This window comes from Macrotis lagotis, chromosome 2 (genome assembly GCF_037893015.1).
Source record: "Macrotis lagotis isolate mMagLag1 chromosome 2, bilby.v1.9.chrom.fasta, whole genome shotgun sequence".
Classification (NCBI taxonomy): domain Eukaryota; kingdom Metazoa; phylum Chordata; class Mammalia; order Peramelemorphia; family Peramelidae; genus Macrotis; species Macrotis lagotis.
In genome coordinates, this window is record NC_133659.1 from 102,833,916 (window position 1) to 102,894,863 (window position 60,948).

Below are 60,948 nucleotides of genomic sequence, written 5' to 3' on the forward strand. Positions count from 1 at the left end.
TAAATATATATTTTTATTTCACAAAATTATTTTGTGAATATACATCTGTTTTACAAATGTTTTGTGAATATGTATTTGTCTATTTTATAAATATATAATTTTGTATTTGACAAAATTTTGTGAATACATAATATTTTATAAATATTTTTGTGAATATACAATTCTCTATTTTATAAAATCATTTTGTGAATATATAATTATCTATTTTATAAATATTTTCCACTTGATAAAATATTTTATATTTTATTTACATTGATATATTTATCACTTTATGCAACATATCATGATAGTGATAATATGTTATTACACATTTTTAACATATTAAAATTTAGATAGATCCCAAATCCAGAGAGCCTGTAAGGAAACATACAAGCTTGCTCTGGATAGAAAGGTGATATATTCTACTTGCAGAATCTCCTCCCCTACACTAACATCCCAGATATCATAGGAGATTTTCCCAGTTTTCAGAATTACCACCCCAAGAAACTCTATCCTTAGAAATCCACTCAGTGACTTGGTTACCTTTGGTGATTTTTGGAGATGGCCAATTTGGTCATTTTGCTTCATTATACAAATTTCTTAAGAAGGTTTGATTCTTTTTTTTTTTTCAGTTGTAGATAGGAGGAGAAAGGAAAAAAAATGTTTTTTTAACTGAAAATAAATAAAGCATATTGAAGCAGAGCCTTTTTTCCATATTAAGCCAAAAAGATCTTGTGAAGACAATAACTGTTGACATTGCATAGTCCTTTAATAATATCTGATATTTATAAATCTCTTTGCAAACTATTTAATATTAGCTCTTTGGGTCTCTTTTGGGCTTTATAAGTGTTAAATAGCTTATCCAAGATTGCTAGTACATGTAAGAGGCAGAATTGGAATCTGAATCTTTCCTGACTCTAGATAAAGTATTTTGTATGTTATCCCTGAGACTATAGCTAGAACCTTGCCTTTCTCAGTGGTTTATCTTAACCTAGATCTGACAGCAATAGGGGATATAACAGGAAGTCAGTGAAGGCTAGGTGGAGGGTAAGGAGGGTGGAACAATAGGGGTCTGGGGGATGGGGTCTGAAATGGGTATGAATGAAATGGAAGATGTAGAATTGTGAGGGGTCAAATAATGAGGGAGGAGGCTTCATTGATCTGACATTTCCCCAGAGTAAGTTTGGACAATTTCCCACTTGTCTTCCAGGTTCAGAAGAAACTGGTCCATCTTCATCTTGCCCCGAGTCCTGATATCCCCTCCCACACACCTATACAACATAGGATTGTCACAGGGCATTTCCCCAGTTTCTAGAATCACTACCTTGAGAAGAAGCCCTACCCTGAGAAATCTATCCAGTGGCCTTGTTTCATGAGCCTTTGTCCAGAAGTCTGGCAAGGTTTGTTTACTGGAAGATCTTAGCCTGTTCAACCAGTTTCTGTCTAATATGGAACTTGGAAGCAAAAACCATGCCTTACTATCTCCAAGTATAGAAAGCAACAAAGAACATGGCTTGGAAGTCAAAATTCAATTTGAAAAACCCAATTCAATATAGGAAATGCTCATAATACTGAGCCCAGTGTTACTGATGTCATTTTTTTTGGTTTGGTTTATTTTTTATTTGACAAAACCTTTGTAAAGAACTCCCAGGGTTTCCTTTATCAATGTAGGTCATCACCTGCTCTGGGACTGAAACTTGGGGGCACATGGAGAGGTTAAAATAACTTCCCCTGCATTACACATGAATCAGAGTCAAGATTTGAACCCAGGTCTTTTCAACTTTGAGGCTAACTCTCAGAGATGAAAAGTTGGTAAGCAATTAAAGCCCCTGGCCTCAAGAAGCTTTTAAGGGTGTAGGGGAAATAAATCATGAGTACAAAAACAGCTAACTGGGCCCAGAGGTAGGAAGACTTATTTTCCTGAGTTCAAACCTCAGACCCTTATTACCTGTGTGACCTTGTTTGCCTCAATTTCCTCCTCTGTAAAATGACCTGGAGAAGGAAATGGCAAACTTTCTAGTATCTTTGCCAAGAAAACACCCTATAGGATCAGAAAGAATCAGACACAACTGAACAAGCAACAATAAGAATCTACTTTATTTGCATAATTCCATATTCCTTTCCAGAATGGTTGTACTAATACACAGCTCTACCACAATGCCTTCTTTTCTATAACTTTTCCAAGATTGAATATTTTCTCTTCCTTCCTTCCTTCATCTTATTCTGGGCTGGCAGGACTGCTCTGTGTCTGATTTCTATACTTATTGACTCCCCTGCCTCACTCCTCTGGCCGCCTGAATGTGGTGGTAAGAATTGGTTCCTAGATCTTATGGGCTACTCCCTACCAGCCCCACTCTGTCTTTTTCAGTTGGAGGAAGAGACAGAGGTCTGACCCCTAACTGCAGCCAAAAAGTCCAGTGTTCCCTTATATTGTTTATCTTCTGATGTGGCTTCACCACCACCACCACCACCCTCCTCCATGTATGTCCTGTGTCTGATTATAAACAAAGAAAATCTGGCAGACTATCAACCATTGTCTGGTGTGATTAATGATGGTGTGGGTAGAGAGTCAACTAAAGATGTTGATCCTTTAGAGGGATGGACTGGGAGATGCAACCAGCTCCAGCACAGGCTTAGTCACTTGGGGAGGAGGAAGGGATGCTGATCCCATATCTGAAGCCCCATAAACAGAGCATCACAGTTTTGTATACCAAATCTACACCTAACTCTCATAAGTCCTTGAGGTAAAAGTAGGCTGAGTTTGACTAGGACCAGTTTCTTATGGTTTGTTCATAGAACTGGAGTTGTCTCTCCCAGTGGCAGTGTGCTACACATGGGCAACCCACCCCTTAGTGTCCTTATAATTTTTAGTAGTTGTCAGGGCAGCTAAGGGGTGGCAGAGGGTACTGGCTGTGGAGTCAGGAGGGTGTGGGTTCAAATTCAGCCTCAGAGACTTGAAACTTATTATCTATGTGACCTTGGGCAAGCCCCATTGCCCCTTCTCTGAATTTTTTTTTAATAATTTTTCATTGCTAACTAAATAATATATAAATTCTTTATCCTGACATTGAAGACCCTTCACAGGCTGATTTCAACCTTCCTTTTTTGCCTTTTACTATATCCCTCCCATAAGCTACATCCCAGTCATCATACTTGTTTCTATTCACTGTATCCTGTTTCCTCCTTCCTTCCCTCCTGTCTGTGTATTGCTCATGGGATCCCTCATAGCCCAAACAAATCCCTTTCTCCTTCCCTTCATCTAGACCCATTGTTGTCATTAAACTCATAAATGTAGAGCTAAAGGTCCCCTAAAAGTCATCTAGTTTAACCCCTTCCTTCTACAAAAGAAATTGAAGTCAAGAGAGGTGAAATGATCTGCCCAAAGTCATTGAGATTAGAATCCAGTTCCTCTACCTCTTTCCACTTCATCAAGGTATCTCTTCAATTTTCTCTGGAGCAAATTCCCCAGATGTCTAGACTTTTTCCTTTCTTGTCACTGACCCTTCCCACCTGCCCAGACCTGGGACCCAAGTCCATTCTCTCTATTTAGCCCCTGTCTAGCTCTTCTTTTCAGCAGTTCTCAGTTCCTCTCTTCCTTTGGTAGAATGGATGCTTCCTTAGGGCAGAAGCTGTTTTGTTTTGGTCTTAGTTGTTGTTGCTATTGTTCATGTTGGATTCATCATGGACCACAGTGTCCCAATATTGTCCATGGAGTTTTCTTTGCAAAGGGGTGGTTTGCCATTTCCTTCTCCAGATCATTTTAGAGATGAAAAAAAAAAACAGGCAAGCAGGGTTAAGTGATTTTCCTACTAGAAAGTCCAAAGTCAGATTTGAACTCAGAAAGAAGAGTCTTCCTGACTCTAGGTCCAGCATTGTCCCACCCAGCTGCCCCCAGATCTGTCATACTATCACATTATAGGTGCTAAAGAAGTGCTTGTTGATTTACAAATAGATTGATGGACAGTGATTGGTGATGGTACACAGGCAATGATATTATCAAGAGATCTAGAAAGATCCAGAAAGTGTCGCCATATTCTTCCCAACTGCAGAAGATTCTGGACAAAACAATATAATGATGAGAGGGTATGAATGTGTTGCTATCTATTAATAAAAATTTAGTCTTTTTCCACTCCTATCTTAGTCTTTGATAGGGAGGTTGGCTCTAACTTCTTGAAGACTCTGAAAGATATTTACAAACTGAAAAAATTTTCAAGGAGAACCCTAGTAATGGAAACTATGCTCTTCAATAACAGAGTTATATTTGGAAAAATCTTTTCCTCAAAAAGTTGACCATTAGAAGATCATTATTTTTGGTCACAATATCTCACAACAAACATAAAGGTTCAGGGGAGTGACAACTTACATTTGCTGAAGGAAGCATCTGCATCAAGGAAATCAGGGATCTTTAGGACTATTGAAGGATAATTCTGATCATTTTATCTAGGGTTCTAGAATTGCTTTGGCTCCTCTGGGCTTCATGGGATCCTTTGGCAAAGCTTCTTTGGAAATGAAGCTATAGATGGTGGCATTGAGGAGAAGAATACTGATGATGAAAGCAACGTTATGTTGGGGCCTTCTCCATCTGTACTCCAAAGAATGAGAATGAGATAATAACAGCTAAGATTTATACATTATTTTAAGCTCTGCAACATATGTGTTCTTTATATCTATATATTGATCAATCGATAGTATCTCATTTGATCCTCACAACTCTGAAAGGCAAAACTAGGTGGTGTAGTAAATTGAATGTTGGATTTGGAGTCCAGAAGACTTGGTTTGAAGTTTGCTTCAGACATTAGCTGTGTGACTCTGGCAAGTCACTCCCTCTAATACTCAGGTTACTCTGCTAGAAAATGAGGATACCTAATTCACAGGGTTATTTGAACATGTGTAAAGCCCTTTGTAAACTTTAATTAAAAACTATTTATTTTGAATTATAAAGATTTTATTTATTTTGAGTTTTACAATTTTTCCTCTAATCTTACTTCCCTCCCCCACCCCCCCACAGAAGGCAATTTGTCAGTCTTTACATTGTAAAAACTATTTTATTTTTTAATATATATAAAATTTTAAATATTCATTTTTAAAAAAAAATTTGAGTGCCAAAACCTTGAAGGCTTATAGAAATGCTATTATTATTAATTATTACTACAGAATGGCAGTGTTTGAATGTCCCTGGAGAGAGATGATGGAACAAGAAAGCATGTGTCTGATAAAGCCCAATTGCATAAATCAGCCCTATCTCCTCTTCCCGGGGCTAAGAAGCCTTGAACATTAGACAGGCTCTGTAAATAGCATCTGAGTGCCCTCCACTAAGGTGTTTGATTTTATGACGTCTGACGCCCCAAATAAAGCTTGAGGGTTTAAATACAATCATTTCACCAGGAGGGCAGAGGAAGTGCGTAACCATCTCTCTCCCCTATCAAGGGGAGTCCAGACTCAGGTTCTGGGGGGAAAAACGGGTCTGTTGTCAAGGCTGCACAGAAGGGCTGGCACATGTGACTCCTGGGGACACTGGTGCCACTGATTCTCAAACAGCCTCAGAAATGAGGATCCCTCCATATGCATAACAATATGGTACTTTTCCTCCATGAAAATCAGCAGATGCCCAATTGTTCTGGGGACAGCAGATCTGGCTTAAAGGAGATCAGACAATGACCCCAGTGAAGTCAGACTGATATCCTTTATTCAGTTTTTCCTCCCCTGTGCATTGGCTTGCCCTGGGGTCCAGTTAAATAGAAGGGAAAGGTTATTGAACTCCTATTTTGTGCCTCATTTGATCCTCACAACAACCCTGGGGGATGAAAGCCAAGAAAGGTTAAGTGACTTGCCCAGGGATACACAGTTGGCGTCTAAAACTGGATTCGAATTCAGATCTTCCTGATTCTAACTCTCCATCTACTGTGTCTTCTAGGTGCTGAGAAGCTGAGGACATGGTGTCCAGAATGTCTGTGGTATGAGGTAAAGGAGCACCCGATTTTGGAATGAGGGCTAGCTAGGAAAGGGAGAAGGGGTGATAAGTGCAGGCAGAACCAACACAAAGATACTGAGTAGATGTGAAATTTTAGAGTTAGCAAATAGTTTGGGGGGAACAAGTTCACCTGACCACACAAAAAGCAGGGTGGCAAACACAAGGTTAAGTTTCACAGGTAGGCAAGAGACCCAGCCACACAAGTCTGCTTATAGGCTGTTGGAGAAAGGTGGAGGAAGATGGACGCAGATTGCTGCCTTTATAGGTGACCTAGGAGCCTTGTCCAAATACCGCCCTTGTATGGAGTTGTGTATCTGTGTGAGGCAGGCAAGTAGGAGAAAATGCCTGGCGGTTTTCCTCTCCCTTCAGACCCTTCTCTAAAAACTCCTACTTTCCTTTCTATAGCTCTTCCCAGGCACTCTCTAAAGCCAGACTTCTAGACCTGGCCCCCTTACAACTTGGAAGACTCTTCTTGTTGGAGGAGGAGGATGAGTACAGGTGGAAGGAGGTACAGTATCTACAGTGGGGCTACCATCTGCTGCCTCCCACATCCGGCTGCCCCTGAGCCCGAGTAATCTAATCTGTTTAGATATTGAAGATAAGAATTTGGACTCCCATTAAACATTAATAAGGCAAGAGCAGGGAGAATGGTGTTCTAGAGATATTCCCTGGAATGTCCCAAGGTGGGGATGAGGGAGGCAAAGAAAATGGAGATTAATATTGGAACCAGCTGGGCCATTAAAAAAATGAGTGGACACCGGCCCTGGAGTCAGGAGTATCTGAGTTCAAATCCGGCCTCAGACACATAATAATTACCTAGCTGTGTGGCCTTGGGCAAGCCACTTAACCCCCACTGCCTTTCAAAAACTAAAAGAAAAAAAAAAATGAGTGGAAAACTCTTACCAGTGTTTCAGATTTGGCTCTCCCTAAAATGACAGAAGCCATAGAGGACCCTTTGCCTTTAAAGCTGATCATACAGTCTAACCCTCCCATTTCATGGATGAAGGAATTGAGGCACAGAGAGGGAAAGTGACTTACCAAATTTCCCACAGATTGAGAGGATCTGAAACCAGTTTCCTTCCTGGGGGTTGGGGGTAAAGTGTTCTGCAATTATGTGACTAGATGGATAGACTGATGGATTCAGGAAGATCTGGGTTCAAAACCATCTTCAGACACTCACTAATTGTGTGACCCTTTGAAAATCAATTAATTGCTGGCTGCCTCAGTTTCCTCATTTGTAAATGGGGATAAAAATGTCACCAAATTTTATGAGGATAAAAAAAATAATGGTTTTAAATTATTTTGCAAACCTTAAAGGACTGTGTGTTACTGGAAATTATGCACACAGCACAGGTTAAAGTTGAAAGTGAAATATCTATTTAGCAGTTTCATAAAATCTTTCAGGGAGATTATAATGATGGTGATGGGCTGTTATTTTATGATTTATGTAATTGTTAATGAGACTGTATAAATTTTTTTGTGTTTAAGTACTTTTATGATGGAAGAAATAAATGGCTGTATTGTACCATATATCTTCTCTGTACATAGAGTACCTTTGCCAAAAGGAACCATGTTAATCACTTTTAAAGGAGACCTATACATGAACCATATCTAAACCTAAAAGATTTTCCCTGGAACACTGAAGGTAAGAACCCAATGAGCCAGAGGAGGGGAGAAAGCAAACCTGATACTATTCTTTTTTTATATAAATTTTATTTTGTTTTCAATTAATGTAAAAATAATTTATGAAATTATTTTTGAAATGATCCCATTTCCTTAAAGTCAGTCTTCCCCAGGACAACCCAGTCCAATGGAATCTAGAGCCAAAGTCTTCTTTCTTAAAATGCCTTTCAAGAAAGGGTTATGGTTAACACTAATTTACAAGAGGCCCAGGTGCAGGGGTTGGATATTGCAGCGTGTTGGGTTTCACTTAGACATAGAGACAAACCAAGCAGGGGCAAGGGGAGAAGGAGGGATTGCTAGGTAGTGCAGTGAATAGAACACTGGTCCTAGAGTCAGAAGGTCCTGTGTTCAAATGCAGTCCCAAACACTTAATACTACTGTGTGCCCCTGGACAAGTCCCGATGTTAATGGGAGGGAGCAGACTGGCAGATACAGGTGGCCTAGGGTAAACGAGCCATTTTTTTTTTTTTTATGAACCATCTTTTGCTAGGTAAACGTGTCAACTTCTTCCAGCTAGGTGGAGGTAGAGGGGTGAATGAGAAAACCTTAAAGTCTCTTCCAATTTAATTCATTTCTGAAGAGGGGACAGCCAGGGATAGGGGGGACCCAAATCTTTTTTCTCTCTCTCTCTCTCTGGTCCTTTGTCTGGGATTCCCCTCTTCTTGTCCAGTTTTAACTTGAAAGGCTGAAATGAAATAATACTTATTCTGTAGACCCGCTGAATCTCTCAGGATCCTTCGGTCCTTTTAGACAGCTGTAGACTTGTTTGTTGGGAGGATGGGAGACCCTGAGCACTGGAGATGAACTTCCCCATTTCAGAGTCTTCCTTTTTTCTTAGCAACAAGAAACAGACTGGGTCTGCTGAGAATTATACACTGTCAACTCAGAAAGAGACAGGAAACAGCTGGGTGGTGTCTGTGCTTCAGCTCATCAATAACTTTAAACAGAAAGGAAGAGGAAGGTAGCTTATTTGTGTGGTTTTAACAACAAACCCCATCATCCTGTTGCTTAAGAGGAGGGGGTTTTCCCCACATTTTCCAGCTACACCTCACCTCCCTCCCAAGACCTAGATCTGATAGGGTGATGAGTGGGGAAGAAGGAAGGGAAGAGAGGAACTTTTTCAAAATTGGTATCTCACTGGAGACAGGGACCTGGACTCTTTTCTGTGAGCAGCACAGGAGGAAACAGAAATTTGGGTTTTTTTCTTGTTCTTTCAGGCATGGTCAGTCACATTATTAGAGACTAGAGCTTAAAGGTCATCTGGTCAAGGGAATCCAGTGTAAAGAAACACTGAGTGTGTAATTATATGACATGTGTTCAAATCCTCCATCACTTTGTTTTCATTATTATGATCTTGATCCAGTGAAAGAATCTATCAATATCTCAACTTCCTCCTCCATGAAATGAAGGGGTTAACCTGTGGAGCCACTTCTGCCTTGAAATCTGTGATCATCTGATGCTGGAACCAATGGAGAGAAATGCCTTATCCGAGGTCAGAGTAGCAGGAATTGAATCTGGCTCCTCTGATTACAGAATCAGCCCTCTAGTCAACTTCCCACACAGTCTGTTATTTTAGCTGGCATCTAATTTAACCCCTGTACTTTATGAGAGGAGAAATCTTATACTTTATGAACAGTGAAATGAATTCTGAGGTCCCATAGCCAAGAGCCAGGTTCTCTAACCATAAATCCAGAGCTGTTCTGTGATTCCCATTAAAGCAGTAATTAAAAAAAAAAATTCCCCCAGTCTGAATTTTGCTCTCCTTCCTATAAATTTACATTTCACTTTTCACAACTATAAATGGATAAATCATATTTGCTTTTATGTGATAATTGCTCATGACTCATCTGCCCTATTGGACAATAAATTTCCTTAGAGGGAGACATTATGGTTCAGTGGACAGGATGCTGAATATGAATCCAGATGATCTGGGTTCAAATTCTGACTCTGCTGTCTTTTCTGTTCAACCTTAAATATGGTTAAATATGCTATTTAACTTCTCTGGGCTACAGTTTCCTTATCTATATAATGGGAGCATTGGTCTAGATGTTCTCTAAGGTGTCTTCCATCTCCAAAGCTACAATCCTTTGGAAACAGGTAGTAGTATATTTCTAGCGGAATGTCACAGGGTTCTGTTCTTGGCCATGATCTCTTATCAACAGTTTTGTCGATTCCTTATTTGTACAAAGATATTAAAAGTACATTTTTCAAATTTCTTGACTGAATGAGAACTGGAATCCCAAATGAAACAGACAAGGCAAAAAAAGGTAAATAGAAGCTAAGAAGATAAAATTTACTAGGCTAAAGGAAAAATTCTAAAAGTTGGTTTAAGAAGGAAGGGAATAAGCCTTTATTCAGAACCTACTGTATACTAAGCATAGTACCACTGTTGAGTGCCTTTCAAATATTATCTCATTTTTGAGCAATTGAAATTTAAGCTAATTTTATCTCAGATGAGAACACAAAAGCAAACAAACCAAAAACCAAATTGAACAAATGCTGAAAGGAATAACTATGGCTAGAAAGATTTAGAAAAAAGACAGGATCAGTGAGTCAACAGTGTGCCATGAGCTAATGTGATCTGAAGCTATAATCAATGAGACTTTTGTTTAGTCATTTTTCATGTCTGACTCCTCATGACCACTTTTGGGGTTTGCTTGACAAAAATACTGAAGAGGTTTACCAGTTCCTTCTCCAGCTCATTTTAGAAGAAACTGAGGCAAACATGGTGAAGGTGCCAAGGGTCACACAGCTTGTACATATCTCAAGTTGGATTTGAACTCAAGATAATTAGTAGTTCTGACTCCAGGCCTGGTGATTTATCCATGTGCCTCCTAGCCTCCATTATAGGCGATTTACTGTCCAAAATGGAAGACTGACCAGTTATGCTTTACCCTATTCTGTACACATCAAAATTATTGTGTTCAGTACTAGGTGCCAACTTTTAGGAAAGACATTGACAAGCCAGAACAGATTTGATGAAGGACAAACAGATGGGGAGTAAAGGAGTCAGCACTGGATGGGTTGGATTAGAACTGGTTGAAAGAAATGGGGATTCTAAGACTGGAGATAAGTCGTCAGGGGGTGGGGCATGAGAATGTTTTCAATAGGAGAGGGCTCCAGTTTGTTCTGCTTAGCTCCAGGAGGCAGGACCAGGAACAATGAGCAGGAGTCACTGAGAGGAATATTTTCGATCCATGTAAGGAAAAACATCCTAACAACCAGAGCTGTCTAAAAACAGACCCCGCGTATGTGTTGTTTGTCACCCAGGAGGGTTTCAAGCAAAGCCTGGTACAACAGTTGTAAGGGGGGGAGGGGGAATATCATAGAGCAGACTCATGTGTTAACTAGCAGCTGGTCTAAATGACTTGGGGGTCCCCTCCCTCTCAGCAAGTCTATAACAATTCATCTTCCTCTCTGCATGGACAAATTGCACCCTGATCCTATGACCCCAGTTATGGTTGCTGGAGGAAGGACTATAAAGGAAGAAGTGATGTGTGCCTCCCCCCTCCCTCCTGAGAATCATAGGTAGTAGGGTCCTTCGTGATCATCTGGTACCGCTCCGTCATTTTATAATTGAGGAAAAAGAGACTCCAAAAGGTTATGGGGTTGTCCCAAGGTCACCTTGATAAAATATGGAACAGAATGAAGAATTGAACCCAGATCTTTTGGGCATTTTCTACTACACCCATTATCTAGACAACTTAAGAACACTTTTACACATTAATATATACAAATGTGCCAGTCCTTCAGATTGAAAGCATGAGGCTGAAGGGACACTGAACGAAGAAATAGGATGACCTCACTCATAGAAAGCTTCCTGGTGCAGGGGACTTAAAGAGGCAAGGAAGGGTTCAGTGTGGAGAATGAGTCCCGAACATGGAGCCATGAAACTTTGCCTGAAATGCTGGCTCTGTTACTTAGCAGTTGTATGAATGACTAGGGTAGGTCATTTCAACTTTGAGTTTCAATTGATCTTCAGAAAGGAGGGAATACTCCTAGTACCATCTGTCTGCTAGAGCTATTATGGTTTCTAAACAGAAACAGCTACGTAGTGCAACAGAGAGAATCTGAACTTGAACTCATCAAGATCTGAGTTAAAATCTTGATTTAGACACTTATAGCTATATGTTCCTGGGTAAGTTACTTACCTTCTGTTTGTCTCAAATCTCCTATGTAAAAGTGAGGCCAATAATAGCGCCTACCTCTCAGACTCATTTTGTAAACCTTGAAGTTTTATTTAAATACTAAAAATATTTTAAATAAAATTAAAATTATAAATGTTATATATAAGCCTGTTAATGTAAAGGATTAGGAGAAGAGGTTTTGTAAACTATCACAAAGGAGCCTAGGAACTGGGCTAAAGCAAAAAATTCAAAGGGAGGCCCTCTTTTCTGCCTAGGCTGCTTTGATGAAGAATCTGGGTTACTGGGAGAAGGGGTGGCATAAAAGGACCTAGCAAGATGGAAAAAGAAGAGCAATGAATTTGGGTTTGGTTTCTAGTTCTGCTCTTCACCACCTGTGTAATTTGAGGTAACCCCCATCATCACCTCTCCAGGCTTCAGTTTCCTTTTCTGTAAAAAGGGAACTGCACTAGATAATCTCTTGGGGCCTTTTCTAGTGCTAAATTCTATGTTACAGATCAAAAAGAGATAGATGAGGGACAACATACACCCTCTGAAAATATCCATGGCAGGGCCCCCTTTGGAGCCATGTGTCATGGCCACTCCAGCTGGGATGCTAAAGTAGACATAAGTGATGTGGGTGTTTTGGGGACCACAACTGAGATAAGGGGTGGGGTGGAGATTGATGATTGTTCTCTTGAAGTTGACTGTAACTGGGACTGAGACACCTTCTGAGCAAGGGAGAGTGATAACCACTGGCTATTTGCCAGCTGTGGGAGACGTAAGAATCCCAGGCCTGCCAGGAGAATCTCTCTCTCTCTCTCTCTCTCTCTCTCTCTCTCTCTCTCTCTCTCTCTCTCACACACACACACACACACACACACACACACACACACACACACACAACACACACACCCTCTCTCCTATCTTGGGGTATAGGCTAGATAAGCCCAATATTTTTGCTGCTAAGGGGGAGGCAATGTTCTTAGGTAAGGATAAGATAAGATTGAGATAATGTGAGTTTTTGTTTTTAAACAAATCAATGTGGGAGCAGCTCTTCTGTGTTTCCAGCCCAGGACTGCAAAAGAGGAAACTGCCTGAAAATACTCCCCTCTGAGAAAGGTGTGGGGAGACAGGCAAGCAGAACTGTCTGAACAAGAGGCTAACAAAGGGGATCGTTTCCCTGCAGAGAATCTCCTTTCATTTCAATTCAACAAACCTACTATGGGCCGAAAACCAAACTCAAAATCCCAAGAGAAATAAGGAAAAAGTCAGATCAGTCTCACCTCTCCAAGGATTTAGGATTTAATAGGGGATGACAAACCAGGCATCAGTCTATACAGGGAGAGTAGATGGAAGGGAATTGTAAAGGGGAAGGCACAGCAACTGAGGAGACTTCGAAATGACTTCTAGGAAAGAGGTGGTATTTTACTGGAAAGAGAGGAAGGGGACACTTTGTGAGGAACTTTAAATACTAAACAATTGTACTTACATTTGGCATCTGTTTGGGGGTGTGTGTGATATGTATTGTACTTTAGGAGAATCACTTTGGAAACCATACAGAGCATAGAATAGAGTTGGGCAGGATTTGGTAGTGAGTCTAATTTGATAGTTATTGCATAGTCAGGAAGAGAGGGAATGAGGGCCTAAACTTGGGTGGTGGTTGTGTGAGTGGAGAGAATAATCATGAGATGTTGCAAAGAATTAAGTGAAAGATTGGGCAGCTGGCTGGATATGTAAGGTTAGTGAGAGTGGAGGATGACCATGAGCCCAAGAACCTCACCTATTTCCTGATCTTTGCAATTAGCATTACTTCTCCTCCTCCTCCTCCTCCTCCTCTTCTTCCTTCTTCTTCTTCTTCTTCTTCTTCTTCTACTACTACTACTACTACCACTGCTACTACTACTACTGCTATTACTACTACTACTACTGCTGCTATTACTACTACTACTGCTATTACTACTACTACTACTACTGCTATTACTACTACTACTACCGCTATTACTACTACTACTACTGCTATTACTGCTACTACTACTACTACTACTACTACTGCTGCTGCTGCTGCTGCTGCTACTGCCACCAGCACCAGCATCATCACCACCACTACTTCTATTACCACTACCTCCACTTCTACCCTGCCATTACTACTACTACCACCACAGGTACCATTGATAGAGCATTCTTTTTTTTGAAAAAAAGTTTTAAATCCTTAGAGAGGTTCACTCCTTTGATTTCCTTAGAGTCATAGATTCAGATCTGAATAGGAATTTAAAAGCAGATTAGCACAACCTCCTTGTTTTTACAGTTGAGAGTACATACGTTTAGAAAGCTAAGGGAGAAGGGGCAGCTAGGTGGCACAATGGATAGAGCACTGGCCCTGGAGTCAGGAGAACCTGAGTTCAAATCCAGCCTCAGACACTTAATAATTGCCTAGCTGTGTGACCTTGGGCAAGTCACTTAACTCCATTGCCTTAAAAAACAATTAAAAAAAGAAAGCTTAGGGACTTGCCCAACATTGCACAGGAAGAAAGTGACAGAATCAAGATTTGAACCCAGGTTTTCTTACTCTAAAGTTGCTTTTGGACCCATTAAGGCAGACCCAATTGGTGCAATAATAATGGCATAATAGTGATAGCAATGGAGACAGCTAGGTGACTCAGTGTATAGAATGCAGAATCTGGAGTTCAAATCAAAACACTCACTAGTTGTATGACATTTAACCTCTGCCTTAATCCATGGAAAAGAAAATGGCAAGTCACTCCAGACAACATGGTGGTGATTGTAGCAGTATGGTGGCGGTGGTGGTAGTAGCTAGCAAAGGCTTGGCAAGTGTTTAGCAAATGTCTCATGATTTGGGGGGAACACTTCACTCCCCTGTTTACCTGGATTTCCAACTTTACAGAAAATTTTTATCTCTGTCTTGAAAACTTCTAAGTCTTTAAAAGTCAGCCTATTTAAAATCCCCTAGGGGGCTGGCATGAAATACCTAAAACTGTAATTGCATATCCTGACTCCTGAGAAGGAGAGAGGAGGATAGGGGGGGAGAGAGAGAGAGTTTGTTGATAAAAGATCTTTCAGAGATTTTCAAAATACAAATTAAATTTGGATCAGGACTGAAGAAGAGGGTACCGGGGACTAGGGGAATCGAAAGCCTGGGTTCACATATTATTTGTGACAAGTCACTTCATGTCACTGTAAGTCACTTCATCACCTTCTGCCTAGACTATTGCAATAGCCTGCTGCCTCACTCTCAGTCTTGGTAAGATGGAGCAGTGTCTGCTACAAGCTGAAGAATCCAGAGACCCTGCCCTGCCATTTACAGGGATGAGGAAAAACATAAAGAAAAATAGCCGTTACTGCCAGGTTAGATTCATAGAATTTGGAACTGAGAGGGGAGTTGGGTCCACAGCTCCATCTTACTGTGTTCTTCAGGGAACCTGTGGGCACACTTGTATGGGTCCCCTGCTGGGCAGCTAAGTGGCACAATGGATAGAGCACCAGCCCTGGAGTCAGGAGGACCTGAGTTCAAATTTGACCTCAGACACTTAACATTTACTAGCTGTGTGACCCTGGGCAAGTCCCTTAACCCTGACTGCCTCACATCCAGGGCCATTTCCACTCATCCTGATCCATATCTAGCTACTGGACCCAGATGGCTTTAGAGGAAAAAGTGAGGCTGGTGACTTAGCATAGCCCTCCTTCACTCAAATCCTATTCACGTGCTGTCATGGCATCACCTTGATGTCATGGTCCTCTTTCAGAATGAAGGACAAACAACAATAACAATGTGGGTCTCCTGTCAAAGCTTGGCCATCTGTTTTCATCCCACAAAGGCCAGAGATGTACAACCACCTCCCCATAGCTAGAGACAGGATGATTTTTACCCCTCCCCATCTGACACCTTATGGGGACAAACTTTCAGAGGGAAAATCAAGGAGGAAGTAAGTCTTTATTGGGGGAAGAAGGTACCTATTAATTGAACAGGGTGTTGAGGAGGAACTAGGCTTGAGGAATGACTGAAGGCAGCTGGGACTTTCCCTCACAGGGTAGACTAGGTGGGAGGTAGGAGGATGGAGGGTAGTGGGGGAGGAGGAAGATATAGGTTATGATCTGGTCTTTCAGCCACCAGTGATGTCAGTCCATTGCAACAAGTCTCTCTTCTCCAGTACTCCCTTTTCTCTCTCCCACCCTCCTGCTCTCCTTCACCCTAAATTTTCATTAATTACAATAAAGTCATAAAGAACTGTGTTAAAATTAGAGTCAAGGAGACATGAGTTCCCGGTCCACTTCTGAGATATATTAGCTGTGTGACCAGGGAACAATCTCCAGGGTTGGAGATGGCCTCTTTGATCACTTCCAGATTTAAATCCGTGTTCGTAGAGATTCCTTGGATTCCTTACCAAGGCTAACCTCTCTACCTGCACAAGTAATCCCATTCCATCCAGTTTATTCCATCAGATTGCCCCTTCTACTTCTACCATGATCATTCTATCATTTGTCTTCAATCTCAAGTTGTCCTGATCCATATCTAACCATTGGACCCAAACAGCTCTGGAGGTAAAAGAGAGGCTGGTGACTTTGCTCACTGAGCCCCCCCCCACCACCACCACCACTTAAATCCAATTCACTTGCATATCTTGGCATCCCCACCCTGATGTTATGGTCTTCTTTGAGAATAAAGGACAAACATTTCCTGTCAACATGGTTGGTCAACTTCACCTCTGCGAATATTTTTACAGTGTGCCCCTTTCTCTCCTCTGATCTTGCCACCTCTCTAGGGCAAAGCCTCATCACCTATGCTTAGACTCCTCCAATAGTCTGCTGCTTGGTCTCCCTGCTTCAGATCTCTCCTTCCAATCCATCCTCCAGTCACCAATAAACTTTCCTAAAGCACAAGTTCAACCATGTCACCTTACCCCTATTCAATAAACTCTAGTGGCTTTCCATGACATTCAGGGTCAAATCTTCTATTTGGAGTTCAAATTCTTTCACAACCCACTTCCTGTCTCACCACCTTGCCAGTCTTCTTACACCTTGGCATCCTTGCCATATACTCTTTGACCCAGTGACAGTGACCCTCTCCCTGTTCCAAGAAGAAGCCATTTCATTTCTCAGTCCTGGGCATTTTCTCTGTCTCCCTATCTGTGATGCTCCCCCTCCTCATTTCATACCACTGCTTTCCTTGGTTTTAAATCCCAACTAAAATCCCATCTTCTACAGGAAGCTTTTCCCAACCCCTAAGATACAATGCTTCCCTTCTCTTATCTACTTCCCAATTATCCTGTATATAGTATGTTTGTACATATTTGTTTGTTGATTCTTTAGTAGACTGAAAGCTCTTTGAAGGCAGGGACTGTCTTTTGCCCCTTGTTATATTCCCAGTACTTAGCATATAGTATACCTGTTGATTGACTGGCCAACCAACTATAAGGGGGAAGGGGGAAGGGAGATGGAGAAAGTGTACCACAGTCAAACCTTCCAATGTCGAATTATTATGTAGGGCATCGGGACACACATGAAGGCATAATGTGATTCTCTGGAAGACCAAGAAAATGGGAATATGGCCCAAATGCTGGTTTTCCATCACCATGAATTCTCCTGCTTTCCCTTTTTGCCCCAATACTATCTGTTGAGTGCTGGCCCTCCATCCCCACCTTTTTTTTTCCAGCTTGCCGCGGTGTGTGTGTGTGTGTGTGTGTGTGTGTTTCCCGATGTCATTTCTGTGACTCTTTGTGTTTTAAGACATAGAGATTTTGATTATTTGTTTGAAAAGGGAAGTGGCTAGATTTCCTGGCTGATTTGGGGGGGGAGGGGAATCTGTATGGCTGTCTTCTGTTTTGACACTACCTTCCTTTCCGAACACATCTCCCCTCCCCCGCCCTTCCCCACGCCAGCTGTTTCAGGCAACAAAGAAGACAGGCAGAGCTTGGCTGGCCTCCCACCGCAGATCTGCTCCTCCTTCAACACCCCAAATACACACAGCTCCAGATCCAAAGCCAAACACACACACAGAGATCAGAGGCGCAGTAGAAACACGCTACCCCCGGCCCGAATCCAGCCCCCGCCCTGGCTCAGCCACCGGGGCGCAGTCCACCTGCCTCCCTCCCCAGAGACGCAGAGACAAGGCGGCGCCGAGCGGGGCTGCCCCCCGCTGCCCCCCGCGCCCCCACAGCCCGGCGGGCCAGCACGGACAGGGTTAACGGGGCTCCGGGGCCCGGCCCGGGGCCGCCAGCTCCTCTCCCACAGCTACGTCACATGTTTTTGTGCAGCAGGGGGCCGGCCAGCGGCGCCCCGGGCCCCGTGCCTGCTGACGCGGGCGGGCGGGCCACGTCAGATGCCACCTAGGAGGGGAAGCGCCGGCCTTATTTGGAGCCGGGCTGCAGCCAGGGGCGGGCCCGCGGGAGGGGCGCTGGGCTGATGCCTAACCCGGCCCGGAGCTTTCAAACAATGGGGCCCCAGTGCGCCCTGCCCCCACCCCGGGAAAGGTGGAAGAAACCTGGAAAAACCGCACCTAATAGTTTCCTGACCTCAGGCTCAGCCGCGGAAATCTGGGGGATGCCCGGCGTGGGGCTTGCTTTCTGCCCCCCCCCAACCTGCCCCACTTAGCTTCATAGGAAATGTGCAGAATTCTTGGCCAGGGATACCGGTGAGGTGAGAGGATTCCAGAAAAATAAAAAAGAGGGAGAAAGAAAAGGGGGCCAAATCCAGCCTCAGACACTTACTAGCTGTGTGACCCTGGACAAGTCATTCAACCCTCACTGCCTCTCCAAAAAAAAAAAAAGAGGGAGATAAAATAGCCAGCTGTCTTTTAATAGATAAACTTAGGGGGCAGCTAGGTGTGGAGTCAGGAGGACCTGAGTTCAAATCCAACCTCAGACACTTAATAATTACCCAGCTGTGTGGCCTTGGGCAAGCCACTGAACCCCATTGCCTTACAAAAACCTAAAAAAAAAATAAACTTGATCCCCTTGCCAGAACATGGACTCATGGTATTTAGGATTGGAAATATGTAATCTAACTCCCTGGTTTTACAGAAGAGGAAAGGAGGGGTCATAAAGACTAAATGACTTGCCTAGAGTCTCTTGGGTAGTTAAAAAAAAAGGCATAAAGGTGATCAGAAAGGTTCAAATCCATTCTCTGAGACTATTATATAAAGTCATAGTGATGTTGTAGAACTGAAATGAATTGTAGAACTGAAATGAATCCAAACATTTTAAGTTGAAATCCTAAATTTGGTTATTTATGGATATTCTTATTGCTTGTATACTTTGGGCAAGTAATAACCTCTCTGGGTCTCAGTTTCCTCACCTGTAAAGACAGATTTGGACCTTAAGACTGAGTAAGACCTGAATAAAAGGGGGATCCTAAGATTCTGTGATTGTTTTTGAACCCCAGCTTCCTCATTGGTAAGTTGGAAATTTTAATATGTAGATTCCAAAGTAAGTGGTAGATCCCCATATTATCTGAGTGAGGGTCAAATGAATGAAAATGTATATGGATATTTATATACTACACCCAGACAAAATATACAAAAAAGTTTATATCAAGTGCTGGATAAATGAGTGCTAGGAAGGAAACAGAAGAGCTGAGGTTTGAATCTATCTTCTCTGACAAAATTCTTACTATGAGATGTCTCTTCTAAAGCTTTGTCTCTCTGAAAACCATGACCAAACTCCCCCAGAGGGCCAGGGCCATTGGGGGTAGAAGGAAAGGAAAGGGAGAGAGCCTTAAATGTCTGTACTTTTCAAGGGGGTGAGGAGGGGGGGAGGGAAAATCTGGGGCCCAGGCCTGGGACATTCAGATCCATGGCCTGGCCTCCTGGGGATTTTCCCGGCCTTGCTCTGAGAAGGTGCCCTGACCCCAGTGAAAACTTAAGCCTTGTAAACAAATTCATCTGGCGTTTCTGTTGGGCCCTCAGCACAATCTGGAGGCAATTCCTCAACCTTGTGCTGGGGAAGAAACAAAGAAGGGAGGGAACTTGACAAAGGTCAGCCGGAAGAGTTATTGTTCAAGTGTCATATTGGTATATACCAGTCACTGTACAGAACATGCCTGTCACCTGTCCGCTCTCCAGGAGCACATTCCTCCCCCTCCTTCCAGTTTCAACCCCCAATTCATCATCTCTAGGAAGGCTTTCCTGATTAAAATCAATGACCAGAATGGTGCCTTCATTCCCAGACCTCTTTGCACTTTGTGTACTAAATGTTCATTTATAGTTTTTTCTGTTTTTACTGACAAGGTCTAAATCTATGAATAGATGACCTGGCTCCCCCTTGAAAGAAGCAACGCTTTAGTACCAGATCTCTGCTCCCAGTTCTTGTCTGTATTCTCTCTGTCTCTCTCTTTTCTCTGTCTCTGCCTCTCCTGTCTCTCTGATTTTGTCTCTGTCTCTCTCCCTCTCTCCCCTTTTCCTCCCCTTCCTGTCTATCTCTCCCTTCCCCTTTCCCTGATCCTGTCTGTCTGTCTGTCTCTATCTCTTTCCTTTCCTCCCCTTTTCCTCCCTTTCTGTCAGTCTCTCTATCTCTATCTTTTTCTCCCTCCCTCCCCCTTCCCCCATTTATGTCTGTCTGTCTCTGTCTCCCCCCCCCCCCATTTTCTTGCTTCATAACAACAGCTGAGGGAATCTTAGAATCAAAATGTTAGTGCTGGAAGGAACCCAAATTCATCGGGGTTCTTAAACAGGGACCCATGAACTCCCCAAGGGGCAGCTGTATGTAGATTTCAAGGGGCCCATGAACTTGAATGGGAAAAATATGTATCACATCTTTGTTTTTACCAACCTTTAAGTGAAATTAGTATTCCCTTCAATGATTTAAGAACCTCATTCTGAGAAGGGTCCCTAGGCAGGCTTAGATTGCCTAGTCCAACCCTCTCATTTTATAGTTAAAGAAACCAAATGGAAGGTCAAGGAAGAAAACTAATTGGTTCAAGATGGCGGCCAAACTTAATGGAGAGCAAGGAACTAGCTAGAACTCAGGTCTGTCTCCCTCCTAAGGCACTGAATAGATGTACAGTGCTTAACAATGTTGGTAATTTCTTCTCTTCCTCTGTCTAAAGAAAATTGGCTCAGGAGGGAGTAGGATGCAGATTTATCTGCAACTACTGTCACTACTATAATGAGACTGTGAATACAATAGAAATTGTTCAGGATTAATATTGTCCATGTAACATACGTGTGAGAGTGTGAGGGTCTTTGACCAAATGTTTCACTAGTGGGGCCAGGGAAAATTATAGACTCATTTAGGAGGGGGGGAGAGATATAGCATTGGGTCTGGGATAAATATTAAATGTCTTGGAATTTGGGGCGGCTAGGTGGTGCAGTGGATAAAGCACCGGCCATGCAGTCAGGAGTACCTGGGTTCAAATCCGGTCTCAGACCATTTAGTGATTGCCTAGCTGTGTGGCCTTGGGCAAGCCACTTAACCCCATTTGCCTTGCAAAAACCTAAAAAAAAAGTCTTGGAATTGGACCCAAGTTTTGTGGGTTTGAAAATTTTTAAGTATATAGTCTCCTAAAGCACTGATAGCTCTCTGCCATCCTACATACCCTAAACACACACACACACACACACACACACACACACTCACATGAAAGGGATAAACAGAGATCAAGTTTGAAACTGAGAGGAACTGGAAATTGAGTTTTGGCTGGAACAAGTAGAGTTGTCTGAACAGAGCAAATGGCCAGGGCTCACTAATCCAAGGACCTCCTGTCGTCCTCATGGTTAGATTAGAGCTATTTTAGGATAGGATTTCTGGAGTCAACAACTTATCATTACTATGATCTATAAGTTTGCTTTATCTCAGCTTATTTCTGTTCTTTCTTGGTTAAGGAACCCCTCTGCCTGGTGATCTAAAGGGAAGAATAGGACCTCTATTCTAAGTCAAGAAGAAGCTACAGGGGAGCCGGCTGTTGGCAGCATTAGAGGGGCAGCAAGGACATTCTACTCCTAAAAGCTCTAGGATACTGATCCAGGTGGGAACTCACAAGGTAAAGGGGTTCTGGTGAAATCCCAGGTAGGACTGAGGCTGGATAAACTATGGTCCTTGGTTTCTCCTTAGTAAAATGAAGTAGTTGGATTAAATGGACCCTATGATCTCTGCATCTCTAAACCCTTTAGCTCTAAAGACTAGATATTGGGTTCTTAGTCATTGGGTTATAAAGGTCATTATGCTTCCAACCGAGGAGGTTTTCCTCTCTTTTATAATCCTTTGTTAGAGGAACTTTGTTGCTTCTAGTCAGAATATGTTGCTAGAAAGTAACAAGATGAATTGGCAGCCTTGGAGAAGTTCTATAATTTATGCCATAGAAAGGCAGCAAGATGTGGTTTCTAGGGATCTGGAAAAGAAATTGGGAAGACCTTGGTGTAAACTCTGAATCTGGGTAACCCTGGGCAAGCGTCAATTAACAGTCCAGTGCCTCAGTTTCCTGACCTGTAAAATTAGGAGGTTATATTTGATAAGGTCCTTTTTTCTCCTAAATTATGATTCCAGGATTATATGACTCTCAAGTCCTGGGTTGGAAGATAATAAGAAATAGGAAGGATTATGTTGGTGGTTAGCTTCACTATTATCCTGACCCTGATTCCTCCCATAGTCATTACTGCTAATTATCTTCTGATGCACTTGGTAAAAAGCTTCTCTGGCCCATGACCAGGCAGAATTGGCCCAGCCAGGCCTCAGGGCCCTCATTGGAGATAAGGCTATTTGAGGTTGAGGCCAGCTTCTCTGTTGAGAACCACCATGCTAAGCTTTAAACATGAACCACTACTATCGGAGGCCAGGTTGGATTTACAGACAAAGGCTGATACCCTGAATAGATCAGAGCTGACATTTTTCTAAATTCTTCAAAACTTACTTTTAGTGAAGAGGACAGAGCAATAGGAATTCACTCTCTTCCCACACCCAACTCCTTCCTGCATTTTCCTGGATAAGTCACATCCCACTGATGTCTTTACTTCCTTGTAGGATACTGGGGAAGAATCTTGGGGAAATGGGGTGGGAAATTAAGCACTTCTTCAGTGTCTTTTGTATTCTGGTCACTCTGTGCTTTTTTTTTTTTTAATAAAACTTATTTGATCCTCACAACAACTCGGCCAAGTAGGTACTATTATCACAACCACTTTACAATTGAGGAAACTAAGGCAAACAGATGAAATGACTTGCCCATCATCATATAGCTAGTATGTATCAGAGGCTAGATTTGAAATCATGTCTTTCCAACTCCAATCCCAGTGCTCTGTATACCATACTACCAGCTGCCAATGACAGGTGTGGAGAGCTTAGTGCTCCTCAAAGAACATTGCTATTGTTAATTATTCATACATTCTCTAGAGCTTATTTTGCTCAATAGCCCTCGATGTCTCCCTCTTTCCCTGAGGATGAAGTACCTACTTCTCTAGCATCTAAGACCTTCCCCAGTCTGGCTCCAGCCAGATTTAACTTGACTTAACCTTACTCCCCAATAAAGCACTCTTTACTACAGTCAAATTGGCCAGCTTACTTTTCTCCCTCTACCATTATTCAATTCCGTGCCATTTTGCATAGACTCTCCCCAATGCCAAAAAGACTCTTTTTCCTTTTCTGTGCCTCTTGATAATGGTAACCATTTATAGAACACTTTAAGGTTTACAAAGTGCTTAACAATGTTATCTTAGTATCATCTTTTATTATCCTCATTTTATAGATCAGAAAACTAAGGCTGACAGATGAAATGACTTTTCCAAGATCACACAACTGAGTGTCTGAGACAAGATTCAAACTCCAAATATAGCACTATTTCCACTGGGTCACTTGGCTGTCCCTCTTGGAATATTCAGTTTCATTTAAGACTCATTCTAAGGACCACCTCCTAAACTAAGTCTTCCCAATAGCTAATTCCCCTTCATATTTTTATTTTGTGTTTGCTGGTCATACCAGCACAGAGCAGTGGACAGAAAACCCACCTGTAAATCAGGAAGGCCTGAATGCAAAAGTAGCTTCAGTATACGGTTTGTGTGATCCTAGACTAAATAGTGCTTCGGATAGCTCTCTGAGACTTTAAGTGTCATTAAAGGGGCTGACCTGCTTTGGTAGAGGCAGTTGTTTCTAGTCCATATACCAATGAAATCAAAGGTCTAGTTTCCATCCACTCTGTTGTTCTCTGTCTTTGTATTCCCACATGCCTAAGAGAATGCATTGCAAACAGTAAGGGATTAAAAAATGCCTACTTAAATTGAATTTCTTCCTTTTTTGATTAAATCAACTCATCGATGCATGGAAGCATTAGAGGGATGTTCCTCTTATGGGTTGTGAGGGGATCAGAGATTAAATCTTTAGGTAGAAGAAGGTATCCCTTAATGAATTTACAATCATTCCAGTTTAGGACCTCTAAACAGGAAAAGCAGACCCATTAATTCCAACCAAGAGCTAAAACCTAATCCAAATGTCAAAGCTTTCAATATTCTTGTCTCATGGAACTGTAACATCCCAGCATTATCCTCAGGGAAGGGAAACCAGTCCACAACTGTAAGAGGTGTTAAGACCAATGGGGAGATCATATTTCAACAACTGAGGGTGGGGAGTGGTATCCATCCAGACAAGACTTTAACATAATACTTAGTAATTTACCAAACACTGGTGTTAATCCAGAAGGTGGAAGAATTTCTTGATACTTCTCAGTTAACTAAGAGATGTCTATCTCAGTATCAAATGAAATAAGACATACTTTATTGATATGCAAATTCATATCATACATCAGTCACAAATCACAGAGTTTTAGACCAGGAGGGCTCTTAGAAGTTATCTAATCCAATCTCTATCTCCACCCCCCCCAGCTATTTTTTATTGTACAGAGAAAAAACTAAGACCCATCTTGTTTGAATGAACTATACAAAATCACACAGCTAGGTAGCTGAGCTAAAAGCCAAGGGTCCTGGCTCCTGATTTGATGATCTTTTCATGATTTGACTTCATTTGATCAATTATCACAATAATGATTACAAAGTGCTTTCATGTCCATTATATAAGCTGACCCACACAACAACACTGTAATATTATATATTGATGTCCTCACTTTTTTTGATGTTGCTCAGTCATTTTCAGTATTATCTAATTCTTTGTTACTCCATTTGGGGTTTTCTTGATGAAAGATCCTGGAATGGTTTGCTATTTCCTTTTCCAGTTCATCTTACAGATGAAGAAACTGAGGCAAAGAGGATTAAATGACTTGTCCAGGCTCATGAGCTAGTTAGTATCTGAGGTCAGATTTGAAATTATGAAGATCAGTCTTCCTGACTTCAGGCCCACAACTGATTCATTGGGTATTCACTGGGCCACCTCACTCTCTATCTCCCCTTTTACAGGTGAGGAAACTGAATTTCAGAGAAATTAAGTCCAATATCACAAGGAATTGTAGAGTTGACCATCCTGAATGATACTAGCCAGGTAGTAAGACTAGCAGGGCCTTGGATTCTCTTGAGTTGAGCCCATGACCCAACAGAGAAATGTCCTGAAGCCTGAGTTCACATTATTTCAGCTTGAGTCCACATTATTTCCTTTCATGCATTCTACAACCCAGCCCATGTCTCCTGTTTTTAAATAGGCTATCTCCATCCTGGGAATTTTCTCCCTTCTGGGTTTGTTCAAGGTTGAGTACACCTGTTTTCAGAACATCTTTCAAGAGGTAGTTCTGATTCCCTTATGTGACCCCATATCACTTCTAATTAATACTGTGTATGTATGTACATAAATTTATATACACACATACATAAACTGATGAGGGAAATGTTGGCTAAAAAGTTAATTCAGTATAAGTGTATATTTAACACAAATATATAATATGTACTATACTATAATAATATAGTATCTAATCAAGAATATAAAAACAGTAAATATATATTTACTTTTTACTATTTTTATTATATATGTTTACTTTTCAGTGAACATGTGTGCCCCTTATCAGTAGAAGGTAAACTCCCAGAGAAGAGATAGTCTCACCCTGTCATTTAAGAAGAATAGTAACTAATATTGCTGTAACATTTTAAGGATTTGTAAAATGTTTTACCTGTGTAAATCTCATTTAGTCCTCAAAACAACCCTGTGAAATAATGCTATTATTATTTTCATTTTACAGATGAGGCAACTGAGACTGAAAGAGGTTCATTGAAGTGCTCAAGTTCACATAATTAGTATCTGAAGCATGATTAGAATTCTAGTCTTCCTCCAAGTTGGAATACTCTATCCATTCTCCTCCCAAGAACCCAAAAGTGTTTGGTATACAGCAGATACTTAATAAATGTTGGTTGACTGATAAATTGTTTGGTCTGGTCTTTCTTTTCCCCTAGGGACTGAGGAGGCCCAGGTTGAGTAATTTGTAGTAACCTTCATTACCCACCCAAGTCTCTGGTTCCTATTTTTTTAAAGTCTGTCTGGTTTCAAGCCCCTTCCCATCACCCCCACCTCCCCCCACTACCCCTGAGAGTTTTCTAAGCTCTCACAGCTGTGGTGCCAGTTGCCTGCCTGCCCTTTATCTGTCCCCATACATTCAACCCCAGGGGGCCCACACCCATTATAACTTTTCCAAAACAACATCTGGGGAAGCCCAACCAATCCCAAAACCTCTTGTCTGATTTCTTCAAAGATGAATAAAAGGAGCTTCTCTCATCTTCCCTTAGTCCTCAGGGGAAAAGAAGAAGGAAATTTACAAAGTGCTCCTGCTGGGTTTGGGGAAGAAAGTCTTGAAATCAGTCAAAGTCCCTCTCTTTCTCAAAATCCATGAGTGTTCTCCTCATGTTTAGCTTTGGGTAACATTTAGACACCTGTCTCTCCTCTCCCTGCCCCCCAACATCCTCCTCTCCTCCCTCTTCCACCCCCCCTTATTCCCCCCTCCCCCCCCCCAGACAGTAGGAAAAGGGCTTTGATTTTGAGATGCCCTATTAGGGAAGAAGTACCTAGCTATTTTTTTTTAATATGGCCCCATTTAACAGGCTTGGAAAGCCTACAGACTCCTATTCAGAATGATTTTTTAAAAAAAATAAATACATAAAAATAGATTATAAAGGAAACCAATTAAAAATAAAATAGTTATCAAAAACGGTTTTTAAGCTCATAGACCACAAATTAATAACCTCAACTCTAGAGTGGTACTGAATTCTTTCTTTTGATTCCCTCCCCCCAGCCTTTTGTGGCTGAGACACATTGGGATACTTCATAGCAGAAACACATGTCTAGATAAATACCAGTCTGGCCATCTGGTCATCTCCACCCTCTAGCACAGTCTTATCTCCTTCCTCTCTGCTTCTCTTTTTCCCTCTCTGGATCTCTCTCAGTTTCTGTCTCTGTCTCTGGCTCTCTCTCTTCTGTCTTTCTCTGTCTTTTCTTTGTCCCCCAATCTCTCTCTGTTTCTGGGTCTCTCTGTCTCTTTTTTCCTCTCTGTCATCCTGTCTGTCTGTCTGTCTCTCTCACTTCATACATATGTCTAAATGTGGGTTCAAAGATAATGTGTTATATTACCATTGTAAACCATATTATGGCACTGGATCTAAAGTCAGAAGAACACTAAATTTCAAATTCCATTGCAGATACTTAACTAGCTGTGTGACTTCAAGGGCTTGCTTAATTTCCCTGAACCTCAGTTTCCTCATGGCAAAATGAGTATAATAATAGCTCCTGCCTTCAGTGAATGTTTGTCAAGATCAAATGAGATAAGGGTGGTACAGTGAATAGAGCACCGGCCTTGGAGTCAGGAGTACTTGGGTTCAAATACGACCTTAGACACTTACCTAGCCATGTGGCCTTGGGTAAGCCACTTAACCCCATTGCCTTGAAAAATCTAAAACACACACACACACACACACACACACACACACACACACACACATGACAGACAAAAGATCAAATGAGATAACAATGCACTTGAGCTTAAAGTTCTATATAAAATAACTTTACTATTATTATTATTATTATGAGTATGATTGTTAATTATCAGTATTATTTCCTCCTCTTCCAAATAAAATCTCTACACTTTCCACCCTTTATCCCTCTGTGGTAACAAAATGGCAAAAGTGGGAGCAAGGAATCCCAAGTCATCAGGCCTTGGAGAATATGTCATCATGTAGCAGTTAAGAAGCATCTTTGAGGTGGGGCAGGAAAGGTCTCTGTTGGGCCAGAGGTCAGATAGGATGATTGCTGATGACCTACCCCCTACCACTCTCCAGTCCCTTCCTAATTCAATTTTGTGGAAGTCCTTAGAATTCTCACCTATTTGGTCCATATTATAACAAAATAAAGTCCCTTTGTACAGCCAACCCTAGGTGCAGGGAAGGTTAGTCAACCAGCAATTATTAAGTACTTACTGTGTACCTAACACTATGTTGTTTAAAACATGGTGGATGATGTTTGCAGAATTAGTCCAGAATTTGGGGAAATGGGTTTGAATGCTTCAACAAAAAGGAATGATTTAAACTTCAAAGAAAAGGAAGCCATCCAGGACCTACTTTCACTACTGACAACTCTGACTTCCTTTAAGTCCCCCAAAAAATCAAGTCTCTCCCATCCCTTCTTAATTCTAGTCCCTTCCATATACATACATACATACATACATACATACATATATATATATATATATATATATATATATATATGTTTTCAGGATGTCTCTGTAATTTGATGATAAGCTCCTTGAAGACAGGCACTATCTTTTACAAAACTCTTTTGATATTTCCAGCACTTAGCACAGTGCTAGCACATCATAAGGGCCTAATAAATTACAATGATTAAAATGACTGCCTGGTCCCTGTTTATTTCAGTCCATGAGAGTTGATGCCTCAGTTTCTTCTAGTCCACAGAGCAGGAGAGAACCACTTGCCACGAGAATAGCACTATGATATGGCAGGAAGATTCCATAGGTGAGAGCTGAGATCTGGGTTCTTTCACTAACTCATTGAATGACACTCCCTTCACCAGGCTTCAGTTCTCTAATCTGAAAATTGAAGGGATTGGACTATTATCTTTAAGATTCCTTCCAATTATGACATTTTTGTTCTGTAAAAGTCACCTGCTTGGGGAATAAGTGGGTGAGGTTTAACGTGGAGAAGTCACCTGTCTCCCTGGCTAAAGGGTACCTGCTTATCCTTTCCACCTGGGTTGTGACTGCTTTTCTTTGGACCTATGGGTCAGCTCGGACTTGCATACTGTGTTTCTCAGAGGAGGATCTGGTTTGGATTGATGTCCACACTTGCCCAGCATTCTGCATAGCTGAGGTTCCCCCCTTCCCCCAAGCCCTCCACCCCACCTCTAGCTCCAACTTCCTTCTGGTGATAGAGGATCTTTTTTTCCTGAGCTTCATCAAATTTGTCATTCTGTGCATGGGTTGATGAGAGGCCTTGGTCTTTTCAGCTATTTCCTGCCTGAGCTGTTGCCATGGTGGCCAAAGCATGGTTAGCCTGCATCTGCCACAGCTCTCACTGCTATTTCTGTATGTCACCTGGAAAACCTGTGGGTAGCTGCAGAGGTGTTGAAGTTTCCTGGATCAGGAGCAAAATCTGTAACCTTTACCCTATTCCCCATCTTGTTCTTCCCCAGATAACCCTCTTCAAAGTTTCCCTTAGCACCAAGGAGACATTTAACTCCCTTCTCTAAAGGGACAATAGTTATTAAAAATAATCATCATCATCCCAAAAATATCTCCTGTGACTCAGTGGACAATGAGCTCACATCCCCGTATTTTAAATCAATTACAAAAATGATAATCCTATCTCCTAATGCAACAGTCTACATAATATTAAATATAAAGGAATTGTAGTAGACTAGACCATGTATCTATCCCAGGATCATTCCTATCAGAACTCCATTGAAAAAGATCAGAATATAAACACAGCAGTTGACACTGTTAAAGCATTTATATATGTATATGTGTATGTATATACTTATATATATATATATATGTATATATGTTTAAAGAGCAACACAGAGAGACAGTGATGAGAGAAGCAGAGAGAGAGAGAGAGGTGACAGGGAGCAGAGAGATAATGACAGAGAGACTGAAATAGAGACAGAGGGAAGATAGAGATACAGAGATACACAGAGAGACAGAGAGAGAGAGAGAGAGACAGAGACACAAAGACAGAAACAAGGGAGACACAGAGAGACAGTCTGCTGAGTATTTTAAGGTATGCAAAGAACTCTAAATGCATAATCTCATTCTGCTCTAATGGCCACCTTGAGATGGATAGTGGTGTAATGGGAGAAAAACTAGCAGCTACTTCAGTAGTCCAGGGGAGAAGGGTAAAGAGAGCTTGAATTAGGGAGAGGTAAGAATGTCTACCACTGAGGACTGATGGAACATTGGGGATGACAGAGAGATGAGAGTCAAAGGTCCCCAAGTTTTGATCCAGACTGGGAGGGTGGTGGTCCATTGGAAATCAGGAAAAAGACCACCTTAAAAGGTATGTTTTGGGGAAGAACTGGGCTCCCTTGGACAGAGGTGGGAAGAAAATGGGATAGAAGTGGGCTTAAAAGTCCCTGCAGTCAAGTTGTGGGAACTCCTGAATGAACCTGCTTAAACTGCTTTCCTTCCTCAGAAGTAGAAGTAGTGGGAAGCTGGTTCTCCCTGTTGAAGAACTGATGTCTCTTATCACTGAAGGACAGAAAGGACAGCATTAAGGAGGTCTATAAAAGGGTGAAGATCAAAGCATCCAGACTCAAGACAGACACACCCTAAGTCCCAGAGACTCAAACATATACAAACCCCAAAATGTCAACATAAGCCACCAAGACAGCCATTTGCTGCCACTATCCAGCCTCCCATAAATATACAGATCCAACCCTTCTTGGCCACAGGCAAGCATGCAGACACAACTCGAAGGCACACACATTCAAATGTGAGAATCAGATGAGCTCTGCAGCAGCTGGCTCCAAGGTGGTGTCAGAGGGAGCTGACATCATCTTTCCCAGAATATTTCAATACAGCCTTTGCCTTCAGGACCAGGTTTTACTAAATCTCAGATCTCTAAGTATAGCAGGATAACTTTGAATTAACCCCAGGAAGTCAAAGTTCCTGGAAGCACAAAAGAAGATGCTGGCCACACCTTCAATCAATTCAATTAAAAAAAATAATGTACCAGACATTTTATTTTCCAGCTCCGTGCTGAAAATAAAAATAAAAAGCAAAAACAGTCCCTACCCTCAAGGAACTTTCAACCTAAAGGGAGAGACAACATAAAAACAAATATATAGAAAACAAACTAGGATAAGTAGGAAAAAATGAAGAAAGGGAAGGTCCTGGATTAAGAGGGATTGGGGAAAGCCTCTTGTAGAAGATGAGATTTTCAATAATTGGAGTGGAGAAGGAAGACCATTCCAGAATTGGGGGACAGTCAGAGAAAATGTTCCCAGTCCAGAGATGGACTCTTGAATCTTGTAGATGGAATGGTCAGAGATCAGTATAGTTGTATGGTAAACTAAATGTTGACAAGAAGACTGAGTGTTTATTAATCACCTTTTATGTGTTAGATAAGTGGATATAAAGATCACTTTTCCAAAGAATTGGAAACAAAGATGCCCACTTTGTATTATGTTCAGGTAATGGTACTCTCGACATGGCACCAGAAATACGTTGGTCAGTTCAGCCATCCACTAGGGCTATGCCACCAGCAACTCACTTGTCACATGCAAACACATCAGGGACATAATTTGTGAACTTATTCAGGAATAATTATAATGTTTCTTTAGCCTGTGATACACCTTCTTTTATAACTCCAAATCTTTAGTGAATGGAACATAGCTTACTTTGTTTTCTTTTAACTGCTTTGGTTCATTCAGTAATTGCTTGTTGAAATAGTTTTAATCTCCAAGATATTTTGAAAGTTTTCAGGGACAGAAGGACAAAATAACTTCTTTAAGACTAAGTTTCATCATCTCTAGAATGGGAGGGTTGCCTCCCTGTGATCCAGCTCTAACTGAATTTTGAACCTTCAAAAAGTGTATCCTTTTAGAAAATCTGGGGTGTATGGCCACTATGTATAGCTGTAGGCATTAACAATAGTAACTGTTCCACAGTGGAATTTTCCATAAAAGTCCTGGAATAGGTGGGAGTCCAATTCATTCACCTGTACACACTATTCTTTTTTTTGAAACTCCGTCTCATGACAAGACTTTCGAGTCATGATATTTTGTTTCATCTCTCACCCCTACTCATAAAAAATATACACTGGTGATACAACATATATAGGTGACATAAATCCCTGGTGGATCAATGGATGGCAAAGCTATGCAAATGGTTTCAAGAATCCTTAACCCAGAGTAAATCTGTGAATTATTTCCTATTCAACCCATGAATTACCTGCGTACAATTTCCTATATTAGACAGTGAATTTCTTGAGATTTTGGAACTATATGTTGCTCTCCTTTGTGTCCCTAGCAGTGCCTGGTATATGGAAGGTGCTATTTTAATAAGTGTTTATCTACTCATTGACTAAGGTGAATTTTGTTCATTTGCTTTATAAAAGTGACAGGTTTAATTTCAGTTTTGTTGCCAATTAACCTTTCTTTCCCTAAGTGTGGGGGAGATAATGAGCTATAATGTCTCAGGTTAATCACTTCATCTTTCTGGGCTTCAATTTCCCTTTCTGTAAAATGGAGAGAATAACTCTAGGCTGTTGTGAGGATCAAATAAGAAAACATATATTGAAATGTCTAAATTACCAGAGCAGTGTGCAATAGCCCTAAGTTAGAACTCATGAAAGTTCCTGAAATCTAAAATTACAATAAAGGGGCGGCTAGATGGCGAAGTGGATAGAGCATCCTCCGTGGAGTCAGGAGTACCTGAGTTCAAATCTCTCCTCAGACACTTAATAATTACCTAGCGGTGTGGCCTTGGGCAAGCCACTTAACCCCATTTGCCTTGCAAAAGCCTAAAAATTAAATTAAATTAAAACAATTAAAATTACAGCATTATAGGCTTTAAATGTTCAAACAGGTCCAAGAGAGCATCTAAGCCAACATTGAGATAGAAGAAGGAACTTGCCTGTGATCACTCTGAACCAGGATTCTAAAGTAGTTTTTTGAACACACCAAACAATACTAGTTCCATGAGTTTCCCTAGACCTAAGTCTTCTCTTTCTTCTTGGTTTCTCTCTTCCTCCTTTTTTTAAAATTCATTCAAATCAAAGACTATTTCATTCATTCATTCAAAAAATAGTTTCTGCAAAGCATTATGTGAAGTGATCAGATGGAGTACAACATCCATTCAGATCCTGGTTTTACTTTTTCTGGCCTGTATGGCCTTGGGTAAACCACTCCTCAGCCTTGGTTTCTTAGTCTGTAAAATGAAGGGCGTTGAACAAAACAACTCTGTATGTTTATGTTCCGAGATTCTAAAAGACTAGGGAGGACATTCTAAACTAGATGGTTGTATTGTACGTGTTGTCTCCAGATAGAGAATGCCAATTCCCTGAGGATAAGGAAGAGTTCCTTTGTGTTTTTGTAGCCATAGTATCTACTATTGTGCTAGTTTGTACTAGTCACTCAATAATTGTTCATTGATTGAATAGTAAACAAAGGTTTGGAAAAGATAATATTGAGTTAGGGGGTTAAAAAAAGTCTTTTTATATTGACAAGGTAATTATGACAAAAGGAAACTTGGCTGAAAACACACGAAGAATACATTGCATTGGGTTTGCAAAGAAGCTAGAACCTGTTTGAGAAAAGATGGGACATTCAGAGCAAATGGCATCCCTTTTGTGGGGAAGTAATCCATGCAAACAAACCACTAAAACCCAACAGCAGAAAGGAGAACCTTTCTAAAAAGACAATCTTATTTCTTGAGGTCCATCTGGCTGGCTGGAGTGAAGGGTTGGGGAAAGCCGGTCAGGTAGGTTGAGATCAGTCTGGGGAGCGGAGACTCTAGTCCGTCCGTAGACAGCAACTGGTGCTCTTTGAGCCGGGGCCAGTCCCAATGACTTTTTGGAACGCGAGTCTTGAGTAGGGATGTTCAGGGTGAACGAGAGCCGGGCACTCTGAAAGACGAGAAGGTTTTAGCAAGCTGGAGAAGGGAGGGTGCTCCAGGGAGGGCTCCAGACGCGCGCCAGCCCTCCTCGGTGTCTCCCCCGTCTCTGCCGCCCCTCCTCTCTTCCTGTTACTCCTGTTAGCTCCCGGCTCCGGTTTCCCCCCGATTCCCTCCCCTCACTCCTAGCCCCAGCTCCGGTTCCCAGCACTGACGTCACCGCAGGATGACATCAGCGCCGGAGGGGGCGGAGGGGGCGGCCGCAGGGGGCGGAGAGCGGGCTGCGGGGTGCAGGCCGGCCCGGGCCCCGACGGCCAATGGGCGCCGCCGCCGTCTCCCCCTCCCTCGCCAGGGCTATGAAAAGAGGAGCCGCTCCGGGCCGGGCAGAGCCCAGGCTGCTCCTCCGCTGAGCGTCGGGGCGGCTGCAGCCTGGCCAGCGCTCCCCTCCCCGCGGCCGCGACCACCCGCCGCAGCAGCCCCCAGCCCCAGCGCCTTCGCCATGAGCCAGCCCCGCTGGGCCGGCAAGAGAGCCGACATGCTGCCGGAGATCGCCGCCGCCGTGGGCTTCCTCTCCAGCCTCCTGAGGACCCGCGGCTGTGTCAGCGAACAGAGGCTGCAAGTTTTCAGCGGGGCCCTTCAAGAGGCACTCACAGGTGGGCAGAACCCCGGGGCTTCCGACCCCCAGGCCCTCCCCTGGCCGCCCCCCGGGTCGGGGCTCAGGCCGATGCGCCCCGGCCAGCACTTGCCCGGAGTCCCGGGCCCAAATGTTCTCCCGGCCGCCCCGGTTGTGTGGTCCGTGAGTTCCTGGGGTTACATTGTTCTCCCGAGGAGGGATGCCAGGAGTGGCAAGATGAGGGTGGCCAGCTCTCCCGGGGTGCGAGTGGGGGGCGCAGTGGCCGCGGGGTCCGAGCCCTCGTCCCCGCCTGACGTCCTTTGGATCCTCAGAGATACGCAGCCCCTTCCCTTTAACGCTTACGAAAAACCTTCTGATTCGGGCATCGGGGCAGAATTAGGAGCCAGTGAGCCTCAATCGGAGTTTCAGTTCCCCTTAAAGCATCTGCCTGCTACCCTCGTTTGTGGAGGGGTCCACCCTTGTCCGGAAGCCCCCTTTCCGGGGGGCGGGGGTGGGAGAGACTGAGAAAAGGGCTCTGGCCAGGCTACCAGCTGTTGTGGACTGGCTCCTTCGGGGCTGCAACTGTTAAGTCTGAACCCAGGCCCTCCTCACTTTTTGATTTCTGTGACTGTTGGCAGAGGATTTTTTTTTTTCCTGAGAATTAAAGTGCTCTAGTTTTCCCATGAGAAGAACTAAGGAAAGAGGGTGGGTGATTTGCTCCATAATCCCATAATGTTATAGCAACTGAGTTGGAATCAAAATTCTTGGCCTCTGGTCTGTGAGTTGACTGCCCCCGGGGCTCCCAGGGGCCAAGCCCGGGCATGCTAAAACAATCCAGCCCATCCTTAAACCGGGGCTACTGTAAGAGGCTGCCCATGCAGGCCACTGCCACCAGGGCGAGCTCTGCAGGAAGGTCAAAGTTTGCTGTGATGCAGTCTTTCCTGAGTCAGTACAGTTTAGATTTCTTGGGGCTCAAGATGCTAGAAAGTGTTTTAGTGATAAAGTATGCTTATAAAGTTGCATAGGCTGCATTCCCTTTGGCCTCTCACTTAATCCAGCTATGCCTGTAGCATAACTTGTGCTAACCTGACTTGAATTAACCAGGGACCCTACCCATTTCCCTCCACAGAGCACTACAAACACCACTGGTTCCCAGAAAAGCCATCCAAAGGTTCAGGCTACCGTTGCATCCGAATCAACCACAAGATGGACCCCATCATCAGCAAGGTAGCCAGGCAGATTGGACTCAGCCTGCCCCAGCTATACCAGCTGCTGCCCAGCGAGTTGACCCTTTGGGTGGACCCCTATGAAGTGTCCTACCGAATTGGAGAAGATGGATCAATCTGTGTCCTCTATGAGGCGGGGCCCACTCCATCTTCTTATGGACTCCTTACTTGCAAGAACCAAATCATGTTGGGCCGGAGCAGCCCCTCAAAGAACTATGTCATGGCGGTCTCCAGTTAAGACCCCCTACTACTGCCCCCCCCAGCAACCTACTGTATTCATTCAGCCGCGATAACAGGCCACTGCATACCTCAACTTGGGGAATCATATTTTTAAATGAAGAGTTATTTATATATATTTTTTTTTAAAAAAAGAGGGGGAAAAAACCAAAATTTTTTTTAAAGAAAAAATATCCTTAGTGGGAGCTGCTTGGAAGTGGCCTCCTATGGTGCCTTTGGAAAGAAATGTTGTGAGCCTGAGTATCTTGAAGCCAGTATCTGCCAATGGGAGAGGTAGTAGTTTTAGGTGTATGGACCTGACAGGATGGAGGTGTGATGGGGTTGGGGGGGGGAAGGTATAGGGTAGGAGCCTGGTTGGCACCCCAGGGAAAATAAGAACATCTATGGTTAGCAACTGTGAATGAGAAAGATCAGGGTCTACCCTGGATGAGAGAAGAGTACAGGAGAATTTCAGTTTATAGCCTCCTTTACTCACACCCAGGGTTCCAGGAACCTGGTCCTCTTTTGCTAAGGGGCATTCAAGCCTAAACTTTTAAAATACTATGTTGCCTGTCTTTCTTTTATTTTTTTTTTCTTCTTTTCCCCCCCTTTGATGAGATCATGGGCAGGAAATGAAAGGCAGCTTCCTTATTCTTCCTGCCTCAATCAACTTTTCTTAAAATTAAGAAATTGTCCTGATAATACCCTCAGGGTCTGGAAGGTTTTGACATCCCAGCTGTGATTTCTAAGGCTTTAGGGCTTTTTATTTTTATTTAGACTTTTTTTTTTTGGTGATGGAGGGTCTGGAATAGAATAGAGGGGTAAGGAAATCTGCACAAAATCTCCCATGTTGCTTTATGCTGCTCTGTGTATGTGTATATGGTATTCTCAAGGGGGTGATTTGTAATGGAAGGCTGGGGCCCAAAGTGCTCTCAATGGAGAATACTCTTTGGACTGGCAGCTTATCTGCTGCCCTGCTTAGGGAACCACAAAAGTCCTGATGATGCTGCCATTATCCCATTGAGAGGTGAACTCAAAAGCTACAGGGAACTTCAGGTCTTTTATGATGAGTCTTCTTTTCAAAGCACAAATCTCCTCTTTCCTCTTCCCCTCCTTGTTCTTGGGCTGCCACTAGAGCTGCCTCTATCCTTTTAGGACAAAAGTTCTCAAGCTTTGTGCAATATGGCCTCCTGCACCTCAGTGTGGCCTGGTGGTGGAATGATTCTCCAGTCCTCTTGCTGACGTCTATGAAGAATCACTCTCCCCAAGGCCCTCTGAGCTCCAGTTGGCTAGTTTGTTTTGAGGGCACCGTTTGCCTGAGCCCCAATTTCTACAGGTCTTGGCATTGTTCTCCGGTTGCCTCTAAAAAACAAACCTTTGGGCATTTACTTCTCCTTGGCACAGAGTGCCTGATGGTGGAAGAGGAGTGTCTCTCTAAATGTGACTCCAATCCGTTAGTAGAATTGTGCAATATTTACTGCTTTTGGTTGGGGAGAAATAGAAAAGTGCTGCACTAGAAAAGAATATCCCTTCCCCCTCCTCTCTTCCCTACTCATGGGAGTAAGGGGGAGCATGGAAAAGGCTTCAGGTGTCCCTGAGAAGAACACGCTGGGATGGACACAGCTGGAGCATCTGGGCAGCTTGGTTAAGCTCCTATTTCTAGGGCTTAATAAAAAAAAATCCCTCTCCCATCCCCTTCTTCGGAAGTCTCTCCCCAGCTTTCTTTTTTCCCTTTGGATTTCCCAAGCTGCTCTTATTTCCTGATTCATAAGGTGCTAATAACCAAACACTCTCTCTACTCTTTCGTTCTAGTCCTGCCCCTTTGTGACTGTACCCCGTTTTGTGCCAGCTCCTTGACCCTGGTTTCGAGTATTAAGTTAAATTGAAAATTAATTTTTCATCCACAGAACAGGGAATTGATTCCTTGACCTGTGGGATGGGTAAAAACAAACAGCTGTGAATCACTGTGGAATATGTCCTCGCCTCTGACTGCACTCAGGACCCTGCCGTTTGTGGTCTCTTAAATATTTTCTCTCTTTTCTTCCTTAATATTTACTTTTTTAAAAAAAACAAGATTTCAGAGCTGGACTGTTGAGCAGGACTGGCTCTCATATTAAGTAAAACATGGTAGTGAGTTTGTAAGCTATTCTGACAGAGGGGACAAAGGTTACTAATTGTATATTGTATAGTGTTTTTATATGAAAGAATGTACAGCTCTATTGATAAATGTACACTTTTTTGTTACTTTAATAAAAATGTAGCTGTTTTAGCTGTGTGGTGTAGACAAACTTAAGTACCCATCCTTTCTTTCTGTCCCTTTTCATCTCAGACCTCAAATTCCTTCCTGGAGGTGCTTATTGAGAGTTACAACAACAACAACAAAAAAATAAGAATGGGATACTATCTCATAAAAAAATTAGATTGAGATTTAAGTTAATCTGTAATTTTTAATTCAGTTCTTCCTGGGAATAATACTCTGCTACACCTACTTCCTACCTTCCCTCTGGGCAATTGACTTGACCTCTCCAAGTCTCATTTTCTTTATTTGAAAAATAGAATAATTAATGGCCATTTTTTAGGGTCAAATGAGCTAATGTAATTGAGGCAACTTGCAGATCATAAAACATCACCTAGGTGTGAGCTATTAACTGATTTTTTTAATAATGAATTATGACACCTATCATTTGTGAAATGTGTTACAGTTAGAGCTTTATTGTTCCAATGCTCTTCACTGTGAGACTAGTGTCATTGTCCTCCATTTTAGAAATGAGGAATATGCTTGCCCAAGATTATTACAAAATAAATTGAAGTTGGGATTGTAACTGTATACTCAATAACTAGTCTATACAATGACTCTGGATATACTTGCAGCTTCCTGGATGGTTTAATCCCTAACAGATGGAGGGTTTTTTTTTTTTTATGTTTTTGCTAGGCAATGGGGTTAAGTGGCTTGCCCAAGGCCACATGGCTAGACAATCATTAAGTGTCTGAGACCAGATTTGAACCCAGGTACTCCTGACTGCAGGGCCCGTGCTTTATCCACTGCACCATCTAGCCACCCCACAGATGGAGTTTTGAAAGGGATCATTCCCATCCAACCCTACTATGCCATATGCAACTTAGGATGTTTCTGTTCTAAAACAAAAATTCATAGTTTATAGATCTTACTTATTTTAAGGACTCACTTCTGATGGACTCTCAATATGCAGAGATTTCCCTGGAAAGAAGATGGCCAACAAAGGCTGGGTTCTCCCACATGGGCTTCATGCTCTCCTAAGTCCTCTCACCCCTCTTCAGTTTCCTTGACATACTAGTCCTTCTAACTCTTTATTGTCTGGGTAGCAAACTGGGCTAACTTGTGTACATAGGAGACTTCTTGTCCCTGAACATTAGGGTCTTATTTTAATAAGCTTTGAAAGCCAGATCTCTGACTTGTGTTTGGGTGACCCCCAAACATGTTTAGACTTGCTCTGGGCAAGCTCCTGCTAGAAGCCCAGGGAGGGGAAGATGCCCAGACAAGCAAGTGGAACATGGGCTAGCCTTAGTACTCAATAATCTTGTTCAAAACTTTGTGCTAGGGATTAAACTATCCAAAAAGCTGCAAGAATATCCAGGGCCTACTAATTGAAATAGGCCACTGGGTATACAGACACAGTTTCTATGCCCAGGAAGCAAATGTGCTAGTAAGGAGAATGAGGAAAGTGAACAAGTAACTAAACTTGCCAGTTGTAGTTCTGTAGTTTATTTTGTGATGGGAAGATGAATAACTGAATTTTATACATAGTTTGTTTATAGTTTCATAAAAAGTTTGATTCTAATTAGATACTTACTAATAAGTATCTACTATATAGCTAGAACCAGGTGACTACAGATACCACAAAAAAAAAAAGGCCACAAGATCCATAGAGATCCATTTGTTAATGGAAGTTTTTCCTATTTTATGTATCATTACTTTAAAAAATAATACAAGACTTGACTGCTTTCTTAGAAAGACTTCATTATTTAAAGGTCTGGTCCCATTTTCATTTCTTTTTTTTTTAAATTTTATTAAAGATATTATTTGAGTTTTACAATTTTCCCTCAATCTTGCTTCCCTCCCCCCACCCCCACCCCACAGATATCACTCCGTCAATCTTTACTTTGTTCCATTTTCATTTCAAACCTTCTGTCCCTGAATCCCATATGTGAAAGTTGCCCTAACAATGGGGAACTTAGTTTCTCCTTAAGAAAACTCCACTATGGAGATAGGGAAAGTATTCTCACTTTTCTTTTATGGACTGGGAAACTAAGCCTCAAGGAAGTAAAGTCACACAATTAATAAATAGCAGAGGCAATGCTTGAACTCAGCTCTTTATTCCTAGTATACTGTCATATGACTCAAATTAGGAATAGCAAACTCACTAAATTTACCTTTTTTTTCTAGATATGGATATTGGTTTTATTCTTTTAAGCCTTTAGGGCAGGGATGTATCCATCTACTGGGCAATGAGTCTTATTTTTCATGATGGGCATTTTCTTATTTCAAAACTTGAATACATTTCATTGGTGTATTAAAAGGGAGCATGATGAGAAAAGGAAAATGTGGATTCAACTTTGACTGGAGTCTTGTCTATGCCACTTATTACCTGTGGACTTTGAATTACTTGCTTTCCTTCTTCAGGTTTGTCTTCTTATCTTTAAAATAAAAAAAGTCATACTAGATCCTAGACTATGACCCATTCTAGATATAAATTCTAAGGATTGTTAATCTAGAACCCACAAGTCATAATTTCAAGAAGCATGATTGAAACTCAGGTCCTCTGGCTTCCAGTGTTCATTCCATCTTTCCACACTTCCATTTTATTTGATTCTTATGCACATATATCTTCCTTTAAATTCTTCATAAAAAATCCACCCAATGTACCAGGGCTTTCTTCTGGATGTTTCATACTTTGTGAACTCAGTGTGGGATTCAGGCTGTCCATATTTTATTCCTCCTCTCACTAAATTACTTATCCACCTTTTTGTTTTTTAATGGTACAAAATGTTTTTTCTTCTTAAACTTAATTTTGCTTTTTTAATGAATGAAAATGTGCATCCTCATTTGCCCTCAGTGAAAAAAAAAACACTTGTAACAAATACACATAATCAAGTAAAACAGAAAAAAATTGTCTTAATCTGTACTCTGAATCCATCACACATTCTGTCAATAATTTGGTAGCACCCTTCATCCTTAGCTCTCTAGAATTGTGCTTGGCCATTTCATTAATCAGATTTTTTAAGTTTTCCAAAGTTGCTTGTCTTTATAATGTTGTTATTATATAAATTGTTCTTCTGACTATGCTCATTTTACTCTGTTAGTTCATATAAATCTTCCCAGGTTTTTCTTATGGCACAATAATATTTCATGTTGGTCATGTGCCATAATTCAACCATTCTCCATTTAATACCCTTAATTTCCAGGCTTTTACTATTACAAAAATAGTGGCTATGATTATCTCTGTATGTGTGCATCCTTTTCCTTTTTCCTTATCTCTTTGGAGTTAGTAGTTAGTAGTACCTCTGGATCAAAGAATATGAACAGTGAAGCAAATTTTGTGACACAGTTCCAACTTGCCTGCCTGAATGACTGGCTCAATTCATAAATCCACCAACAGTGCATTAATATACTTGTTTTCTCATAGCCTCTCATCATGTGTCATTTTCCAGTTGTCAGCTTTTTCAATCTGTTCTATGTGAGGTGGAAGTTCACCTAAAATCTTCTAGAATCTTCATTTCCTTAATTATTAGAGATTTGGGGCAATTTTTTATATGATTACTGAGAGCTTGGATTTCTTTCTTAGAAACTGCCTGTTCTTATCCTTTATTACAGTTGTAGAATGACTCTTATTCTTATCTTATAAATTTAAACCAGTTCCTTTTCATCTCAGAAATGAGACCCTGAATTTTCAGAGAAAATTGCTTGAAAGTCCTCTCTCCCTTGTTACTCTTTCAATTTTGGAGATATTAGTTTTGTTTGGCAAGACTTTTTTAAATTTTATGCAATCAAGATTGTCTATTTTATATTCTACTCTGCCTCTTTTTTGGTCATGAACATTACCCATATCCTTAGATCTGAAAGATAATTTCTCTTATGCTACTCTAATTTATTTGTAATGTCATCATTTATATCTAAGTTATGCATATATCCATTTGGAGCTTATTTTTGTATAAGAGGAGTTAGCTTGTCCCTAGTTTGTGCCAGATGACTTTTTAGTTTTCACATTATTTCCATTTAATAATGAGTTCTTATCTTGATATTTGAAGTCTTTGCATTTATCAAATACTGGACTACTGTGTAGCTGTGTTAATTAATCTGCCCACTTATTGACCTCTCGTTTTCTTAATCAGTATGAAATAATTTTGATTATAATTACCTTGTCAATGGATTGAGATCAAGAACTGCCAGGTCCTCTTCTTTCTCACTTATTTTTTTCATTATTTCCCATTTCTTCAGTTGAATTTTTATTTTCGTTTTTGTATTTTTCTAGTTCTCACAAGTAATTCTTTGTTAGTGTAATGAGTATGACACTGAATTAGTAAAGTAATTTAAATAGAATTGTCATTTTCATAATGTTTACTTAGCCTACCCATAAGCAATTCTGCAGTTATTTATATCTATATATTTCTAAAAAGTAGTTGTATTCATAGTTTCCATGTATGTGTGCCTTATTAGGTAGATCTATTTTACACATTCTGTAGTTATTTTAAGTGAAATTTTTCTAGCTCTTCCTAGGAAGCCTTTTTGCAATATCTAAACAAGACAGATAGATAAAGGCTATAACTTACCCATAAAATTGCATGTTATAGACTAGATAATAGGAATTCTATATCACTTAGTTTTTTTCTTCAGTGATTATGGATCTCATGTAGGAGACATGACAATATTCTGGGGCTTAATTCTACCAGTCCAGGGTTATAAGCAGATATATTTGGAGGACCTTACCATCCAAAGAGGCATGATGTTCCTGACTTGCACTTTGTACCTGATTTCTCCTAATGCAAACAAAGTTGGCAGGCACATCTCCCTGTTTTATACTATTCTGATTTTCATTATCAGAAGCTTATCTCTATGGTCATATCTTTCAAGAAATCTTGTGTTTTGGTAAAATTATGCTTTTTTTTTGCTCAAACAAATCAAATGATTTTTTAATAATAAAAAATAAGAAACAATGAGATCTTATATTCTCTCTTTTCATCAACAATGTAGTAATGAAGATGTGGTCTTCTCTCTCTTGTGAAAATATCTTTTCCCTTCCAATAACCTTATCAAAGGAAAGGGACCTTTCCCCCCTATTCTGTTGGGGTGTCTTCATCTCCTTCAGATATTTTTCCCTCCAGATTTTTTTTTTTAGGTTTTTGCAAGGCAAATGGGGTTAAGTGGCTTGCCCAAGGCCACACAGCTAGGTAATTATTAAGTGTCTGAGACCGGATCCAGATTTTAAATATATATGTGCATATATAAGTTTTTTCTTCAAAACAATTTTCTAACATTTTAAAAAAAAGTTTTGAGTTCAAAATTCTATCCCTCTTTCTCCTTCCCTACTGAGACTGTAAGCATTCAGATTTAGGTTATACATAGGTAATATTTCCATATTAATCATTTTGTACAAGATGACTTGAATAAAAGAAAAAAAACGAATGAAAGCCAGTGAAGAATAGCATGCTCTAGTATGTGTTCAGATAATATCAGTTGCTTTTTTCTGGAGGTGGATAGTATGCTTCATCATTAGTCCTTTGGGATTGTTTTTGCTGAGAATAGACAAATCATTTTCAGATCTTCATGGTCCAAAATTGCTGTTAATGTATACAATACTCTTCTGGTGCTGTTCTGGTTCTGGTGCTGGTGTTTGTATCAGTTCATATAAGTCTTTTCAGCTTTTTCCTTCAGATATTTTAAAATTAAAAATTTTATTGCATTTGGTATGAATTTTCTCTAGACTTGATCTAATCCAGTTGTTTTTGCCATCTTTGTTTTCTTCAATACCATTTCCACTTCTTTAAGAAGTGTATTCAGGACTGTGATGTAGTGTCCAGATGCAGTGGTGAGAAAAATTTCTTGTAAAAATTCTTATAGACTTTTTCTCCTTGTTTCATTGTTAAATATCCTCCTGTTATCCCTGTTCCACATTGGGAGGGAAAGTGGATTAATGCCCTCAATACTTTTCTCCTCATCTAGATAAATGTTTGAAATCAGGGAGGACATTTTAGACCTTAAATTAAACTTTAGAGAAACTCTAGGTTAGAAGAATCAGGTACCTAAAACTTAAAAATAGATTGGTATAATGGAAAGAATATTGCATCTGAAGTCTAAAGACCTGGGTTAGAACCCGAGCTTAAAGAAGTAATAAATCCTAAACCAAGGTTTTTGAAGGATAATTTTTTTACATTAACTGCTTTTTTGTTTCTGTTTAGTTAAGTCTTAATTGTTTGTCAAAGTTTAGCTATTGTTTTGCAAATAAACTTATACCTCACAGAGTAATCTTGCCCCCTTGGCTGCCATGTCTTACCCATTAGTAAAAAAAAACAAAACAAAAAACCCAAAAAACAACCAAAAAACTTGGTATTTGTTAATTGAGGTAATGAGTTGCCTGATTGGTTATCCTCATTGTTAGAGCGGTTTTGCATTCTTCAAATTTCCCCAAGAATGGCTATAGGGTCAATGTCTACTTTTTTTTTTTCTATTTTCCCCAAGTAGCAGCCAGTTTAAATAGTTCTGGTTGGAATTTCTGTAATTAGAGTGTTCCCTCATCTATTCTTTCTTCTAATTTGGTTTTAATTTTGACCTTTTGCTCTAACTAGATGAGATCTGATTGTTCACACACTGCTGACTCTGAAATGACTCTTCATCCTGTGTCAGTAACCTCATTTCCTGTCCATTAAGATATATCGAATTTCGATTTTTAGGATAGCTTTCCGTGCTCTCTATGTCCAACATTTTTCCAGTGGCACCATAGAGAGTGAATAGAAAGTGTTGGGCCTGGTATTAGAAATAACTCATTTATTTCTCAGTTATTTGGACATTTCTTAGCTGTGTGACCCTGGACATGTTACTTAACCACTGTCTGACAATTGTGTAAGGATAATAATAGCACTGCCTCCCAAGGTGGTAATGAAGATCAGGTGGCATTATCATTGTAAAGCATTGTGAAACACTTAGCACAGTAAGGGTAGGTAGCTGGCCAGAGGATAGAGTCTGGCTAAAGACCTGAGTTCAAATCTAGTCTTATATAGCAGGTATGATTTTACACACTAACTATGTGACTTTCGGCAAATCATTTAACTCTGTTTTCCTCAGTTTCCTCATCTGTAAAATAAACTGGAGAAGGAAATGGCAAATCATTTTAGTATCTTTGCCAAGAATACCCCAAATGGGATCATGAAGGGTCAGACATGACTGAAAATGGCTGAACAACTGGCACATAGCAGATATTTAATAAAATGTTTGTTTCTTTCCTTCCTTAGAGCACATATAGGTGTGAGACTACTGAGTTCAAAAAGATAAATGTCTGGAAGTATTTGACCTCTTCCATTTTTTGATCCTGGTTGCTATTTTCCAATATGTTTTCCACTGTTGATAAATCTAAGTCTAAATTACCTTAAAATAGGAATGTATCAAAGCATATGTTTAATTTGGGGGAACTTGTGAATTCTTTATATAATTTCTCTACTTTATATAATTTCTTTGCATAATTGCTCAGGATTACCTTGCTATAGATGCTGACTTTTTCCTATGCATTTATTTTTGGAGTAGTCTGTTTGCTTTTGCTCATTGTAAACATTGCAAGACAAGATAGATGATCAAGTGCCCCATGAAATGGTTTTTGTTTCCCTTGAATATATGACTAACCCAACCTCTTTAATTCATCTCTGAAGAGATGTGAATCATTCTTTCATTTAACTACTTTTTAAAGCTTTCTGGTTTTCCTTAATAGCAGGAATAACATAAAATAAGATAATTAAATTGGAAAAATAAGCATAGTCAAAGAAGAAAAGATACCCCCTTTTCCCTACTTATTTGACGGTCTAGTCAAAGTTGAAGGAGACCTCATCCACCATTGATGTCAACTGAGATCCCAAATTATTTCACACTGTAATATTTTTCTCAAATAGTCATCCAACTTCTGTTCAAAGATCTCCCACAAGAGCAGCTAATTACACTTATAGGTTGTTCTATCTTTTAAGAAGTTTTTTCTGACATCAGACTTAAAAGTGCTTTTTTGTAGCTTCCAATCATTTCTGCAGATCACAAACCTGGTACTGAGATTTCAAGAGTAGTGTTGTAATAGATGGCCTCTGAGGTCTCCTGCAACTCTTTGGTAAGGTGATTGATTGTATGTTTGTTAAACTCATTATCCAGAAGTAAATTTTCTGGTGATGAAATTCTCCATTCTTAACTAAGCCAATCCTTGATTAGCAGATGTAGTGTGACACTGTTTTGGAGAACCCAGGGTTATTTCTACATCATAATAAGCCATCAGAATAGGATTTTAATGGATTTCCTAATGTTGTTGGTTTGTATAAGTATCTCTAAGAAGATACGCCTTTATTTGTTTCATATATATCAGTTTTTGTGAGCCCAGGAGCTGAGTGGAACAAACTTCCTTGGGTGGTCTGAGGGAAATGTATTCAGTACTCAAGTCTTCTGGTACCTCAGTAGAAAAGATATGAAGAATTACATTCTCAGTTCAACTCTTTTCTTCTTTATTTAGCTTCGACTAGTTATGTAATTTTCTCTTCCCCTTCTAAGTTCCCTGGACTGGTAAATAGTGCAGACCTAGGATACTAGTACTTAATCAGCAGTTTTTAGTTGATAAAGGACCTCTAAAACACAGGCAGAGAGGCTCCTGGAAGCCTCAGATTAACCACCCACTTGGCCTCTGATAAGGTTTTTGGGTGGTGGAGCCTGATGCTGAAGCAAACAATGATAGTAGAGGGAGATTCACTTGCCTGAGAAGTGGTACCCATTTATCTGTGATGGAAATTAGGTGGCACAGAAGATAGAATGCTGGTCCTGGAATCAGAAAGACCAGAGTTCAAATCCCACTTTGATGTTGGCTTCAATATTAGATTGTATGCTCTTTGAAGACAGGAACTGTCTTTTGTCTTTTTTTCTGTTTCCCAATCACACTTTCAAGGTAGAGTCTGGAACATGGTGGGTCCTTAATAATAGATACTTAAAAACATATACTTGGCCAAATTCTTTCACATTTGTTTGTCTCAGTTTCCTTAACAGCAAAATGAGGATAATAATGTCACCTACTTCCCAGGGTTGTTATGAGGATCGAATGATGCAATATTTATAAAAAGTGCTTAGTATAATGTTTGTTGCATAGGAAGTGCTTAACAAATTATATCCTTCCCCACTTCATTGGACCTATGTTCAAATCCAGGGTCAGATGTTAACTAGCTGTATGACTCTGGGCAAGTTACTTAACCTTGATTGCCTCAGTTCCCTTATCTGTATATTGAACTGGAGGAGGAAATGGCAAAGCACTCCAGTGTCTCTGCCTAGAAAATCCCAAATGGGGTCATGGAAAGTAGGGCATGGCTGAAATGACTGAACAATGGCAACAACAATTGTTGTTATTTTCAAGTAGCTGAAATGAAAGAACTATGGCAGGGTGGAAAGAATGCCCAGCTCAGAGAAAGAGCCACATTTCTGATACTTCCTTAGCTGTATTCATAGCTGTGTGAATGTAGCTGTATGTATGTAGATTCATAGCTGTATGAATCTGGGAAGTTTTCTCTGTTCTCTGATCCTCAGTTATTTCATCTGTAAAATGGAAACATTAATACTGGCACTAATGACCTCAGAAAATTCTTGTGAGGAAATCACTAGAGTAAACCTAAAAAGTGCTTTTGAAATGTGAGCTATTATTACTTGATATAGAAAAGTGGGACAAGTGGCCATCTTCTGGTCCAATGATTGCAAACAAGAGTTTGGCATCCTCATATTAGTAATGATCCAGACCTGAACTCAGCCCTTATATCTTTGAATTCTCTGAAACTTTCCCAAGATGAAGGAAGTCATAAAGGATTTCAGATGGAAAGGATCCTCATCCTTGGAGGTTTCAAGCAGAAGTTGGCTGACAAATTGTCAGTGTTGATATCTTTGTATTTGTATTCACAAATGGGTTGAGCACTGAGACTTTATGAAGGTGGAAGAATGATTTTTGGAATGATCTAGGAATCAAGAATGCTTAAGTTAGCTTCTAAATTTCTCACTTGATCCTAATGGCTCTACTTCTTCCTTGCTTCCTGATAACTGTGATATAGTTTACGTATTTATTTGTTTGTTTGTTTATTTATTTTTGTTTATTTATTCTTTTTTTTAGGTTTTTGTAAGGCAAATGGTGTTAAGTTGCTTGCCCAAGGCCACACAGCTAGGTAATTCTTAAGTGTCCGAGACTGGATTTGAACCCAGTTCCTCCTGACTCCAGGGCCCGTGCTTTATCCACAAGGCCACCTAGCCGCCCCCCGATATATTTTATTAAAAACAATGATAGTAGCTAGCATTTTGATAATAACTTAAGACCTACAAAATATTTTTACAGCTATCTCATTTGATCCTGAAAACAACTCTATGAGGTAGGTGCTATTATCCCCTCTTTATAGATAGGGAAACTGAGACTGACACAGCTTAAGTGACCAACCCAGGATCACACAACCAGTTAGTGTCTGAGGAAATGATGCTTCCTCACTCCAAGTCTAACATTCTATCTACTATACCTCCTAACTGCCTCAGTGAAAAATTTTGCCAGAAAATCATCAAACCATAGGATTTGGGGTTGAAGTAGTTTTAAAAGTCATTCTTATTTTATATAATAGGAAGTGAGACATAGAAAGATTGAGTACCTTCCAACTCTGAGAATATCTGGCATTCATACACTATAAAAACTTCTTGAGGGTAGGGATTATTTTTTACTTTTTTGTATCCCTAGAGTTTAGCACAGTTTCTGGGACATAGTAAGTGATTGATGAGTAAATGACTGCTGATTGACTGGTGAATCTGTGGAATAATCTCTCTAAAGGGAAGGTCCTCAATAGATCATCTAACATCTCCAAATAGAGATGTACCTAAACCACCTCACTCCCATTTCTGAAACTCCTCCATGAATGATGATACCATGACCTTCCTGGTATTCCATTGCCATGTTTGCATAAGCTGAGATTATAAAATCCTTCCTTGTGTCTCTACTTCCTCCCTCCTATTGCACTGTTGGCACTCTTTGTTGTCATCCTGTTCTCTTTAGTCATAAGTTAACTCTGACCTGATGACTTCATTTCTCTTGATAATAATAAACACTAAGCTGGCTACATGTTCATTTATGAATAAAATAAATGAGAATTGGGATTTTCCAACTGGAGAAAGATTACCTTTGAACTGGGGAGTTATTATTGGTGGTGGGCAACTAAGTGGGACAGGGAACAGAATGCTGGCCCTGGAGTCAAGAAGACCTGAATTCAAATTCCATCTCAGACACTCATTAGCTGTATGACCCTAGTTAAGTCCCTTTCCTCATCTGTAAAAATGAGCTGGAGAAGACAATAAAAAAACTATTTCAGTATCTCTGCCAAGATAAATGGGATCATGAAGAGTTGGACACTACAGAACAACAACAACAAACAACAACAAATCTGATCTGATGACTTCATCTCTCTTGATAATGACAAACACTAAACTAGTCTATGTGCTCATTTATGAATGAATGAGGATTAGTAATTTCCACATGTATAAAGAAAACTCACCTTTGAGCCAGGTAGACCTAAGTTCAAATCCTGTTTCTGAAACATAACATAGGGGAGGAGGTGATCCTAGGCAAGTTACTTAATCTCTCTTTCTTTGTTTCTCTATCTCTGCCTCTGTCTTTGTCTCTTTCTCCATGTATATGTATACGTATATGTATACGTATATGTATACGTATATGTATATGTATATGTATATGTATGTGTATGTGTATATAATGTCTGTGTGTGTGTGTGTGTGTGTGTGTGTGTGTGTGTGTGTGTAGGAGGGAGTTTCTACATAAGCCTGAAGGAGTAGGGATGAGGATGAGGTTGGGTGATGGGGGAATCATTGGTCAAAAGGAATGGGGGTTGAAAATCAATTAATAAATATTTATTAAGAGCCCACTTTATACCAACCACTATGATAAGAGAGTTAGGGATACAAAAAGATGCGAAAGTCAGCCCTATCCCTCAAGGAGCTTACTATGTAACAGGGGAAACAACATGCAAACAATTATATAAAAAAACAAGCTCTATACAGTACTGGAAAAATAGGAATAATGAACAGATGGTAAATACTGGAATTAAGAGAGGTTGGAGTTGGGAAGACTTACTGTAGAAGATGGAATTTAGCTGGAGTTTACCAAGGAAGCCTGGGATTAGCAGTAAGAGCTGAGGAGAGAGAACTTTCCAGGCAAGGGAGACAGATAATTGGATGTGAGAGGTTCAGAATCCAGGAGGCCATTGTCACTGGATCAAAGAGTACATGTTGGGGAATAAGGTGTAGAAAAATGGAAAGGTAGGAGGGGGCTAGGTTATGAAGGGCTTTAAATATCAAGCAGAACATTTTGTATTTGTTCCTGGAGGTGATAGGGAATCACTGGAGTTTATTGGGTATGGGTGGTGGTAACATGATGGGTAATTCTTTAACTTTATTTTTTTCCCTGCTCTCTGGTATCATTGAGATATTCTGGGTGGATTGCTTCTCTTCTAAGAAGTGATGCTAAAGGGAACTGGTAAGGGCAAGGTTAATGGGACTCTGGATTTGTATTTCTCTCCAAAACCAGAGGTATAAGATGGCTGGATAAAAATCTTAGGCAAACAGAATATACCACTCAATAATTGTATCTCTTCCTTTGTTCTGATCTAAGTGTGTGTGTGTGTGTGTGTGTGTGTGTGTGTGTGTGTGTTTTATATATGTATTTTTAAATACATAATATATATTAATATATGTTTATTTTAAAATATGTATATATATTTTTAAATTATTCTCACAGGCTCTGGGTCTTGGGAACAATTCTGTTCCCTGCTAAGAGATTGCCTTTTATCCCACAAACAAGGGTGTGGGCCTGTTTTCAACCCTTGTCCAGGAAATCTGATGTGTAGGGTAGGCAGCTGATCAGATAATAAGAGAGCTTTGGAAGAGTTGTTTGGATTCAGGAGGGAGGAAGAGAGTCAGAGAGAGAAAAAACAGAGAAAGTGAGAGACAAAGAGACAAACAAAAAGAAAGAGGACAAGAAGAAAATGGGGTAGAGGAGAGAGAAAGAGGAAGAGTAAAGGAGAGGGAGAGGGAAGAAAAGTAGAAGGGGGAGAGAGGAAGTTAGGAGTGCCGGGAAAGAGGGAGAAGGAAGGGAGAGAGAGGGGGAAAAAGAGGAGGAGTTTCTAGTTCTTTGTGTACTGGAGATCTTGAGGTATGGGAACTTTTAGATTTTCAGATACTTCAAAACTGGTAGCTTAGAACTGCAGTCATTTAAATGACTAGATATGCGATTCAAAGCTGTGAATGCTAAAATATTAGCAACCTGGACGCAAATGTTCTTGACACAAGTCTGGGGTAAAGCCTTGCCCCTTTCCTCTCCCACGTTTTCCAGGGCTAGGTTGAGGCACAAATTGGCAGGAACTGGGAGAATATTTTAAAAATAAAATGCTTTTGATTATTTTGATTCCTCCTGTCTTCCCTGGGCCCCTTCCACTGGACACATAGACATACTCAAGAGCCTCTCTTAATGTGATTTAAGAGAATGTAATTTCATTAAGGGCAGAGATAGTTTTTGTACTCCCCATGCACAGTAGGCATCAAAGAATTTTTGATTGACTGAGACTGTAGGCAGGTCAACCTATTGAACATTATCAACCCTGCCACAATTCTGATTTAGAGAAAGAGCAGAATGAAGTCAGAAAGTTAGGTTTGAGATCCTGCTCTGCCACTGCTTAGCTTGTGACTTTGACCAACTCACTTAATCTTCATGAGTCTTGGTTTCCTCATTTGTAAAGCAGACAACCTACTTCATTAAGATTAGAGTGAAGCTCTAGTGAGATTTCATATGTCAAATACTGCATAGATCCTACAGACAGTACATAAGTATCTGTTGATATCTGTTATTATTCATTCCTTCTAGGCTGGAGGGTTTCTCCCTTCCCCCTCTTTTGCAGTTCTATTATTATCATTTTTCATTTCTTTCAGTCTCCAAGAATTTCTGGTTATCTGGAACCTCCTGTTGAAATGCAAATACTACCTGGAGGGGTCAGACTTTATGAACCTCAGTTATCAATTAATATCTTAATAGGCTCAGCAGTAGCTAGGCAACTGGATGGAGCTAAGTGTTTCTAAAGTGTGATTGGGGAGGTGAAAGGTGAGCAGGCTGAATACAAACTTCCCCTTACTGGTAATTTCACCAAAACACAGCCTTCTTTTTTCCTGTAGTCCATTTGATCATAAGATTTTAGGATTTAGAGCTAGAAAGGAATTAGCCCAGTTCCTTCATCCAGCTCTTTGAACTTCTCTACCATTTTGTATTTAAGATTCGGCTTATGTAGTGGAAGAAGCAAGAGTTTTGGGTCCTGGGTTACAAAGGCTAGCTCTGGTCCTTATCTAATCTCTGACCTTAGACAAGTGACTTTTACTCTCTGGGCCTCAATTTTCTCCTATATAAAAGAGTTGGACTAAATCAGGGGTTCTCAACTTCCTGATCCACAAATTCCTAGCCCTTTCCACTCTACTATCGAACTATCTTCTGCTTCTTTTTTATATCTTCAGTGCTTAGGACAGTGTCTGGCACATGCATTTAATAAATATTTATTGATTGATTGATTTGTCTAGTCTTGTTAGTGAATTCTATTCCAACTTGTACCCCTAAGAACTTAGGATCATAGGGTCAAAGAAGACCTAAGGGTCTTTTTAGAGCAATCTCCTTATTTTATTGATGAAGACACTGAGATACAGTGGATAGAGCACTGGGCTTAGAATTAGGAAGACTCAATTTCCTGAGTTTATTTCCAGTCTCACACACTTACTATATCTGTGTGACTTTGGGCAAATCACTTACCCCTGTTTGCTTCAGTTTTTTCATCTATAAAATGAATTGGAGAAGGAAATGTCAAATTACTCCAGTATCTCTGCCAAGAAAACCCCAAATGGGGTCATGAAAAGTTAGACGTGAATGGGGCTGCTGGGTGGTGCAGTGGATAAAGCACCAGCCCTGGACTCAAGAGTACCTGAGTTCAAATCTGGCCTGACACTTAATAATTACCTAGCTGTGTGGCCTTGGGCAAGTCACTTAATCCCATTGCCTTGCAAAAAAAAAACACCTAAAAAGAGTTAGATATGACTGAATAATGATTGAAAAACAAAATAATGAGGCTCATGAAAGTTGACTGATTTGTCCAAGGTCATATAGCTAGAAAGGAAGAGAGCCAGGATTCTAATACACAACTTTTAATGCCAAATCTATCACTATTCCATGAACTACTTTGTTTTTTCTCATCAGTCTTCAAGTTGAGATCCATATAGTGCAAATAAGTCTAAATAATAAGGATGCATCAGTTTGTCAAAGATGACAAAAAAAATAAAAGTAACAGTTACTGAATGGGCTACAGGAAAACAAATTCACTAATGTTCTCTTGATGGTGCTGTGAATTAGTTCAGTAATTCTCTAAATTTGCAACTATGCCCCCCAAAATCACTACACTGTGAATCCCCTTCCAGGGTTATTTTGGCAAATATCTAACAACCAACTTGGTCTACTTTTTAAAAAAATGTAAATAAAATTTTATTTTTTTTCCAATTATGTATAAAAGACAGTTTTCAACATTCATTTTTTAATAAGATTTTGAGCTCCAAATTTTTCTCCCTCTCTTCCTCCTTCCGAAGACAGGAAGCAATCTGATATAGATTATATGAGTGTAATCATGTTAAACATATTTCCATATTAGTTATATTGTGAAAGAAGAAAACAAAAGAACAAAAGAAAAATAACATGAAAAAAAGACTCCATCAGTTCTTTCTCTAATTGTAGATAGCATTTTCCATCATGAATCTTTTGTAGTTAGCATTTTCCATCATGAGTCTTTTGGAATTGTCTCTGATCATTGTATTGGTGAGAAGAGCTAAGGATCATGGTTGTATTTATAGCAGCATTTTGTTTTGGTAAAAGTAAAAAAGTGGCAGCTAAAGGCTAGAGCTAGAACAAATTACTGTATATGAGTGTAATGAAATATTATTGTGCCACTAGAAATAATGAAATGGGTGATTTTGTAGAAAATGGAGAAACCCTACATGAACTGATGCAGAGTGAAGGGGACAGAATCAGTAGAACAATTTATTCAATAACAGTATTAAGAGGAAATCAGTTTTGAAAGACTTCAGAGCTCTATAAGCAATGCAATGATTATTAAAGCCTACTACCTGCTTGCTGAAAGGGAGGTGATGAACTCAATATGCAGAGTGAAACATATATTTATTATTGGACATGATTTATTTGGGAATTTGCTTTGCTTAGCTATGTTTATTTGTCATAAAGAACTTTCTTTCATGGATAGTGTTTAGAGAGCAAAATGTTTTACAAATAAATTTCTTTTTCTCTTATTATGTTCATTGGTAAAGAGAGAGAAAATAAATTAAAATTTGAAAAATACATAATAGGAATGAAAATAAAAACAGAGAACCTCTTGTAAATGGACTAGTAGCTATGCCATACAGTCTAGTGTGTTGGTAACAGTTCCAGCTATCTGCCTGGGCCTTTTTTCTGTGTGTTTACACTCCACATGGTAAGAAGGGGCTCAAAACCCTTGCCTTGGGGAGGGGGTTGGGGGAAGGGGATATAGACTGTGAAAGGAAAGAGGAGGCAGAGGCCCACCCAAGTTGATGCTTCTTTAGAACAACCCACATCCTGGCTCCAAAAAAGCTGGTCCTAAGAGATGATCCATTTACTTTTGGGGGGTTGGGAGTAGAGGGTAACAGGAGGGGGAAATGAGGCATTAAAGCATCTCAGCTGTTATTTTTCAGCAGCTGGTAGGTGCTAAGGGAAGCACAATTAAGGACTTGAATCCCCCTCCCCCTCATTCCCCACCCCCCACTAGCTGAACCACCTCACACAAAACCTTTCTTCTCTTGGGCAAAGCCTCCTTTGCCAGCTGCCTGCCCCCTCCAGGTGTTTCCTGTGCTCTCTTTGTTTCCATATTGGGGTGGCCGGGAGGGGGGATAGGGGAGGGAGTCTATTTTGGCTCTCTGTTGGCCAATGGCAGAGCCTTGTGGAGGAGGCCAGTCTCCTGTAGCTGGGGAGACCAGACCACAGGCAGCGGCAGCTGACTCACAGCACCTGCCTTTCAGAGAGCTTGCAAACAGGGTTCCTGTCCCCAGATCACTGCTTTAACAAGGGACCTAAGGGTCCCTGAGCACGTACAGGGATGCTTCTGTTGGACCAGACCAGTAGACAGGGTCAGATGACTTCCCTAAAGCAGACTGACCCATCCTCAAGGTCATTTATCATTTTAATAAACTGAAAATCCACCAGCATCTTCTGCCCCTGGGGAAAGTCCAAAAAAATATAGGTTACTCCACCGGCCTCTGGGCCAGGTCTGATTGTCCTTCCTATCTGACCTCTTTCTACTAAGGTAAAGTGGTGTGTTTGACCTATCCTCTACCTCCCACTGGGTGGAAGGAATGTAATCTGGGTCTGGAAAAAACTGAGAGGAGGCACTTTGGGCTCAAATGTGTTTTTTCCTCCTCTACCCCTGTGTAAGACCTGAAATAACCACAGCTCCTTCCTGGCCCATAAAATTCTCTCAAACTACACTTTGTGCTCAATCTCAAACATAATAACACTTTGTATTTCTTCAGGGCTGTGCTTCCTAGGATACTGAGGCAATTTTCCCTATCTCCAGTTTGATCTTTTCAAGGGACACAATAGAAGATAGAGGAAAGAAGAGAAAGAGAAAGAAAAAATTAGAATCTGGGGCATAGACTCAGCTGACAGTAGCTTTGAGGAAAGGTCTTAGTAAATATGAAATATGCATTAGAGTCATTTTGGTTTTTATGTGTGCCTCTTTTAGCATTGGAAACAGTTAGGTGGCTCAGTGGATAGATGCCAGGCCTGGAGTCAGAAAGACGAGTTCAAATCTAGCTTCAGATACTCATTGGCTATATGAACCTGGGCAAGTCACTTAAGCCTGCTTGCCTCAGTTGCTTTATCTGTCAAATGTGCTGGAGAAGGATAATTTCAAGTGGGGTCACAAAGAGTCAGACATGATTAAACAACTAAATTTTGGTGGTGAGTAAATGGCAAGGATTGAAGGAGAAAGAGTAAAAATGAAATATCCATGGTCAGCCTAGGGCTGGGACCCCTGTAGACTGGGTCCTTTGGATTCATTCAGCTCACTCTACTCAACTTCCAACTAGGTGGTACAATAGATAGAACACCAGCCCTGGAGTCAGGAGGACCTGAGTTCAAATTTGATCTCAGACATTTGATACTACTATGTAACCTTGGGCAAGTCACTTAACCCTTACTGCCTCACATCCAGGGCTGTCTCCAGTCGTCCTAATTCATGACTTCTGGACCCAGATGGCTCTGGGGGAGAAAAGTGAGGCTGGTGACTTAGCACAGCCCCCCCTCCCCACTCAAATCCAATTCACTATCATGGCATGGCATCATCTCTTTGATGAGTACACAGGTAGAATACGGTAAGAGAAAAGGAGAGATTCAGACAATATGTTCTAGGAAAATGTGAGGTTCATAGACTTAAAACTAGCTAGGACTTAGGTGATATTAGTAGTCCCATTAGAATGCTAAGAAAGTTAGGCAAATAGAGGTCAGGTGACTTACCCAAGATCACACAGCTAGGAAGTTTCTAGACTAGATTTGAGTTCAGGTCTTTCTGACCTCAGACCCAAGAACTCTAACCCTTTGCTGCCAATTGAATTGTAAAGAAAGACTAAACTCAAGGGAAACCTTCCTTAATGGGAGATAGGATCTTCCCCTGTTCAAGAAATTTCAATGAATCCCTATAATTTCTAGGAGAAAAGAGAAGTCTTCCCTTTAGCATTTAAGCTCTTCACAAATTAGCCATTTATTTATTCAGCAACAAATCCAACTGGACTCCATTGAGTTTTCATTGAATTTCACCGCTTGTCTCCCTAATACACTCCACCCTCTAGCCAAGCTAGTATCCTTGTTATTCTTCAGCTTTCATCTCCAAGTTTTTGCATGCTTCGTCCTTCATCTTTGGAAAGTCCCTCTATTCTCATTGTTGCTTTCTGGATCCCCTAGCTCCTTGCAAAGCTACCTCCTGTGAGTCTCCTTTCCTTCTTACTCCAGAGGATGGTTCTCCCCAGGTTGTTCTTGCCCTGTCCCTAATTTTTCTTTCTTGTGTATCAGTTTTGTTTTGAAAACAAAGTGTTATCATGAGGAGTATGTTAGGCTCAGAACCAGGAAGATCTGAGTTCAAGTCCTGTTTGGGATGCATCCTGGCTATGTGGATGCCAGGCAAGAAACTCAACTTCTTGGCTTTAGGCAACTAAAACAGAACTTTTTACTTCAGGGATCCAGGAACTTATGGGAGATTTCAGGAAGTTGATGAATTTGGATGTGGAAAAAAATAAAATCTTTATTTGAGAGAATTGGTTTTCTTTGTAATCTTAGATATTTTATTTTATGCATTTAGATATATTATTCTGTAAAGGGTTCACTAGATTGTCAAAGAAGACAAAAGAAGTGAAGAACTTCTGTTCTCAAGATTATGTCTGCAGCGAAAGGTGCTGATCTGCCCTGGAAGGAGTTTACTCACCTGGGAGTCCCCTGTATACCAAGGAAATCACAGATGCATATATTTTGTTTTGACTTATATTTGTACCAGTTATTTTGTAAGTTCCTTAAAGGTGTAGACTATACACACACAAATGTATGTAAAACATATTATGTGCAATAAACACACACATGCACATAATAGTCACAATACATAACACAATATGACACACACTACATAATAATGCTACACACATGTTATATATGTGCACACACAAACATGCATGTGCACACACACAAACAATACTACATGTAATGTATGCACATATAACCATATTACAATATACCATATATAACATACATATAATACACACTATATATAGTATATATGTATGGATATAAGTGAATATGGATATGTGTTTTTATATATCCATATAAACATAGGCACACAAATCTAACTGTGTCCTTAGAATGTAGCACAAATCTGAAACCTATTTGAATTTCCTTCTAGAGTTATCTTAAAAGTGGGTTTGAAAGTCAGGAATATGTCACATTTGAGGGAAAAGGAATGCATCAGATTTGGAGTTAATCTTTTTTATGTTGTGACTTTTGACCATCTAGTTGGAGCCTATACTGGAGCCCTTCACAGAATAATGTTTTTAAATACATAAATAACTAGAATTACAAAGGAGACTAATTATCCAAGTTCACAGATCTGAAATCTATTCATGGATTCAGGGATTCCAGGTTAAGGACCCTTACATTATATGATCACAAAAGGTCTATTTGTATCTTAGGATGGCCTGATTCTTTGTTCTTTGTCTCCTTCTCTTTGCCTTGAGTTCCAATTGGAGGAATCCCAAACAGAACTACCTTGCTAGAAAGGGCTGCTTCCCCATAATGGAGAAATTCAACTACTGATTATCCAGATCTGGCACACGATACATTGTGACCCACTTCCTTTCTTATCGAGCTTGGGTCTAGGTGTCTCTTGTTTTTACAAAAAAGAATAATAATAGTGTGAACTTGGAAGAACAATGAACTTGGAGGTAGGGGACCCAAGTCTCACTAACCTTGGATCTCTCTAGGTCCCAGTTTCCTTATCGGTAAATTGAAGGGAGTCAAGTTAGGTGATCAGGTTGGTTCTTTTCAGTGCTTTTGTTCTTGATTCCAATCTCTCTGGCATAGAGACTGCTTAGTCTCTTGACTTGACCTAAGGCAAGCCCCAGGGAAAGAAATTTAGTTCTTGTTTCTTAAGGAACAATTCAGGAACATTGAAGTGGTGCTGAAAGGTCTATCCCCCCCACCCCAGTTCCACTCAATTTTATTTTATTTTCTGGTCCAGATTCTTAACCTCCTCCCACTCCCTTACTCATCCATTAAGAAGGCAAGAAGCTCAAAACCCATTACAAATATGAAATCATACAAAACAAATTCCCACATTAGTTATGTTTGAGGGGGAAAAACCCAGAAGAAGATAAGCTTCAATCTTAATTGAATTCATCAGTTCTTTATGTAGAGGGGGATAGAATTTTTCATTATGAATCCTTTGAAATTGTGGTGGGTCATAGTACTGGTTGAGGTTACTAAATCTTCTACAATCGATAATCTTTACAATATTATAATTACTTTGTAAATTGTTCTCCTAATTTTGCTTACTTCTCAGATTTTTTCTGAAACTATCCTCTTCAAGATTTCTAATAGCATAATTATATTTCACAACATTCATATATCATAACTTGCCTAACCGTTCCCTAATTGGTAGACATTCTCACAATTTCATGTTCTTTGACAGCATAAAAAAGAACTGCTCACTCTTATCCTCTGCATATATACATAATATATATATTATGTATATACATGTATGTATGTATGTCTATATAGTTTACAAATGGGTACTTTTTGTTTAATCTCTTTGGTGCACTGACTTAGCAGTGGTATTGCTGGGTCAAAGGGTATGCATCTCACAGCTCCAAAAATAGTATATATTAGTGTACCTAATTACCTACATCCACTCTTGTATTTGCCATTTTCCTTTTCTATCATCTTAACCAACCTGATGGATGTGAAATAGGCTTTTAGAGTTGTTTTAATGTACATTTCTCTAATTATTAGTGATTTAGAGCATTTTTATGACAATTTATAGCTTTGATTTCTTATTCAGAAAATTGCCTGTTCATATCCTTGGGCCATTTATTAATTGGAGAATGGTTTTCCCCTTACAGAATTGGTCTAGTTCCCTTTATATTTGAGAAATGAAATCTTTACCAAAGAAACTTACTGCTGAGATATTTCCTACAGTTTTCTGCTTTTCTAATTTTAGGTGCACTGATTTTGTCTGTGCAAAAGCTTTTCATTTTATGAGCTCAAAATTACCCATTTTTCCTCACAAGAACCTATATATTTTTTTGATCATGAACTCTTCCCCTATCCATATATCTGAAAAGTAATTTTTAAAAAATATTCCACTAATTTGCTTATAAAATCCCCTATTTTGAATTTATCTTGTAAGATTTTGGTCTATGCTCAGTTTCTACCAGACTACTTTCCAGTTTTTTGGGGGGCAGTTTTTGTTAAATTCTTGCCCCAATATTTGGGATCTTTGGGTTTATCAAATATTAAGATACTATACTCACTTGCTTCTGTTTACTTTGCCTAATATGTTCAGTAGAGTGATTGATCAATGAAAAATAATACAGAGTTTTTTCTAATTTCTAAGGGATATTCATACTTCCTCCCCCCCCCCCAACCCAAAGTAGAAATAATGGAATGCTACCCATTCCAAGCCAGGTGTTCTGAACTTACTTCCTCCAGCACATAGTACAACTTCAGGTGTGAATGACAACTTTCATAAATATGATTTCCATGATGATGATGGTGACAACAATAGAGTGGAAATTTTCAAATATCTAAAACACCAGAAAGTCAGCATCCTGCAATGGGCATCTATCCTCAAGGAACAGAAATCTTTCTTGTACACCAAGGAAGAGGTGCAGGGGCAAGAAGGAGTCTGGTTTTTGTTTTGAGGGAGTACATAGTCTAAGTGAAAGACTAAAGGATGGATCTATGTGAAACGATGTCTGTTTCCTTTCATCTCCCCTTTGAGACTATTTTACTTTTTTGCCTCTTATTTGCATTTCCAGTGCCTGACATAAGTATTTTTTTTATAAATTTTCTGTCCTTCTGACCATCTATCTATCTATCTATCTATCTATCTATCTATCTATCTATCTATCTATCTATCTATGTATCTAATGTTATTTATTATAGTCCATTCATAATTGAGTACCAATTCATTAGACAGAACCAAGTATCGTATACAAGTCTCTGGAGTTCTTAATACTCTCAGAAGTGAATGAGATTAGTTTTTTATTCGGCCACA

At 40.4% G+C, this 60,948-nt stretch overlaps 1 protein-coding gene and 1 long non-coding RNA gene across 2 annotated transcripts; both read left to right on the forward strand.

The window, feature by feature from the left end:
* Positions 1–21,424: 21,424 nt before the first annotated feature.
* Positions 21,425–26,047, forward strand: LOC141511125 (uncharacterized). The gene is made up of 3 exons (XR_012475266.1): positions 21,425–21,483; positions 21,593–21,735; positions 25,873–26,047. It is a non-coding gene; the product is annotated as an uncharacterized LOC141511125 (long non-coding RNA).
* Positions 26,048–34,201: 8,154 nt separating this feature from the next.
* BTG2 (BTG anti-proliferation factor 2) lies at positions 34,202–50,726 on the forward strand. The gene is made up of 2 exons (XM_074222412.1): positions 34,202–34,394; positions 35,484–50,726. The coding sequence occupies exons 1-2, from the start codon at positions 34,241–34,243 to the stop codon at positions 35,816–35,818; spliced, it is 489 nt and encodes a 162-aa protein (XP_074078513.1). The 5' UTR covers positions 34,202–34,240; the 3' UTR covers positions 35,819–50,726.
* Positions 50,727–60,948: the final 10,222 nt, after the last annotated feature.

Coding starts and splice junctions, on each gene's coding strand:
- BTG2 (XM_074222412.1), top strand. CDS start 34,241: ATGAGCCAGCCCCGCTGGGCCGGCAAGAGAGCCGACATGCTGCCGGAG. Junction 34,395..35,483: donor CCTTCAAGAGGCACTCACAG/GTGGGCAGAACC, acceptor TTCCCTCCACAG/AGCACTACAAACACCACTGG.